The 72089-nt window shown below is 35.9% G+C and overlaps 1 protein-coding gene across 6 annotated transcripts; it reads right to left on the reverse strand.

Annotated features, from left to right (window-relative positions):
* Positions 1-21314: 21314 nt before the first annotated feature.
* On the reverse strand, positions 21315-58339 carry trak1a (trafficking protein, kinesin binding 1a). 6 transcript variants are annotated; one of them, XM_028470518.1, is made up of 17 exons: positions 54919-55146; positions 51131-51325; positions 36742-36818; positions 34589-34705; positions 34232-34332; positions 33978-34086; positions 33214-33292; positions 32988-33118; positions 32835-32909; positions 32260-32397; positions 30986-31062; positions 30667-30906; positions 30231-30559; positions 27557-27958; positions 26059-26161; positions 25691-25784; positions 24020-24152 (listed from the first exon to the last, which is right to left on the reverse strand). In XM_028470518.1, the coding sequence occupies exons 1-16, from the start codon at positions 54920-54922 to the stop codon at positions 25712-25714; spliced, it is 2250 nt and encodes a 749-aa protein (XP_028326319.1). In that variant the 5' UTR covers positions 54923-55146; the 3' UTR covers positions 24020-24152; positions 25691-25711. The 6 variants fall into 6 exon arrangements, with proteins under 6 accessions (XP_028326317.1, XP_028326315.1, XP_028326316.1 ...); XM_028470516.1 differs by lacking the exons at positions 25691-25784; positions 54919-55146 and adding an exon at positions 58132-58339 and having other exon boundaries at positions 21315-24152; XM_028470514.1 differs by lacking the exon at positions 25691-25784 and having other exon boundaries at positions 21315-24152; positions 54919-55148.
* Between the last annotated feature and the right edge of the window lie 13750 nt (positions 58340-72089).

Raw genomic sequence — 72089 nt, forward strand, 5'->3', positions numbered from 1 at the left:
CAGTGAATTCAAACAAAAGGTGAAAAAAGGCAAATCAAATACTTTTCATTTATTGTAATTTATTAACTCCAATAAGGAGGTAATATTTTCACTGGCATTTATTCATTTTTTGTTTGTCAGCTAGAAGGATTACAAAAGCACTGAACCACTGCTAACAAAATTTTAACCAAAGATAGCGCTTTCGCCGTGGAAGATTTTATAAAAATTTGGATTAAATTAGGATCTGGATCAATATGCTGATTCTGGATCAGTTTGAAAAATGTAAAAATCACTATATCTATCTATCTATCTATCTATCTATCTATCTATCTATCTATCTATCTATCTATCTATCTATCTATCTATCTATCTAGCTATCTATCTATCTATCTATCTATCTATCTATCTATCTATCTATCTATCTATCTATCTATCTATAAAGCAAGAAAGGTCTGCGTGCATGTGTGTGTGTGTGTTAGTGGAGCAAATTTCTTTATGAACAGCATACACACATAGCCAGAATGTGTGCTTGCGTCATTTTGGACTTAATTGATGATTTCAAAACATTTATTTTCATGTTTGTTTGACCGTTCACTTTTTAATTTCGTAATTTCATATATATCGTTTCATAATGTCCGATCTGGATCAAATTTGACTAGTTTATGTCAGGTTGGTTCCTCATTTAGTTTAGTTTAGTTTCCTACGGTTCGGATACAGACGGCACATTTCATTGCTTCAATTTTCAATAAACTATGGATGCTATACATTTGGACCTACTGTATCGTTATTAACGGGGATAGAAATTTCCACCAACCCTTTAAAGTGTGAATAATCATGATACCATGATCTAGATCACTGATCCAGATAACTGCCAATATCTGGCAAAGAGGAGACTTGGTTCTTGGAGGAAGTTTGCGTTCGTGCTCTTGTTTTGATATAAAATGAGTTAAAAAAAAAAAAAAAAGTAAGCGGAGACTGACCCAGTCCTGAACACATCTGTACTAGATTTTATTGTCATGTCTGATCTTGTCGCCTCACACTGCACCTGTTAGTTACAAGCATCACTATGATGTGGCTGCCTTTCCATCAGTGTTGTTATTGTGGGACATTAGTGTGAAGTCATTGGAAGGATAAAATTAAGAAACCAACTCAGGGATGTTATAAATATTTTATTTAACTCTTAATAGCAAGATTACTTTATTAAATGGGTAACGCTACACAGTCGTAATCATTACACATCTTTATTTCTCATATGATGCCTTTATTTCTATTGAACCCAAAAACGTTTTTCCTCCCCATTGTAGATTATGCACTCATGGGAAATTATTTCTTCTTGAAAACTTGAACAGTTTTTCCATTTTCTATTAAAAGCAGCATGAAATAATTGTTTTGTATTGGTTCGATATAAATTGAATTAATTCCAACTAAAATAAACTGCCATAAAATCTTTTTCCTTCTGCCCTCACGTAACTCACGTCGGAATGCTTCGCTCCAACAAACCCTCTCATCCGGAAATACAAATAAACAAGAGCGACAACTCTGTTTTAATGTCATGTCATCCTGTTCTACATCCCTCTGATGACGCAGGCGACATGAGCGACATGTGTACGCTAAATATAGCTCTGTGCTGAAAATGTCAGCAGTCACATTACTAAATCAAAACCTCATCATACTGGGAACATTCTCGAGGTGCCGAACGAACTTCTTGTTGGTGAAGATGATGTGTTTTTATTTGTATTGTATCACTTCCATAAGCGTAGGCCTCCATCACTGCTGTGCTAACATGACACAAATTAAACAGCCGTGCAGGATATTACAAGTACCAACCGAGCCATAAAGAAGGCGCCGCAGGCACTCGGGCTCTGGGGTTTTATTTATTTAAGCATTTTTTTTTTACTTAATATGGCACATTCATTAATTAACACTTTAAAAAAGAGAGAATTTCCTTTATTGTAATTAGGAACATTTATCCTGTGAATTCACGTTCATATCTGTAACGTAATTGAAGTATGTGGGTGTGTTATAAGTTAACTAGCGCTGAGCAACAACGTCATTTCTGTGAATAGTTAGTTGTGTTGAAGTATGTGCAATTTGTAATTTATTTTAGAAGTGCTGTAATATGCACATCGGTAAGATCAAAATCATAATATATTATTATTATTATAGACTGTAAAAGTCTTAAAGTCTCCCAACAGGTTTAAGCAATGACCAATGACAACAAGGAAGAAATGTTTCACACCACTGCACTATTATTCAGTAAATCTATCAAATGTCTATCATTTGGTTCATGTTTTTTTTTTTGGGGGGAGGGGTTTTTATATTACATTATTATGTTGTGTTGTAAAATTCTCTATATATGTTCTCTATATACTTTTGCACATTAGCTTCATATTGATCCTGTTTTTACATTCATCGCACCCTATTCAACTGCGTCTTCTCTGGGCATTCCTATATATTGTCAGTGCAATACAGTAACATAATCTTTGGTCTAATCTGACATTTAACAATATTCAACTCACACGCAGACACGCACCAAGATGATTGGCTGAAGGTTTGAGTTCTCAGATACAACAATAAAGGGATTTGTTGTTCATGAAGCAGCAGCACAATGACGACATCTGAGAAATCCCACTTTTTTCCTGCAGCTTAGGGCGTTGAGCCCAAACAGCCTGGCAATCACTGCAACGGAAACACCAGAGAAAACATTGGCTGACATTGTGCACAAGAGAGGAAGCCAATCTTCAGTTGATTATTGGACTTTTTGTCTAATGAAGTTTTTGTTTGTAGTTCTTAGTCCAGTTGCAGAATTAAAAAAAAAAAACGAACAAACAAATCACTTTTGATTTAATTATTTTGTTATAGTTTTCAGAAGTAATGAGTGTGTGGCGTGGATCAAGGTGCCAGGAGGAAATGTCAGCTCACGGTGAGAAAAGCTCTTTCACATCATTCGACTGGATCCGATTTTCTGTCTGCTGTGTTATTAAAGTGATGTAAATGTCATGATGAAAGTGTGATGAGCATGAGAGGAGAGCATTGAGAGCTGCTGCATGACCCCCAAATAAATCACACATTACCTACTGCAGGTAACATTGATGCAATCATAGAGTTATATTTTTTAAAGAATTTAACACATTCAATACATTTAGTTACTTTCTAATATGGACCTCATATAAAATTTCATTTTACACTTCATGACTGCAATATTACATTTGGTGAAATTAACACCTGTTTGTGTCTGAGATAATCTTTTAGTTAATGTTTTAGCCTTTCAAAACTGTGTTTTTTTTTTAAAGCACATTTTATCACTCAACATTTGTCTTTAACGCAATTTAAACTAAACCTCTTATTTACTTTGCAAATTCAAATAAAATTCCTTCATTTTCTATCGGAAAGGCTTTTTTTTTTCTGCTTGAGTTGTTGTGTCTTCGTCCTTGTTTTTTAGCTCTACTTTTGTTTCATTTCACATCAGTGTAAATGTGTCTGAAGCCTGAAAACACACAAACAGGACCGTGATGGCGCAGTCTAAGCCAAAGGACACATACCTAATCCATCCTATTTGAGCTTTAAATGTGAACCACATGAGTAAAACCAGACAATCTTGATCCTAAAGTAAAAAATGAATATTTGATATCTATATTTTTGTATGAATACTTTTTTACCTCAACAGAGGAATAGGCATTTGAAAAATGGGGCCCACGGGGCCGCCTGGCCTACCCGTGACACGTACAGGGTAATGGGCCCCATTCATGCATTGGTATGTGATAATGATTCGGAACCACCAACTGTCGCAGTATTTGATTTGCAAATAAATGAGAAATCGACTTCCGTTTTTTTTAATTTTATTTAGGGCCTCAAATTGAAAATCGAGCTCCGAGCGTGGATGCGTACACATCCATAGATTATACCAACCAGAATTCAACCCAATCCATTCAAGTATAACAGAGGAGTAGCAATTTTAACTAGTGTACAGTACACAAGAAGAAGAAGAACAACAACAACAACAACAACAACAAAGTGAGTGGTGTTTTGAGTCTGGTAGCCCAGCCTAAAAATATGCTGTTATTGTTATGTGATTGTGTTATTGTTACTTTAGGGTCTCGTCATAGCTGAAATAGTAAGCAAACACGGGGAATTTAAGATATACTTTCATTCTCTTTAAAAACAAAAAAAATAAAATAATTATAATTTATCAGACAGCAACTGAAAATAGAATAGGCTGAAGCCCAGTGGCTCATGTTTTCATTCCCTGTACATAATAGGATTAATCTAGTAAATCAGAATACAACATCAGAACTCGTACCTCAGTACCAAATACATAATAGTTGGAGAATAGAGTGGAAGTAAAATCAAATTTCAGTTCGCATTATAACCTTTGATCATTTTAGATCTTTTTTTATAATATATATATTTCATATACATCATCAGTTGAGATTACTCTCTTTATATGAGAGCCAATATTAACTCAAGGCTTTAAAAATTAATTGAAAATAGATGGAAATTCATTTTTAAAAAGGGAATATGTTGTTTGTGTTGTGCCACTGAGGCAGGCACTGCTTTCAGTGATTAAGGCAGACAGTGCAGAGAGTCAGTGATAAACATTTAGTCAGTCTGTGCAAAGATGGAAATGTTTCTCTAGCTTCTGTTGGTTGTTTGATGGTGTTTTACTGAAGTTTAAGTTTCCCAGCAAATTTCTTGTGCAACATTTCCAGTTATTCAAGCCGTTTTTTAATCATTTGACTGACCAAAAATATATTTATTATCTAAATATAATAATAAATAAAATTGTCACTATTTATTATGAATAATTGGTTAAACACAGACTATCCCGCACCCACACACCACACACTTCACCACATGTGTTTGAACTGTTGGAAGAAACCTAATTACACAGCAAACATCCATATACAAGCAATGTAGAGAACATGCAAACCCCAAACATTACGATTCCAGGCAATCGAACCCACAACCCAAGCTGGATAAGGGAAACATATTCTCCCATGTAGAAGTACAACAGGTATAAAAAAGACCATGTCACATTCAGTCTGCAGGTTTATCTGATGTCTAATAAATCACTTACACACTCAGGAGTCATAAATACGTCATCAAAAAATACACCTCACTCTGTGTGTGTGTGTGTGTGTGTGTGTGTGTGCTCATGGCTACAACATGATAAAACACCAGTCACCATCGAGCTATCGAGTAAATTCTGAGCCTAGAGCACTTACAAAGGCAAAGACTAATGTCAGGATAGGGTAATTAGTAAGTATTTCTGTTTAAAAATCAATCTGACTTAGGGTATTGTCTCGTAAAGTCTCTCTCTGTGTGTGTGTGTGTGTGTGTGTGTGTGTGTGTGTGTGTGTCTGTGGGGTTGTTTGTGACTGAGAATCGACCAGACAAACATCCCAAGGCAGCACTACCTTCACATCTCTGCTTTGACAGAAAGACAAATTATGTCTGCTGTGGAATTAAATCTCAGGTAAATGTTAAAATGTGCCTCATCTCAAACCACGACTGACAAACACTAAACTTACCAAAGTTTAACCATTGTGAGGATGCGGTAGGCATCCTCACTATTTTAATCGTTATACTTTATTATTGTGGGAATGCAAAGCTACTGTTATTTGTGAGATGCTCACACTTACACTCAACACATAAACTCAACTTTTTTCAAACTTTTCCAACCTAATTGCTAATATTAAGCCATTGCTGGGTTACTGCTATTTCTAGGTCAATGCTAACACTAGGCTAATGCGATTGCCAGGCTAATGCTAATGCTCAAAATTTTTGCATTCAGCTTTTACTTTGCTTCCACAAGTAGTTCTTTTACCTCAAGACTTCCATGAGCAGCTGTGGCTCATTGTGACAATCTTGCTACAGCCACAATTTATAGCTTAAAATGTTGAAATTGGTTGAAAAAGTAAAAAAAAGAGTTGAAATCGGTTGAAAAGGTAAAAAAAGAGTTGAAATCGGTTGAAAAAGTAAAAAAAGAGTTGAAATCGGTTGAAAAAGTTGAAATTGGTTGAAATTGATTTAAAAAAGTTGAAAAATGTTTAAATAGGTTGAAAAAGTTGAAATTGGTTGAAAAAGTTGAAAAATGGTCAAATCGGTTGGAAAAAGTTGGAAAAAGTTGAAAAAAGGTGAAAAAAGTTGAAATTGGTAAAAAAAAAAAAAGTTGAAATCTGTTGAAATGTGTTGAAAAAGTTGAAAAACTTAGAAGAAGTTGAAATTGGATGAAAAATTTAAAAGAAGTTGAAATTGGATGAAAAACCTAAAAGAAGTTGAAATTGGATGAAAAACTTGAAAGAAGTTGAAATTGGATGAAAAACTTGAAAGAAGTTGAAATTGTAAGAAAAAGTTAAAAAAAAAAGTTGAAAATTGGTTGAAAATTGGTTGAAAAAGGTGAAATGGGTTGAAAAAAGTTGAAAAAAGTTGAAAAAAATTAAAATAAATTGAAAAAACAAAAAAAAAGTTGAAATTGATTGAAAAAAGGTAAATCTGGATTGCTAATCCATAAACAACTAACAGAATTTCATTCAGTCATTGAGGATCCTGGGGTGAGAAAGATTGTCCAGAATGGGATTTGAACCAGAGCCCTCATGATGATTGCTTGACTGAAAAAGCAGGCTGTGATCACAGTGAGCCAAAGTTCCCCCTACTTTTGGAAGCAAAGTAAAAGATAAATGCAATGCATATCCCACTAGCCTAGTGTTAGCATTATCCTGGCAATAACAGAAGCCTAGCGTTAGCATTAGCATTATTTTTCGATTTTTGTCATTTTTTTTGTGCTTTATTGCTTTTTTTTTTAGCCCTGTTTAAGTATGTGCATTGTATTTGCAGTAGTTTATAGGGTCTAATGATGGTCTTAACTCAATTTTTTATTTTTATTTTTATTTTGCAATTTTAAAAAAAATATGCCTTACAAAAGCCTTACCTGCGAGTTTAGCTGATTTTTTTGATTTTTGTCATTTTTGGTGCCTTATTGCTTTTTTTTTTTTTTTTTTTTTTAGCACATTTTAAGTATGTGCATTATATTTGCAGTAGTTTTTAGGGTCTAATGATGGTCTTAGCTCAATTTTTTTTTTTTTTTAAATTTTTGAAAAATATGCCATACTACACCTTACATCTAATTTTTGATGTTTTTTTTTTTTTTTTTTTTTTGTTGTTGTCATTTTTAATGCCTTAATGGTTTCTTAGCCCATTTTAAGTATGTGCATTATATTTGCAGTAGTTTTTGGGGTCTAATGATGGTCCTAACTCAATTTTTTTTTTTTTTTTTTTTTTTTTTTACACTGTACCTTACTAAAGCCTTACTTCTGATTTTAGATGCATTTTTTGATTTTTGTCATTTTTGGTGCCTTATTTCTTTTTTTTTTTTTTTTAGCCCTGATTAAGTATGTGCATTATATTTGCAGTAGTTTTTAGGGTCTAATGATGGTCTTAACTCAATTTTTTTTTTTTTCTGGAAATTTTTGAAAAATTTGCCATACGAGCCTTACTTCCATTTTTCGATAATTTTTTTTTAATTTTGTCATTTTTGGTGCCTTATTTCTTTTTTTTTTTTTAGTCCTGTTTAAGTATGTGCATTATATTTGCAGTAGCTTTTAGGATCTAATGATGGTCTTAACTCAATTTTTTTTTTGAAAAATATGCCATACTATAGCCTTACCTCCAATTTTTGATGATTTCTTTTTTATTTTTGTCATTTTTGGTGCCTTAATGGTTTCTTAGCTCATTTTTAATATGTGCATTATATTTGCAGTAGTTTTTAGGGTCTAATGATGGTCTTAACTCAATTTTTTTTTTTTTTTTTTTTAAAACTATGCCTTACTAAAGCCTTACTTCTGATTTTAGATGCATTTTTTTTTAATTTTTGTCATTTTTGGTGCCTTATTTCTTTTTTTTTTTTTTTAGCCCTGTTTAAGTATGTGCATTATATTTGTAGTAGTTTTTAGGGTCTAATGATGGTCTTAGCTCAATTTTTTTTTTTTTTAATTTTTGAAAAATATGCTATACTACACCTTACATCCAATTTTTGATGATTTTTTTTTTTTTTTTTTTTTGTCATTTTTTGTGCCTTAATGGTTTCTTAGCCCATTTTAAGGGAGTGTATTATATTTGCAGTAGTTTTTAGGGTCTAATGATGGTCTTAACTCAATTTTTTTTTTTTTTTAAACTGTGCCTTACAAAAGCCTTACTTCTGATTTTAGATGCATTTTTTTGTATTTTGTCATTTTTGGTGCCTTATTGCTTTTTTTTTTTTTTTTTTTTTAGCACATTTTAAGTATGTGCATTATATTTGGAGTAGTTTTTAGGGTCCAATGATAGTCTTAACTCAATTTTTTTTTTTTTTTAACTATGCCTTGCAAAAACCTTACTTCTGATTTTAGATGCATTTTTTTTTTTTTTTGTCATTTTTGGTGCCTTATTTCTTTTTTTTAAGCTCTGTTTAGGTATGTGCATTATATTTGCAATAGTTTTTAGGGTATAATGATGGTCTTAACTCAATTTTTTATTTTTATTTTTATTTTGCAATTTTAAAAAAAATATGCCTTACAAAAGCCTTACCTTCGAGTTTAGCTGATTTTTTTGATTTTTGTCATTTTTGGTGCCTTATTGCTTTTTTTTTTTTTTTTTTTTAGCACATTTTAAGTATGTGCATTATATTTGCAGTAGTTTTTAGGATCTAATGATGGTCTTAGCTCAATTTTTTTTTTTTTTTAAATTTTTGAAAAATATGCCATACTACACCTTACATCTAATTTTTGATGATTTTTTTTTTTTTTTTTTTTTTTTTTTGTCATTTTTTATGCCTTAATGGTTTCTTAGCCCATTTTAAGTATGTGCATTATATTTGCAGTAGTTTTTGGGTTCTAATGATAGTCTTAACTCAATTTTTTTTTTTTTTAACTATGCCTTGCAAAAGCCTTACTTCTGATTTTAGATGCATTTTTTTTGTTGTCATTTTTGGTGCCTTATTTCTTTTTTTAAGCTCTGTTTAAGTATGTGCATTATATTTGCAATAGTTTTTAGGGTCTAATGATGGTCTTAACTCAATTTTTTTTTTTTTTTAATTTTTGAAAAATATGCCATACTATAGCCTTACCTCCAATTTTTGATGATTTCTTTTTTATTTTTGTCATTTTTGGTGCCTTAATGGTTTCTTAGCCCTTTTTAAATATGTGCATTATATTTGCAGTAGTGTTTAGGGTCTAATGATGGTCTTAACTCAATTTTTTTTTTAAACTATGCCTTACTAAAGCCTTACTTCTGATTTTAGATGCACTTTTTTTTTTTTTGATTTTTGTAATTTTTGGTGCCTTATTGCTTTTTTTTTTTTTTTTTTTTTTTAGCACATTTTAGGTATGCATTATATTTGCAGTACTTTTTAGGGTCTAATGATGGTCTTAACTAAATTTTTTTCTTTTTCTTTTTTTTAAACTATGCCTTACTAAAGCCTTTCTTCTGATTTTAGATGCATTTTTTATTTTTGTCATTTTTGGTGCCTTATTTCTTTTTTTTTTTTTTTAGCCCTTTTTAAGTATGTGCATTATATTTGCAATAGTTTTTAGGGTCTAATGATGGTCTTAACTAAATTTTTTTTTTTTTCTGGAAATTTTTGAAAAATTTGCCATACGAGCCTTACTTCCATTTTTCGATAATTTTTTTTTAATTTTGTCATTTTTGGTGCCTTATTTCTTTTTTTTTTTTTTTTTTTTAGCCCTGTTTAAGTATGTGCATTATATTTGCAGTAGCTTTTAGGATCTAATGATGGTCTTAACTCAATTTTTTTTTTGAAAAATATGCCATACTATAGCCTTACCTCCAATTTTTGATGATTTCTTTTTTATTTTTGTCATTTTTGGTGCCTTAATGGTTTCTTAGCTCATTTTTAATATGTGCATTATATTTGCAGTAGTTTTTAGGGTCTAATGATGGTCTTAACTCAATTTTTTTTTTTTTTTTTTTTTAAACTATGTCTTACTAAAGCCTTACTTCTGATTTTAGATGCATTTTTTTTTTAATTTTTGTCATTTTTGGTGCCTTATTTCTTTTTTTTTTTTTTAGCCCTGTTTAAGTATGTGCATTATATTTGTAGTAGTTTTTAGGGTCTAATGATGGTCTTAGCTCAATTTTTTTTTTTTTTAATTTTTGAAAAATATGCTATACTACACCTTACATCCAATTTTTGATGATTTTTTTTTTTTTTTTTTTTTTTGTCATTTTTTGTGCCTTAATGGTTTCTTAGCCCATTTTAAGGGAGTGCATTATATTTGCAGTAGTTTTTGGGGTCTAATGATGGTCTTAACTCAATTTTTATTTTTTTTTTTAAACTGTGCCTTACAAAAGCCTTACTTCTGATTTTAGATGCATTTTTTTGTATTTTGTCATTTTTGGTGCCTTATTCCTTTTTTTTTTTTTTTTTCAGCACATTTTAAGTATGTGCATTATATTTGGAGTAGTTTTTAGGGTCCAATGATAGTCTTAACTCAATTTTTTTTTTTTTTTGTTAACTATGCCTTGCAAAAACCTTACTTCTGATTTTAGATGCATTTTTTTTTTTTTTTTTTTTTTTTTTTCATTTTTGGTGCCTTATTTCTTTTTTTTAAGCTCTGTTTAGGTATGTGCATTATATTTGCAATAGTTTTTAGGGTCTAATGATGGTCTTAACTCAATTTTTTATTTTTATTTTTATTTTGCAATTTTAAAAAAAATATGCCTTACAAAAGCCTTACCTTCGAGTTTAGCTGATTTTTTTGATTTTTGTCATTTTTGGTGCCTTATTGCTTTTTTTTTTTTTTTTTTTTTTAGCACATTTTAAGTATGTGCATTATATTTGCAGTAGTTTTTAGGGTCTAATGATGGTCTTAGCTCAATTTTTTTTTTTTTTTTAAATTTTTGAAAAATATGCCGTATGAGCCTTACATCTAATTTTTGATGATTTTTTTTTTTTTTTTTTTTTTTTTTTTTGTTGTCATTTTTTATGCCTTAATGGTTTCTTAGCCCATTTTAAGTATGTGCATTATATTTGCAGTAGTTTTTGGGGTCTAATGATGGTCCTAACTCAATTTTTTTTTTTTTTTTTTTTTTTTACACTGTACCTTACTAAAGCCTTACTTCTGATTTTAGATGCATTTTTTGATTTTTGTCATTTTTGGTGCCTTTTTTTTTTTTTTTTTTTTTTTTAGCCCTGATTAAGTATGTGCATTATATTTGCAGTAGTTTTTAGGGTCTAATGATGGTCTTAACTCAATTTTTTTTTTTTTCTGGAAATTTTTGAAAAATTTGCCATACGAGCCTTACTTCCATTTTTCGATAATTTTTTTTTAATTTTGTCATTTTTGGTGCCTTATTTCTTTTTTTTTTTTTTTTTTTAGCCCTGTTTAAGTATGTGCATTATATTTGTAGTAGTTTTTAGGGTCTAATGATGGTCTTAGCTCAATTTTTTTTTTTTTAATTTTTGAAAAATATGCTATGCTACACCTTACATCCAATTTTTGATGATTTTTTTTTTTTTTTTTTTTTTTTGTCATTTTTTGTGCCTTAATGGTTTCTTAGCCCATTTTAAGGGAGTGTATTATATTTGCAGTAGTTTTTGGGGTCTAATGATGGTCTTAACTCAATTTTTTTTTTTTTTAAACTGTGCCTTACAAAAGCCTTACTTCTGATTTTAGATGCATTTTTTTGTATTTTGTCATTTTTGGTGCCTTATTGCTTTTTTTTTTTTTTTTTTTAGCACATTTTAAGTATGTGCATTATATTTGGAGTAGTTTTTAGGGTCCAATGATAGTCTTAACTCAATTTTTTTTTTTTTTTAACTATGCCTTGCAAAAACCTTACTTCTGATTTTAGATGCATTTTTTTTTTTTTTTTTTCATTTTTGGTGCCTTATTTCTTTTTTTTAAGCTCTGTTTAGGTATGTGCATTATATTTGCAATAGTTTTTAGGGTCTAATGATGGTCTTAACTCAATTTTTTTTTTTTTTAATTTTTGAAAAATATGCCATACTATAGCCTTACCTCCAATTTTTGATGATTTCTTTTTTATTTTTGTCATTTTTGGTGCCTTAATGGTTTCTTAGCCCTTTTTAAATATGTGAATTATATTTACAGTAGTTTTTAGGGTCTAATGATGGTCTTAACTCAATTTTTTTTTTTTTTTTTTTTAAACTATGCCTTACTAAAGCCTTACTTCTGATTTTAGATGCACTTTTTTTTTTTTTGTGATTTTTGTCATTTTTGGTGCCTTATTGCTTTTTTTTTTTTTTTTTTAGCACATTTTAGGTATGCATTATATTTGCAGTAGTTTTTAGGGTCTAATGATGGTCTTAACTCAATTTTTTTCTTTTTCTTTTTTTTAAACTATGCCTTACTAAAGCCTTTCTTCTGATTTTAGATGCATTTTTTATTTTTGTCATTTTTGGTGCCTTATTTCTTTTTTTAGCCCTGTTTAAGTATGTGCATTATATTTGCAATAGTTTTTAGGGTCCAATGATGGTCTGAACTCAATTTTTTTTTTTTTTTTTAATTTTTGAAAAATATGCCATACTATAGCCGTACCTCCAATTTTTGATGATTTCTTTTTTATTTTTGTCATTTTTGGTGCCTTAATGTTTTCTTAGCCCATTTTAAATATGTGAATTATATTTGCAGTAGTTTTTAGGGTCTAATGATGGTCTTAACTCAATTTTTTTTTTTCTTGAAATTTTTGAAAAATTTGCCATACGAGCCTTATTTCCATTTTTCGCTAATTTTTTTTCATTTTTGTCATTTTTGGTGCCTTAATGTTTTCTTAGCCCATTTTAAATATGTGCATTATATTTGCAGTAGTTTTTAGGGTCTAATGATGGTCTTAACTTAATTTTTTTTTTTTTTTTTTTAATTTTTGAAAAATATGCCATACTACACCTTACATCCAATTTTTGATGATTTTTTTTTTTTTTTTTTGTCATTTTTTGTGCCTTAATGTTTTCTTAGCCCATTTTAAGTATGTGCATTATATTTGCAGTAGTTTTTGGGGTCTAATGATGGTCTTAACTCAATTATTTTTTTTTTTTAAACTGTGCCTTACTAAAGCCTTACTTCTGATTTTAGATGCATTTTTTTTGATTTTTGTCATTTTTGGTGCCTTATTTCTTTTTTTTTTTTTTTTTAGCCCTGATTAAGTATGTGCATTATATTTGCAGTAGTTTTTAGGGTCTAATGATGGTCTTAACTCAACTTTTCTTTTTTTTTTTTTTAAACTGTGCCTTACTAAAGCCTTACTTCTGATTTTAGATGCATTTTTTTTGTATTTTGTCATTTTTGGTGCCTTATTGCTTTTTTTTTTTTTTTTTAGCACATTTTAAGTATGTGCATTATATTTGCAGTAGTTTTAGGGTCCAATGATAGTCTTAACTCAATTTTTTTTTTTTTTTAACTATGCCTTGCAAAAGCCTTACTTCTGATTTTAGATGCATTTTTTTTGTTGTCATTTTTGGTGCCTTATTTCTTTTTTTAAGCTCTGTTTAAGTATGTGCATTATATTTGCAATAGTTTTTAGGGTCTAATGATGGTCTTAACTCAATTTTTTTTTTTTTTTTTTAATTTTTGAAAAATATGCCATACTATAGCCTTACCTCCAATTTTTGATGATTTCTTTTTTATTTTTGTCATTTTTGGTGCCTTAATGGTTTCTTAGCCCTTTTTAAATATGTGCATTATATTTGCAGTAGTGTTTAGGGTCTAATGATGGTCTTAACTCAATTTTTTTTTTTTTAAACTATGCCTTACTAAAGCCTTACTTCTGATTTTAGATGCACTTTTTTTTTTTTTGATTTTTGTAATTTTTGGTGCCTTATTGCTTTTTTTTTTTTTTTTTTTTTTAGCACGTTTTAGGTATGCATTATATTTGCAGTAGTTTTTAGGGTCTAATGATGGTCTTAACTAAATTTTTTTCTTTTTCTTTTTTTTAAACTATGCCTTACTAAAGCCTTTCTTCTGATTTTAGATGCATTTTTTATTTTTGTCATTTTTGGTGCCTTATTTCTTTTTTTTTTTTTTTAGCCCTTTTTAAGTATGTGCATTATATTTGCAATAGTTTTTAGGGTCTAATGATGGTCTTAACTCAATTTTTTTTTTTTTTTTAATTTTTGAAATATATGCCATACTATAGCCGTACCTCCAATTTTTGATGATTTCTTTTTTATTTTTGTCATTTTTGGTGCCTTAATGTTTTCTTAGCCCATTTTAAATATGTGAATTATATTTACAGTAGTTTTTAGGGTCTAATGATGGTCTTAACTCAATTTTTTTTTTTTCTTGAAATTTTTGAAAAATTGTCCTAGCCTTACTTCCATTTTTCGATGTTTTTTTTTTTTTTTTTTTTGTCATTTTTGGTGCCTTAATGGTTTCTTAGCCAATTTTAAGTATGTGCATTATATTTGCAGTAGTTTTTGGGGTCTAATGATGGTCTTAACTCAATTTTTTTTTTTTTCTTTTTTTTTAAACTATGCCTTACTAAAGCCTTTCTTCTGATTTTAGATGCATTTTTTATTTTTGTCATTTTTGGTGCCTTATTTCTTTTTTAGCCCTGTTTAAGTATGTGCATTATATTTGCAATAGTTTTTAGGGTCTAATGATGGTCTTAACTCAACTTTTTTTTTTTTTTTCTGGAAATTCTTGAAACATTTGCCATACTAGCCTTACTTCCATTTTTCGATAATTTTTTTTTATTTTTGTCATTTTTGGTGCCTTATTTCTTTTTTTTTTTAGCCCTGTTTAAGTATGTGCATTATTTTTCAGTAGCTTTTAGGATCTAATGATGGTCTTAACTCAATTTGTAATTTTTTTTATTTTGCAATTTAAAAAAAATATGCGTTACTGTAGCCTTACGTCCAATTTTTTACGATTTTTTTTTTTTTTTGTCTTTTTTGGTGCCTTATTGCTTTTCTAGCCCTGTTTAAGTGCCGGCCCTGGGACACACATATGTAGAAGAGGAATGAATATATGAATGAATGAATGAATGGACAACGAGTCCTTAAATGCACATGTGTTATATTCTGACCAATTATTCATAATAAATAGTGACAATTTTATTTATTATTATTTCATTTAGATAATTACTATTTGTTAGGTCTGTCAATTGATTAAAAAAGGGCTTGAATAACTGGACATGAGGCAATTTGCTGTGAAACTTCAGTAAAACACCATCAAACAACCAACAGAAGCCAGAGAAACATTTCCATCTTTGCACAGACTGACTAAATGTTTATCACTGACTCTCTGCACTGTCTGCCTTAATCACTGAAAACAGTGCCTGCCTCAGTGGCACAACACAGACACCATATTCCCTTTAAAAAAAAAGCATTTCCATCTATTTTCAATTAATTTTTAAAGCCTTGAGTTAATATTGGATCTCATATAAAGAGAGCCATCTCAACTGATGATGTGTAATTATGTTTGTATTGAAAAAGATCTAAAATGATCAAAGGTTATAATGTGAACTGAAATTTGATATAATGTTTTATTTTTGTTTTAATTTGCATTTCCTAAAGAAAATGTAAGTGAGGATGCATGTGCTGGCCTGTGTCGCACTGCATTAGCTTAATTAGCAATAACCTAGTGTTAATATTAGTGTAGCATTAGCCTAGCATTAGCATTAGCCTAGCAATCGCATTTGCCTAGCAATATCATTAGCCTACTATTAGTAATAGCCTAGCATTAACATTAGCTTAACATTAGCATTAGTCTAGCATTAGCATTAATCTAGCATTAGCTTCAGCTTAATGTTTGTATTAGCCTATCTTTAGCATTAACCTAGTGTTAGCATTAACCTAATGTTAGCATTAGCCTAGCATTATCATTTGCCTAGCAATAACAGTAGCCTATGGTTAGCATTCTCTTAGCATTAGCGATAAGCTAGCAATAGCTTAATATTAGCATTTTGGTTGAAAAAACTTGAAAATAGTTGACATAAGTTGAAATTTGTTGAAAAAGTTGGTCGGTTGAAAAAAGTTGAAATCAGTTGACAAAGTTGAAATTGGTTGAAAAAAGCAGGAAAAACCAATTTCAACTTTTTCAATCGATTTCAACTTTTTTCAACTTTTTCAACCGATTTCAACTTTTTTGCAACTGAAAAGTTGAAATCGGTTGAAAAAGCTGAAAGAAGTTGAAATTGGTTGAATATATGATTCCATGTTTTCAACTGTGGTTAATAGGTTTTAAGGTCATTGCCAGCCAAACTGAGAATTTATTATTTATTGCCTCTGAATTGAACGCTGTAAAGACTGTATCCTACTTGTGAACCTGCAGCCAGGATCTTTAAAAACTATGGCTCTGTTGCATTCATGTTTAAGGTTTCTGGTCGTGTCACACTTTGGTGACAGAGTGAAGGGTCATTTGCCAGAGGACGTTCCATTCATGCATCCCAACTTGAGGATCTGATCATTCATTCTCAGACTGGAGTGGAGCTGCTGCTGTTAATTACTCAGTGCTGAAGAGGCTCTTCAGTAATCTTGGCTTTGAAGCCTTCTCAGCAGCTCAAGGAGAAGATATTGCATAGCCGGCCTCACTGCATCACAGTTTCTGTTAACATGTTAAAGCCAGATAAACTAATAGAATATGTTTGGTGTATTTGTTTTGTTCATTGTATCTCATTACATTTCATATCATTATTCATCAAAAGCTCAACCACCTCTGTGCTTCATCATTTAATTTACTTAATATGTAACAAGCACTAACAGTAAAAACAGTGATGATGTAAACAGACATATATAATTGCTAAAGCAGCTGATGGAAACATGTCAGGAAAGAAAGTTTCCCTCTCAACACTTCTTTCCTCGCTGACTCAATGCTGCAGAATGTTCTCATTTCATGTGGGAGCACACACACAACTATCCATCCTCCAATGAGAAGTAAACACATATTTTATAGCCATCAGTGCTGCTCATCGTTCACCTGCTTCCCCTCCCCATCAATGATTCTGATTGAAAGCAGTCTGGATGTTTGTTGACTGATTTGGCTTGTAATCGTCTCTCAATGTCTCTTAAATGTCTTAAATCAATGTCTGAAATTCTTTTTCTTATATTGGAAGAACAGACATATAGACAAAGTGTAAACTCACAGTCTTTTAGTTATGAGACTCTTGTTGTGCTGATTTTGCCTCACTGAAATATCTGAATAAACTAAACTTTGCTTGGTGTGAGTACAAACAGTGATGGGTCATGAACTTGGTGTGCCATCATGCAGTGATGATGAGACAAAGACAGGATGGAGGAGACGACGTGATGAGCTTCTGTCAGAAGCCTGGAGGAGCACATGGGGCTGCTAAAGCCCTGGGTGTGTCTCCTTTGTCTTCACAGCTACTTTTCTCTCTTCAACAGACTTAGATGTTGGCAGTGATCTGTGTTAATGCCAGCTGTCAGTTTGGTGCTCTGAGAAACACTGCCTCCCTGTGGTAAAAATATGTACTGTACAATCAGTTAATACAAGCAAACAGCAGGCAGTAGGCTATTGAAAACAAACAAACAAACAAAAAAACTATTTTTATTTTGTAGAAAATATTTCTAGGGGAAAAAAAAAACTTGAAGCTTCAACAACACCAAGCTTCTATTAGGCTTTTACGTCACAACCAAAATATAATGGGTTAGTACAAAGGCAAAGGATATTTAATATATGCATTGCTCAGAAAATAAAAAAGAAAACTTAAATAACACATCCTTGATCTTAATGAATGAAATATTCCATTCTTTAATTTGTCATTACATAGTGGAAGATGAACAAAATAACAATAGAAATCAAAATCATTATCCAAACCAGCTGTGAAGTTCTCAGGGTTTAGGATGAATGTTGCTCTCTCACAGCGCGCACTCACCAGGTTTGATGAGATGCTAGGGTTTTGTGAAAGAAACTTATACCTATAGTAAATTAAACTATCCTTCAAAATAAGATTATAATCTGAATTAATTTTTTGATGGCATCCCCATCATCTTTTGATTTCCTAACTTGTAGCTTGCCCACCAACAATTTTCCAATTTGGTGTAATACCAACATTAAAGGTGTCATATCATGCTATTTTTCAACCATCTCCATTTGTTCTAAGAACCCCAAAAACACAGTATTTGAGGTTTATTTTCCCAAACTCGTCTGTTTTCCAGAGTTTTAGCCTCTGAAAAGTCACTTTCTGAGCAACTCTACACAAACAGGCTGATTTGCGGCCTACTTATGCATATTCATGTAGTGGGCGTGTCTATAGATGGGACACTGACTTCCTCCTCCCCGCACGGTGAAGTAGGGCCAGAGGACGGCCCACCCTCCTCCCACCCACTCCGTAGCCGAGTTCATGCTGCTTTATAAACATGAGACAGAGCGTGGGGGCGGGGCATTCACCGGTACATACATAGACTGTAGAAAATACATACATAGCACTGTGCAAAGGACGCTGACATCCTCACCTTTGTGGGCATGTCTGTTTACATGTCAGTCACAGCAGAGAGCTTCCTGGAGGCGTGGCTTCTCCAGCTCAGTGCCGCGTCAAATTCGTCATCAAAGTGGGAACGTGTCATCAAGTTGGAGTGAGGTGTTTGGGCTCATCCTGCAGTAAGAAAGGAGCAAATCACCCTCTAACTAACGATTGAGGGAATCAATGATAAAAACACTTTGGGCATGTGTATGAAGCTCATATAGCACTTTTATGATGTTTAAAGCACAGAATAGTGGATTTAGTGTAACATAGACCCTTTAAATCTAATATTTAAAGTTCTTCGGACCTAATTACTGTGGCTGCCTAAAATCTAATGTTTTAGAAGGAAACATTGATGATACTGCTTTGATCCTTAAACTTGAATCTGATAAATGGACATTTGAAGACTTGTCTTCACTAATAGCCCAACCCTAAAGTTACATTGGAAGTGTTTCTCTGCTATCTGCATATTCTCCGTTAATTTTTCATATTTTATCTTTTGCAGTTTCCATGAATTTCTCTGATGAAATATAGATTATTATGTACTCCTAGATGTATATATTTTATCCTAAGCTATTCACTTTGTTTTGAAATAAAGATCTGCTTAATGGTTAGGAAAAAACCTAATTGTTTTTTCTTTTTTTGAAGTCCCAGAGGCCTCGGCCTCAACTTTGAAAGGTTACAACTACTCTAAAGCAGCATCTGCTTATAATTTCTTGTTAATGTGAAATGATTTGCCATTAGAGCTCCATGGACAAAAATATAATATTTTTGTCTTGTTCCTTTCCTTTTTTTTCTTTAAAGAAACACTTCAAACACTTTCAACTTCCAGCCCACACAGACTATTAAGCAGTCTCAGGAGGGCTAATTTTGCTGTAGCTGAAACAAAAGATGGAAAAACGGTCAGTGCCAAATCTGTCTCAAAAACCAACCAAACCTTCCAACTAATCCATCCCCTTAAGGATCCCAAGTTTTGCAAAGTTTTAAAAAGAATGTGTTGAAGCAAACAAATCTGTCTGAAAAGTCCTGTCACCTTAATAGATGCTTGAGTGCGCCATCGACCCCTCCGACCACCACCAACACTCACTTGGCAATGTGGGTGAAGTGTCTTGCCCAAGGACACATGACAGTTACCACAGGAGCGACTGTCCCCCACTGTGGCATCTGGAATTCTCAGTGGTCTCACATCCAACTACTAACCAGACCCAGACCTGCTTAACTTCTGAGATCAGCCTGGTATGTCCATAAAACAATATCTGTTGTCCATGTGAGTGCAGTGTTTATCCACTAGGTACAGGTCTTACATATTAAAATAGGACATATTTATAACCTGGACAAAGTTTAGTGAAAGAGGGTATTCATGTCCTACTGAGTCTGGTGTCAAGGTTGAGCCATTTCTCCATGAGATCACTACAATAGTGCGGTTAGCAGTAGTCAGAGATAGGACCGCTGTCTCCATAAATACTGTTGTCTTGCTATTGAGTGAGTTTATCCAGCAGATTATTCAGTCTGGCTCCTGGTCCAGCACAGCACACTGTGTCATGAGTCACTCAGGATACACACTGTTGTTAGTTCCCTCAGGGAGTGAAGACCTGAATTGCTAGTGCAGAGTTGAAGTACTGGTCCTGCAACACTAGATGGTGCTGTAATGCTGGTGTAGTCCTTTTAAGTTGCAACAGCATATTGTGGGAGGAGAGTCAGTGTCAGTGACATAAAGGAGGTGGTGGTTCACAATAACTTATTCATCACACAAAGTCTATTCAAATAAGTAAGATGTACAAGGACTTAATAAGCTGGTACTTATTTTCTGTTAACATGACTCATCTTGGACAATGTATTTATTTATTTTACACCAAAATTTTAAGATGAAATAGTTTCTTTTACTTTAAACACAATGCTACACTACATGACCTTTTGTGTTTTCTCAGCTCTTGTGATAAATTATCATTTTGTACTGTGCAAGCTTGACCAGCATTATCTGAACTATGGCTTAAAGTCCTTCCACTTGACTGATGAAAGTTACTGTTTAGAAAGGTAGCTAGGCTAGCACTTGGTTCACTTAGCTAGAGAAATGGTAAATGGACTTGATTTTATATAGCGCTTTATCACCACACTGAAGCAGTCTCAAAGCACTTTACATATCAGCTCATTCACACATTCATACACCAGTGGGCATATACTAGCAAGGCGCTAGTCGACCACTGGGAGCAACTTAGGGTTCAGTGTCTTGCCCAAGGACACTTCGACACATAGTCAGGTACTGGGATCGGACCCCCAACCTCTCGATCAGAAGACGACCCACTACCACCGGTCGCCCTACGAAGCTAAGGAAAGCTAACCTCCCACGTGGTTAGCAAGGTAAGCTAACAGTCAATTTTCTGTACTAGCGGGAGCTAACATCCAACATGGTTAGCAAGGTAGCTAACAGTCAATTTTCTGTACTAGCGGGAGCTAACGTCCAACATGGTTAGCAAGGTAGCTAACAGTGCATTTACTCTGCTATTGTGATAATTCCTAGAAAAGTCTTACCACATGCTTTGTGTTGAGAGTCTGTGAGTCGAGTCCTCAAAGTTAGCAAAGAAAATATTATAAACTCTCAGAGTGAAAAAATAGAAAGAATCTCGTTCTCCATCTGACACCAGGATCAGCAAAGCTCAGCACACTCAGTACATACCATCAAAATAAAAGCTTGTCAAACTAAAGTACATAAACACATAGGCCTATATACAGTAATATGGATTTCACTTTGAATACACATTCTTACAACAACTTATGAATGGTTATACTTTAACAACATTTTCAACTGGTAACAGGGTTTTACATGGGTTTCAATTAAGATGATATGTAAAAAGATATCCAAAAAGTTGTCAAGGGATGAATTCATGCCACACTTTGAGTTCTTTGGTATTATTGTTTTATTTTCATAGTTGTATCGATGGACCTGCTTTATAAAGTAGAGCTCAAAAGTCCCTGAACAGTTACATTTCCCTCTTCTTGTCAAATATGAATAATTTTCTGTAGTACTTTATCTAAAATAATACTCTGCATGACTATGAGTTACAATCATGAACAGTGAAATAATATTTTCTCTTCAATGTCACCACAAACTGTACACAAATATATATATGGCCACACATCAAAATTACTTATTAAATAATTTACATTCAAGATGAAATGAAAAAAAATGTGCATACACAAACACACAATGACTCATTAGTCCTGCAGTTTGTTATTGTCCATAAATACTGTAGACCGTGTATTAATGCATGTATAAAGCATGAATAAAACACTGCAGTTTAACAGTGTTCAATCAATAGTTAAGCAGAATTAGGAAAATAATCAATGTGACTGGGCCAACGGGACGACCCCAGTGTCAGTGTGACAGTCAATTAAAAGGCTTTTAGTGAAACATGAACAGCAGCCTACACTAATACACGTTAGTTCATCAATAATCCACAGTGCTCACTGATAGTCAAGTACTGGTACCTTCAATATTCAGGATTTTTACAAATCAGTAGTTACGTCTGAATTCAGACAGTATTAGCCATTCAATTTCATCATATGTTTATGAAATACCTGCCATTAAAGTATAACCAAAAACAAATAATTGTGCAAGACTTAATAAGGGAGTGGAAATTAATTTGATCCGAGTCTGAGAGAACAAAACTGGAAGTGGTTACCAAAACTTTCATCTGAAACCAACTGCTACAAACGTCACAATATTTCAAGTCACTTTGTTTTCTTTACGTTACATTCACCAAAGTCTCATTGTTCCGTTCATTGCTTTGCATGTTGTGAGTCACATGCTGCTTGTTTGACTTGGTGTTTGTGTCGAGGTAATTGTGGACACACAAAATACAACTAAATGATTCTTTTTTCATCCCCATCCTCCAGGCCTTCATCGTAGTCTAACTTTGTTTTTTGTTTTTTTCAAAAAAAGCTTGAGGTTCTGAGGTGTTTTTGTTGTCAACCTTCTCTTTTTGTTTTTTGTTTGCTACACGTCTTTACTCAATCATAATCTTCTACTCTTAAAATCCTAAAAGAAAACCAGAACCAGAAGCAGGAAATGGGACAAAAATGCACAGAAACCACATATTTAGCTAATTAGCTAACATGCAAAGACAATCATCTGCAACCTAAAGAACTAAACTGATGGCAAATCTCTATTCCAAAGAGAAACAGTATGCTTGTTTTTAGGCACATTCAAATATTCAGTCACAGTTAGAGAGAAATCTTAAGTCCCAAATGACAGAATAATTAGAAAATGTGTATGCAACTGTTTATGACAGCATACCAGGTACTTATTTTTTCTTTTAGCATTAACGGTCACTTAATTACATAAACACAAACATTTAAAGTGACAGGTAGGGCTGTGAATGAGTATGAATATGCACATTTCACCCAAGATGAAAAAAAAAAAAAAAAAATAACGGTAATGGGTAAAAACAGCCGTCTACGCAATAGATCATATATGACTGACACAGTGGATTGTTCACCAAGTATATAAAACTATAATTTGTCACAGAGAAAGGCCACATACTGCATCAACATTAGTCTGGCCTGTCTGTCTATTAGTGTTTAAGCCTCTCTTGGTTTATGCTCCGCCTTTTTTTATCCAGTTTTCATTGATCAGAAGAGAAAGACAGACTGCAGTGTTCAGGCCTAAGCGGGTTTTACAGTTAGATGGTATTTGGCTTTGTTTTCATGCTTGTGTTGGGCCTCATTATGTCCCGTAAAGTTCATCATTGTGCCGTCTTGTTGAATCCTGCCTTTCATCCCTCAGCCTTGTGTGTCTCTGTTTAATCGTGTGTGGTGTAACAATTTCCAGAGTCTGCTGTGGTATGTGTGCAGTTTTTGGGATTGTATCATCAGTCTGATTCCTGCACACGTCTTGTGGCTGCACCGTTTGTCGTGAATGAGAGGTTTGCACTGTGTGTGGTATGAGGATCTCTGTGGTCGGTGGGCCCCCTGGATCTTTCATTGCCATGCTGGCCCCCACCATAGCGGGATAGCTGCGATTTCTCCTCAGTCCAGCATTGAGACCTGGGACGGCTCCTCCCAGTGCACCGTTTCTGATTCCAGCCGAGGCAAACAGAGCATTTGAGGAAGATAGAGGGCGTAAATACTTCAATTTGTCCACCAGATGAAGATTCATTCTTTCTGTTTGGCTTTCGTCCTCAGTCGGCTCGTCTCGCTCTGCGTCTCCCAGCACTTCCCTCAGAATGATTCGGGCCGGCTTGGAGGCCAGAAAAGTGTTGTAATAAGGCGGGTCATCACTCGAGGGGCTGAACTGAAACACAGGGTGTGTTGTACTGGAGGAGGCAGGTTTAGATGGAGGTGAGCTGGGTGGAATGGAGGGCAGGAGGAGGAGGCTGTCTGGTCTTTTAGCCAACCATCTGCTATCATCACTCTGCTCTGGTCCGTCGGTGAAGGTCTGATCCTGCATCCTTCTTCTCGCCGTTGTATCTCCACTCTCATCTAAAACTCGATCCCAGCTACAGGGGTTGTACACAGAGGCAGAAATCCCACCTTCCACCAGGAGGCGCACAAGGCCCAGGGAGGTGCTGGTGGTCTTGGTGGAGTCTCGGAGGTTGGTGGAGGATTCTCCTACAGATTGGGAGAGGGACAGTCTCCGTGGAGTACAGCAGGGTGTGAAGGAAGGTGTGGGCGGGGCTGTTGATGGTATAGAGGAGGCACCGATGGTGGGTGTGCTCAGAACAGAAGCTGTTGCTACGCTGTGGAGGGAGGAATGAAGGAATAAGATAGAATGTCAGTTGGAAGGTAAATATGTAAAATGTAGAGGTCGACCAGTATGGGATTTTCAAAGGCCGATGAGAGCGATTTAAAATCAAAAAAATCAGCTGATGGTCGATATCTAAAGCCAATATTTTTTAAAGCACATTGAATATGAAAGACAATTGAAACACTCATGATATAAAGGCGGGGTCCTTCCATCAGTCAAGCAGTGGCTGCAGCTGCCCACACAGGTGCCTGATCAAATATCCGTATCCTATTATATCCTAATCCTATTGAGGATATAATAGGATAGGGACATTTGATCAGGCACTATTATATTATATCCTTATCCTATTATATCGGCTTTTTATTTGTAAGCCTATTGGCTTCCACCTCTCCCATGCACATGCATTAGTATTACTTTTTTGTTCTTGTTGTATATATATATATATATATATATATATATATTCAAGTTTTTTTTAATGTTCTTTATTTTTTCCTTTAATTCTAAATAAAAAAAATTTGAAAAATTGGCCGATCTTGAAAAAAAAGTGCATATATCGGCCTGATATATCGGTCGACCTCTAGTAAAATGGGCTCTGAATTATTACAATTTTAAAAAGCAATTGTATTTTCACTGAATGTTTGTAGTAAAAGTGTTTTGCAACCATCACAAGCTGGGTTTCCATTACCCATGGAAATATGCAAAATCTAAATAGTGCAATAAAAACCGGTGATGGAAACACCGGAATTTTGAAAAAAAAGCACTCAAATATCACTAAAAAGTTTTCATGCTTTCATGAGGAGGAATATCAGACGTTTTAATATTGAAATGTATCGCAAAATCGCTATGGAAACACTTTTTCCGCAAATACACGTCACATGACGACTTCTCTCCAAGAAAAGGCAGAGACATTTCTTAGCATTATACTTTAAAATGATTACTGCCATCAAAGGACAACAAAGGAATATGGAGAGTTATAAGGAGGTTGAGAAGAAGGGACGAGTTACGAGGCTCCTCCCTAAAACAACCTTCAATAGAAACACGTTCAAAGTGCAATTGTAGTTTGACGACATTTACAAATATTTGCTTTTATTTTGCGAAAATCTGTAATGGAAACCCAGTTAATGTGACCTTGAGTGGCCATTAGCATCTAATGCACATTTAGATCAGCTGCATGTTAAAGTACAATAGTAAATAATCAAACCAATGGATCCATTTCACACAGTTTTCCAAAGCAGGAGTTTTGATTAGGTTTCACAGGTTTATGTTGGCTTGTTAGTCGTGAGAAACACACTGACACGCAATATTTGAGGCAAATTATTTGCACTACTGTAAACAATTTCTTGAGGAGGAAACATCTTTTTAATGGTTTTCATTGGTTAAACAGCATCAACATTTGCCTCAAACAGCAGTTTTAGAAGAATCACTACGTCATTAGAGAGAGAAGAGTTAGAGGAAATCTCCGGATGTTACTCCTTAACGCACACAAACGCACAAAGTCCTATAGGAACGGACCCACACACATGAATTCACCTATGAGCACACTTAGTGCACTCAGTGGGTCTGCTCTACTTCAGCCATGACAACCACATGATACAACTCCAGCTCTTCCTCCTCATCACATGACCTGTCAAGCCAATCACACATCAAGAACAGAGTGAACATAAGCTCCATACAGCTTCATTTATAATGACTGCGTTAATGTGAGATAGACACAGGTCTGTGCTGATACATTGGTAATGTCTTCTCCCTTCTGTGACGTTGCTTACCGTTGAACAGCTGTCAGATTGTTTCTCATATTTAACTACTACTGATTTATGTGGTATGTATGTAATGTAGCGAAATACTTCAAACTAAGTCTTACAAAAGCATTTCAATTTGGGGGAAAAAAGGGGTTTTACCTGGGTGACACAGAGGTCAGCTGATCAGAGGGGTGGAGAATCCTGCAGGTGGTGAAGGTGTATGTGGAGCTTGTATGGGACATACACTTCCCTGGAAAATGAACTGCAACCGCAGATAATAGAGAGACAAAAGAGATAAGTGTCAGTGCTGAAATAGTCTCATTTCAACGAGAAAATAAAAACATTTATAGGCACCAGCAAACGCCCCGCGACCCTGAAAGAAGGAGCAAGCGGGTGAGAAAATGGATGGATGGAATAAAAAATGTTTTATGAATTTTAGAAATCAGGCTATTTAATTAAAAGTATGTTGCCTGAAACTAAACCGATAGAGAAAAAAGACCAAGGTTTCCCAACCCAAAGACCTCAAGAATCAAATTTAACCTAAATTTGTCTACATGAACTCAAAAAATAACTATACAACATCTTAATAAGACGTGTTAATCACAGGATGCAAATGAAAAGAGACAAGGATGAGGTTTCTATTGTAATTGAGCTTGGGGGTGGGGCAGCATAGACACACTTGCATCAGGAAATGGAGTGACTCTACACCAGTTACCGGGTCGCGACCCCATTTTGGTATCACAAATGTCTAACAACCACAGATACATTTTTAATCATAATTAAAGTGTGTTACAAATGCAAAGTGGCTAGGATTAGCATACTACCTTAGATATTTTTATACTGCATTTTATTTTAACTACATTTATGTTTGAGAAAGTTTAAGTATAGGATACAGTCAGTTATTTGATATTTATTGTGCGTGATGCACTTGAAAATGTATAATAGAAAATAAAAAAATTAAAAATATAGTTTTAATCAGTTTTTACCATTTTTTCTTCTTCTACCAATCACTAGACATTCCAGGACACCCCACATGGTGTCGCAACCCCAAGTTTGAAAAAAGCTGCTCTACACCTAACCCACCATCTCCCCTTCAACATCTAATAGTTCTGTCCATGCGATTTACACACTCCATAATTAATCATATTTCTATATTTGTACGGGATCCTGTATTAACAACTACCGGTACATTACTTTAACAGATTTTGTAAAATTTACTGACAGAAATACGAGTTTGTCTTTAAAACTCAAGTTAGAAGTAATTTACAAGGTTCAGAAAACAGCTGACTGATAACGAAAAGTTGATCCGAAGGAAAGAAAAGTAAAAGAATCAAAGAGAAATAAGAGAAAATGCAGAAAGTAAGTAGCCGTGGAAAAAAGTGAAGTTCACAAAAGAGATAAAATTAAATTAAAAATGTACTCTGCCATGATGGGATGCGATGGCCTCTCCTGGGATATGCTGCTGTCTGTCTACACATGATCATGCAGGATGGGATTCCACACTGGGATTGTGAGACCAGACATCCCCCAAGTACCCCCCCAACCCCCCACCTTCTCTTCACCCTCCTCCTGTGTGCACCCGAGCTCCAGGGCTAAGTATGAAGGCTCTGGAGTTGGATGCATTACTTTAGAGACCCCAGCTTAGAGGCTCTCTCACCAGGCATGTAGTCCACGTGGCCGTTGATCTCAGTAGAAGAGGGGGGGGCAGAGGAAGGTGTGGAGTTGAGGTGAGGAAGTTGCGTATTTGCAGCGTGTTCGTCTTGTCCCTGCGCAGACGAGTGGCTGCTGGCACCAGCGTCATTACTCCTGCTGTAGCAGTTGGAAGGAGTAGAGGTAGAGCAAGGTAGGTCTGCAGAATAGCAGCTTTCTCTAAACAGGCCCGAGAATGAGTCACATGACATCTCATCCTCTTCTGGTTGGTCCAGCTGCCAGCTGTCATCTCGCTCGTGCTCGTGGTCCAAAGTTCGGAAGCCCTTAGTGACCACACCGGGCCGATGGTCCAGGAGGGCCCCCATGTGTGGCTGAGCCAGTTGCTGCCAGGCATGAAGAGTTGCAGACCCTGATAAATACAAAGATGAAACAACGGCTTAAATGTTGGTTGTTTTTCTAACTTATATTTCTTACAAAATCAAATTTAAAGGTGTAAAAATGTCTTATTTTAAAGACTTATTGTTAGCATGGAGTGGCGCCTGACCATATTACACACAATGTAAATATAGATGTGTAGGTAGTAGGGATGTAACGATTAATCGTAAGTCAGTTAAAAATCGATTCATAGGTATCACGGTTGATATCGATTTTCTGAAAATTGAATCGCAGTACTTTTTTTAACCAGCAGAGGGCGCTATCCCCAGGTGTAGGCGGCGGGCGGAGCCTGCTAATACTTTCTTTCTGGCCGCCTTCTACTCTTAAATATGTTAATAAATGATTCATTACCCCTTTAGCACCGAAAGAATATCTGTAATATTACTTGAATATCTGTAAAAGTCACGATTTTCTATTAGCTCTGTCTGCTAGCATAGCTTCTCTTCTTCACTGCAAGATATCTGCATGCCAACCGACCACTGTGTTACCAGCGCCCTCTGCTGGTCCAAACAAATATGACGTAAATCAGTGCAATCACTTTTTTTTTTTTTTTTTAAGTCCAATTGTTAAGGCACAAAATAAATTTTCAGTTGCACTTTTAAAAGAAAAAGAACTATTATGCAGTTTTGCATTGTTTATTATAGAACCAGAATTTAAATAGACTTCATTTTCATGTGTATTATTCATTTATTTATTTAATTCAAGATTTATTTTTAGTTAAATTGCATTGTTTTGAATAGTTGATCAAGGGATTCTTTTGACAATGAAAAATAAAAGGAAAATAGTACCGCATTTTCTAGTTTTTTTCCCAAAAAAAAAAAATTGTCTACAGTCCCATTTTGTAAAATAAATCGTCAGAGAATCATATCGGGAGTTGAGTGAATCGTTACATCCCTAGTAGGTAGATGAGTACAAATTTGAGAAATAATGAACACTACTGTAGAATTATACCATTGCAACAAATAGGAACAAATGAAATAAGTATTGTCCTTTATCAAAATCTATTCTAATTTCAGTTTGCCATGTTCATGTTTGTCTTTCCACCTCTAAAATCCCTCTTCCTACAACCTAACACTACACCCCAACACCGTTCGAGACACACACACGCGTTTGCTCAGCAGAGTCAATAATATCCATATTAAAATGTGTTAAGTGCGGTTTAAAGTACACACATAATGTGACACACGCACATGCTGTTGACTCACAATAACACAACAGAACAACCATAACTTCTCTCAGCTCTTATTTGTTACCATGTTTCTTTCTTCGTCATTGAATAAAACAAACTTCTGCAAGTTAAGCTTGTTTTATTCAAGTCTTGAGTTAAATCAAAGACTGTTTTTTCTTAAAGTCATGCAGAAAAACACAAGTTAAAATAACTCCATTAAACTAAGACAAAAAGAGAGAAAATTAGAGGGAGTTTATTCAGGAAAAAACACAGAGCAAGAAAAACAGATTGGAGTTGAACATAATAGTGATGAGCAAGGACAAAAATAATCAAAAGGAAAGGAAATTAACAAAGGTTTAAAGGGGAGGAAAAGAAACATTTTGAACAGGATGAAAGCAGGAAATAAAAAGACAGATCAGTAAAAAATGAGACTAGCAAACAGAAAACCATATATCTAAGCTAGCAGTAAACTGTTTTGAACAAAATACATGAATTTTCTAAACCTTCATATACACGTTATCTGGTGTCAAGGTATCGTGTTTCATTGCTCTGAAGTGTATCACATTTTAATGGTAGATAGCACCACAAAACAAGACACAAGGATACACATTTTTGCCTTTAGTATTGTAAAATAATAAATTTTTGTGATTATTTACCCTATTCTTTCTCATTCACAGCAACACTTCACACAGTGCTGAAAAAACCTATTAAAATAAACTTAAATCTTTTTATATTTCAAACCAGCAGCGCGGTTGTGTGTGTCTAAAATAAAATGAATGCTGCAAATTGAGGCCACCTTCCTTTTGTTGCAACACTTCCAGCAGCCCTCCGACTAAAGCGTGAGGAGCGCTGAGAGGAGGGGAGGAGCTCTGAGCTCTTTTCTCAAGCAGCTTTGGATCCAGTGAGCTCAGGGACTCACCGCAATGGCAAAAAATCAGGAAGCCCCTCTGCTGCTGAAGTGATAGAATCTTATTGTGTCTTGTCTTTAAAATCTTGTTTTCAATGGGATTTAGATTTTTTTTCTCATCACTTGTATTATTATTAGTGGGTTTGTGCATCTTAGAAAACAAAGAATCACCTTCGAGGGGCTTCACAATCTGCAGCTTTTCAGGCAGGTAGGACCTAGTGGTGAATGAGAATCCTGACCAGACGCTGGGGTGTGAACACAGTGATAGTAAGCTCTCTGATGGGGTTCCTGGGCCTCCGCTGTCCTCTCCTCCCTCTTTTTCTTCGTCTTTGGCCAAGTATGCCAGCTTTCTTTCTCTTTCCTCTTCAAAAAAGCGTTTTTCTGAGAGGTAGTTGTCACGGCGGAAGGTGAGACGTCGCAGGGCTGCCTCCAGGTCTCTGCTGCCCGGGGTCCCGGGGGTCCCTGGGGTCCCTGGGGGACGCTTGTTGGAGTCCTCTGACCTGAAGGAGGACACAAATCAACTTGTGGTTATCAAGTAATAGAAAACTTTAGCCATATTTAAAAAATCTCACTACTGCACGAGATGTGAAAGTGTTCTACTTCTTACCCATCATCAGGAGTCTCCAGGATACTGCTTGTCCTGTTGTCCAGGAAAATCCCGCTCCCTTTCTCACTGCCATAGAAGGAGTTGCAGCGCGGCGTGCCCGCCCTGCTGGAGCGCTGGGATGTGAAGCAGGACGTCTGATTGGAGCCTGGGATGTTTAAGGTAGATGGAGAGGCAGAGGAACGCTGCTGACGCAGCAGATTAAGATTCTTCACAGTCTGAAAAACTCGCTTTGGTTGCAATCTGTAGAACAAGAGATTAAAAATTAATATTACATGATGAAGATATTGTTAATTACAGTTAGATTTTATTTTGGAGGCACCTCTGCTCTTCAACATCAGGATCGTCCATCTGCAGTTCCTTCCTCATGGTGCCTTCTATCTCTGCTGCAAGAGAGTCCTGAAAAACAAAAATAACACTGAGGAAAACAAATACTGACAGTTTATTCAACAATAAATTCTGCGTAAGTAGCAATGTTTGATTGTGTTGAATCTTTACCAGTGACGTGCCGTCAGGGTAGGCAAGGTATGTAGTGCCTACCCAAGGGTGAATTGATATTTTGATTATTTAATTATAATTTTTTTTTTATTATCATATAATTATAAATGATTTATTTTCCATTTCCAATAGCCCACAGTACCTATAAGTTTGAAAGTGTCCGCATTTTGTGCGTTTCATAGCCCAAATTACTAAACAGCGCTATTTCCTGGAACAGCTGCACAGTCTTTTTTTTGTTTTTTTTTTCACTCCGCTGTAAGGCAGAGGGAGGCCACGCCCCTTCCCAAAGGCACGTTGCTCTTCTGCCTCCATTCTCATTGCGTGATTTTACGTGTTTGCGCATGCGCAGTCAGGTCCCCAAGATGACAACCATTTACGTACAAAGGCAGTGTAGAGAGCTGCCTTTAGATGTAACCACGCTATGCTAAATGCTATACGTAAGTTCACAGTACATTAGTGAATTGATATCACGTGACTGCTGCTGCTACGTTCTCTAGCTAGTGGGTGGGATAACACTACAGTGTGGATGACAGCGCTAGAGATGATAGAGAAACTGTTTTAAGGAAAAACAACAGCTTTTAAAAGATGGAGACCAACACCTGAGTTACCAGAGCTTCAGCAAAGGTAAGGTCAGAACATGTTTCATACTTTTCACAGTGAATGGTACAAAAGGAAGGATTGACTTTGTGGATGCTCCTCACTGAGGCTGTTCTAAGTTGTCATTTTTTCCGTGTTTCTGTGTTTCCAACACAAACAACAGATGTGCTGCCGTGTCATGAGATATATCTTGTTGGGAGAGTATGGAGGCTATATTAAATAATTGTTTATGTTTCTTTAATGGTGTTTATGATGTTGATTTTGTTAGATGGCTAAACACTTATGTGGATCTTATTGGGTTTTTTCTTTCTTATTATGAATTTTATATTTTGATAAGCGCATTGAGATGACTTTGTTGGAAAATGCTTTATACAAATAAAATTGATTTTAATTGAATTAACACTTGACAGCAGAAACATATGAAAATGTCATTGATGGTCTCGGTTTGCAACGTGCCTACCCAACCTTAGTGGTCACGGCACGTCACTGCTCTTTACTCACCATTGGAAACAGACCCAACGAATGGAACCGCCTGGGAGTGCTGAGAGGTAGAGTTTTATTCCTCACGTTCTTCAGTTCCTCCTGAGCTTCATGAAGCATCTCCATACACTCTGCATATTTGTCCTGCAATTCACGCAACTAAAGCAGAAGAAGAGTGAAATAAATTATTACGGTACATCTCACATTGAGCAGCAGTCTTACTATACTTTTGTTAAAAAATGTTATGATAGTTAAACAAAGGCAAACACTTAAGACATGAGGACAAAGACCGTAGATTTGACACAAATAAGAACAACTGGTTGATGTAGACTAAACATTCAAATATTAAATGAGATATCCTACAATCTTACATCATCTTAAGATCAGCCTTATGGTCAGTGAGGATTAGCTTTTTTCAGCTCCAATAATATGTAGCTTGATATATTATATTTGCTGGTTGATGGTCTTATCATGATTAGAATATTCAAATGATCTCGAATACTATCAAATTAAAAGGTGCTTTGAATGTAAAGCTGGTCAGAAGTCATCCCATAGGAATAAACAGGCCACAGTTAGCTGGGTGTGGATCGTCTTACCTCAGCAGTGAGTTGTCGCTGAGCATCTTTGGCGGCACCCAAATGCTGAGTCAGCTCTTCATTCTCCACTGCATACTGAAAAGGAAGGGCAATGTTCACTGCCTGCAGCATTCAACGTGTCAGTAAAAAAGCTCAACAAGAGGAGTTTCACACCAGCTTGGCCTTCTTCTGCAGGTCGACGATCTGAGAGAGCAGGTGAGTGATCTCCTCCTGCTGCCGTGTGGCATCTTCAGACTTTCGGGCCAGGTCCTCAGCCAGAGAGGAAATCTGCACGTTGGCGTCACCTGGAAATGAGAGCCGATCAATTAAAACGATTAGAAACATTTAATATGTTTTTAAAATCCCTCACAATGAGTCCAGTCGACTGATAAATACTCACGCAGTTCTTTGACACAATCGTTGACAAGTTGCTGCTCCTTCTCTTCATAGGAGATAGTTTCTGTCTCCAAATGAGTCGCCTGTGAAGTAAAGTCATCATATTTGAATTTTCACCACCAACTGAATTAATTAATTAGTTATGCATAAACTTTATTCTTTACAAGCTTAAAGCTGCAACCCTCGATGTATTTTTATTAGACAAAAATCATACGCCTCATAGATCCATGAATCAAACATAATTTACTCCAAAAAGAAAGGAAAAATGTTGATAAAATGTGTTTTTTATATACATATATATATATATGTGTTGTAAATGGATACATAGAAGTGTTTTTCCTTCATTTGAACTGTGATTTCTTCACCAGACAAGGGACATTTCATCAAAATGCACTTTAAAAGAACCCGACTTATAAGTTATGGCCCGGTTTAGCCAAAGCAATATGACGAAAACAGATTATAAAAGCGATACCGTAGGGGTCTGTCCTGTCCCTAAATATGCACACGTGTCCTTATATAGGAAAATTACAAATTGATTAAAAACAAATAGGAAACTGCAGTCATCTCATGAAAAAGCACGGTACACATTAGTGATTAATAAAATGATGATTGTATGGTTAGGAGGCAGTCATTTATCAAACAAAGCAAACATTCACCATATCACTGCTAGAAGGTCCAGGGTTCAAACACAACATGTATGCCAGTCATGTATAGATTTTAGGTATCTCACTTGTGAAAGGGAGCAAGGGTGTGTGTGTGTGTCTCTACCTCTGATCGCAGTGATTTGTTTTCCTCCTCCAGATCTTTGAGTTTTTTCTGAAGGGAATCCAGGGGAAAAAACGTTGGCGTTGACACACTGGTTTCACTTTGACGCACTCTGTAAGCACACGCGCACACAAACACACAATTACAGTCAACACTACAATAGATCCAGTAAAAAAAAAACCTCTTCCCAATTTTGCACTGTTAAAAATACATTTTAAAGTAGCATTTTGTGTTAGGTGTGTGAAGAGGAGACGTACGGTGTGGAGGTGGTGGACTCCCCTTCACTTTCCTCTGCAACACTGGTGTAAAACTGTAACAACTCATCTTTCATTGACAGGTCATGGCGCAGCTGAGAAACCTACATGTGGGACAAATGGCATCATTAAGATAGAAGGAACAAGTTGTGCTTTAACTCTACAATGTGCATTCAACAATAGTTTTTATCGAGTGATGTTTGACAACTTATAACCTACTACAGCTCAAACGATCAGCACGTGCACCCTCACTGCTAACTATATTGGCCAACATTACACTGATGTTATGCTGGGTTGTTGTCGATTATTTCACAATTTTTAAGGAAATATTTCTGAAATATTCCCACATTGTGCACTTACCTCCTCTCGAAAGTGCTCCACTTGCTCCTCCAGGAATTCATTCCTCTCACTGAGAACTTTGTTTTTCTTCAGCAGCGACTGTCCGATGCGAGCGGCTAACTCCAAGTCACGCTCTTTCTGCAGAATGACAATATTTGAGGAATGTTACCGAAGTGATGATGCAACCTAAATCAGCTGATGCTTTTCAAACAAGGCCCTGCTTCAGGACTTTCTTTTTCCAAGCAAATTCAATGCATTTTGAAGATGTTTGATTAATACATATTAAATAAATAAATAATAAAAGATGTTAAATTTAAATATTTGGTAAATAAAACCATTGGATCAACTAACCTATGAAAATTGAGCTAAAAAAAGAAAAGAAAATAAGAAAAGCTGCATCCACATTTGGATTTCAACCAATCAACCCTGTCTATTGTCCCAATGGAGCTGCTCTCCTGCACAGTGATGAATCCCAAAAATCAAGCCCAGGGACATTTCAACAAAAGTGATAAATACTTAAGCACCATGCTGCCAAGCTCAGTCTGCACTAAGATCCTTAGATTTTAGATTTAAGATGTGATGGTCCAGAGATAGAAGTTTACTGCTTTGGAGACACTAGTAAAACTTGCAAATGAGGCGGCAGGTCAGACAGGTTCTTTTCTGGGTGGACGGGTGGGGGTGCATTTAAATCTTGGTTGAACAGCACAGGCCAGAAACTAAGGAACTCTGTCTGCATACACGCCTCACCTGATAGTCCTGAAGAGTCGGTGCTGGAGGTTCAGCTCACGCTGTAAGCCTCTGGCCTTTAAAATGGTGAGTGACTGACTGGATGTGTTATACTACCTGCATTTACAGGCTTTTATTCTTACTTTGACGCCTCACTTTTCCTTGCTTATCAATCTAATCAATCATTAAAGATGAGAAGATATCCTTTGACCAGCTCTTAGGGAAACGTATGAACTACCACTTCATTTTCTAGGTCATTCTCAACTCAACGGATCTAGATCAAGTACCCATCATCCCCAGAGGTGAAACTAACGGATTACAAGTACTCACGTTACTGTAATTGAGTTGCTTTTATAGGTCCTTGTCCTTAATATATTTCTAATTCAGTAATTTTACTTGTACTTAAGTATGTTTTAAAATAAGTAATTCATTACATTTCTACACCCAACTGTTACTGAGTAAATTATTATTACATTATAGGACATTGTGAAACTAGAAAAAAATAAATGACCAGACAACAATGACATGCATCACATCATAGGCGACCAACCAGAATAAACGTAATGCACCGTGCCAAAACAGCATTGAATGGAGGTTAAATTTACCTACATTTAGAGCCTGAGAATTTTTTTTATTTTGAATGTAATTCATTGGTGTTATTTTATTCAAAAAAGAATTGTACATTTTGACAAAAAAAAACTTATTTTATACAGATGCCTTTGTGGAAAATAAATAAAATTCTAATTGTGCAAGATTTGGTCTCCTCCTTTTGAAGTTCATACATTAGATGTTTGTTTGTATGCAAGGGAACCGTGGCAAGCTTTATTACCAAAAATAAACGTGGGTTGTGAAAGTAAATTTTTACTTTGATTACCATTTAATTGAGCTACTTTTTACTTGTACTTGAGTACAAATTCAATCAAGTAACAGTAATTCTACTTGAGTAGGATATATCAGTAGTCTTTACACCTCTGATCATCCCTACATATCAGGGGGTGATGACCCAAACTTAGCAAATGTTTTCATGAAAAGATGGTGCAGTTTGAACCTGAGGTAATGATAAAAGGGGAATGATTAAAATGTGGAGATGCAAGAAGGATTTAACTGAAATATAATAAAACGTTCAAACCGAACCTTATCAGCAAGTCAATTCTTTAAAAAGTTGTACTTTGAAAAACTACTGAATCGTGCTGTTAGTTTTGTAAATAGAGTGCACTGAGCTGTGATAATAGCCATCATTCTTTTATTTTCTCTGTCTAGAGTCCGTGACCCACTGAAAATGAGTCCACAAATGCTTTTGTGGGTCTTGATCCCAGAGTTACAGTAAACAACCCCTGCACTGAAGGAATAACAACAATAAAGGCCATGTGTTATTAATGGTCTGACCTAAAAGTATATGTTGTGAGTAGAAAGCAGCAGCATGGCTGTGTATCTGTGAGTACGCTTACTTCTTCCAGCAGTCGAGTAACAGCGTCGATGTCGCTGTAGGTCTTCGTCATCTGTCCCACTCTATCAGCACACAACACTGAGGATGCACAAAAAAGAGCAAACAGGAAACTTAAAAAAAATGATCAAACAAACAGTTACAGATTTGTTGTAAAGCAAATGTGTTTTCTGCATTTTCTATTTAATGAGGCCGCGTAACCTGATGTAAATAATATCATACTTTTCTAATTGTTACCCAACTATGTAGACGACGATGTGGCAGTTTGATAAATTCAGTAACATAAAAGAAGTCTTCCATTTCATACACAAACTCAGACAAAGTGTCGTGCATTAGGTTTAGCTAACAAAGTGCAGATCTCCTGTTAGCTAACTCTACGACTCTACCTGCTTTGTGTTACCAGGACCATAACTGACAGATATACAAAGATTCTTTGTTGCTTCTGCTATTTCCTTCCTCCTCCTCCCATTTCACGTTGAATCATTTGATTATATTCCAAAGAAGAGCAAACACCTGTTTAACACTCTCACACACACACACACACACACACACACACACACACACACACACACACACACACACACACACACACACACACACACACACACACACACACACACACACACACACACACACACACACACACACACACACACACACACACACACACACACACACACACACACACACACACACACACACACCTTATAAAGTGACCCTAAAGATAAGTTATACAAAACAGGCTCAGTGGTCAAAGTAACAGGCCACACCTGAGCGCTGTGAACTTACTGCTGGCCTCAAAAATGTCAAACATCAAAATACAACACTGGCTTTATCCTTAAGATTTTACATCAGAAATGCAAAATAGTGTAAACAAAATGCAAACTTCTAATGTGCCTCTGCTGGATTGGGCTGGTTGCTGCTGGAAACACAACTAAGGAGAATGCTAACAGTACGTTCATACCAGACATGACATTATTCTTCACTTGTGATATAATCTCGACAAAAAATGGTTTTGTAACTGTGTATGGTGATTTCTGGTGCTATCTTGACCTCGTCTCGCCTAGAAAAAAATTATTTAATCCCAACTGGATGTTCCTGCTTAAACAAAGAAGTAAAAACTTAACCTTATGTTGACAATAATGTATTTTTACTCTTAATCTAATCCTTTAAGTCAACTATAACCTTTTTTCATAAAAAAGCCAGAACAGGCACAAACAAGGTCATGTTAAGTTAAAATAAGAATACTAAAACAATAAATATAAACACCCTCACAACTGCAATCACAAACTATCATTCATTTGATGAGATTGCACTCGTAAAAGCACAGGGTGCCACCTGTTTGCCCTTCACACACTATCATTGTATTGCCAATGCCAATCATAGAACGTTGATAGGATTCCATGGAAAGACCTCACCTTGATCAAGAGTAAAATAAAAAGCCAGAAATCCTGAGTCAATGAGATAAAAATCACTTTTTGCGGTAATCCACTTTCTCACTCAGATAAAGCTGAGAGACACATCCGTAGAAGAAGTGGAACTATGGCCTGGATTACATAAAGGTGTAAGTTGATCAGATATGTTCTTCTGAATCCACTCAGGGTGTGGGTAACTTAAGACAGGTATACCCTCACTCTCTCCTTCAATTGTTTTGTGAAAAGAATAGAACAATACCAAAGAACAGGACAAGTCTGTCGCCAGCCAAATAATGGCTAAATGACCTCTTTTTTTTTTTTTTTTTAAATATACTACATAACATGTGTTTTCCCTAATATCAATTATTATTATTAATCTTAGGAGATTACAGTCATTACAGATGTTAATAGATCTGCATCAATATTATGATTGACCTTGGCATAACAAAGGTATTGGGGTCACATTCTGCATAATAATATGTTACAAACAGCAGTTCATAAATAGCTGTTTTAGTGAAACATTTTCATTCATGAAATCTGTATGCATGTGAAAAACTCATAGAATCCAACCTTATCTGCAGTCCTGTATTATATGCACATTGTCTGTCATCCACACTATTACAACAGTAAAGCTCAAATATGTTTAAACAAAAGATAGGGTCAAAAATTGGTATTTAGGAAATGTATGTTTGAGTAATTAAATCATAGATGCAATGTAAGTCACAACAGCTCATATTTTAGATGAAAAAAATGTGCAATTCCGGCAAATTAAATTTATCTTCTTTTTTTAAATATATGTTAAGGTTTTGTTTATTCAGACAGTTTGTCTGAATAAACAAAACCTTAACATACATAACAAAAATGAATGCTTAATAAAAACCAAACCAAACCTATATTTGAACAAGTCAGAAAGCAAGTGAACTATGTTTGACAACAAATCACTAACATGAAGTGAACGCGCAGGATGAAGCTGCAGCACAGCAGGTTGACACCACACCTTGAAACATATTTACACCTATTAAATGTAGCGTCACATTATTCATCTCCTAAACACCAAGCACGCACGTACAAATGATTCCAACGCAACTGTAGCACACTGATCACTTCATGAAAACTACCTTCACACAGAACCTGTTGCTCGTCATCAATTCCCTCCCCCTCCTCCACTTCGGCTGGTCTAGGACTGGGTAAACAAACATATTCTTCTTCCTCGTCTCCTTCCTGCTCCTCTTGCTCTGATCTTTCCTGACAAATATGTCTTCCATCCTCATCAGACGTGTTGAGCAGCTCCTGGTCGTCTTCAGAGGCAGATGCAGTGAGTGCCATCCTTCTCCGTGGTTAACCCGACGACCGCGAGACTGACAGGTACACCGCCATACCATCTGAACACAGGTGTAGGTGTGTGCAAGTGTGTTTGACTCAACAAATTAATCTACTGTACATGCACCTGGATGTAAAGCATGCAAAAGCGTAATTCACCTAATTGTGAAGAGCTGTGTGTGTGTATCTGAGTGTTAAAGTCTATGTTGCACTAGCTAAACACATTTCTGAGGGTGTGTGCATGATTTGTCCACAGAGGCTGCTCAGCAGGTCTACCCTAGATAGTAGGACTCCTCCCACTCCCTTCTGTGACTGGTCTCTCTATGGCCTGCTCTACTTCAGCACAGATACGGGGTAGACACACGCACACACACACACACACCTGTATATATACATTTTTATCTTATTTTATTTTTTCCTACTGTAATGTGTGCACTTGTTTTTAATCCTAAGTTAAATAACAGTCTTTTACTTAACTATGAAAGTTTTCTTTTTTCTTTTTCTTTCTTTGCTCAGTTTTTATTATTATTTTCATTTGTAATATTTTCCCCTTGGGATAAATAAAGTACTTCTGATTCTGATTGTAGAAAATTAAAGCTAAAAAAAAAATCCTTGTGTAAAATATTTCCAAGTCTTTTTCCCGACACCATCCCCACAGGTGTCAGGTTCTTGGTACAGTCCTGCTCAGCCACTGTGGGGGCAATAAGGCAGCAAACAACCACCTGCTTTCATGGGTGTGGCAGACACAGAGGAACCTGGAAAGCTTTATTTAGTCCCAGATGTAGAGGATATACAGCTCAATGTACACAGACAATACTTAAATAAATAAACAATTGTAATAAACTGCTTTTTAACAACAGTTTTTACAGCAAAGTTTCGGGTTTCAGGTTCATACAATTTCTTCTAATTCCAGTTAAAGTGGAATTACAAGGTGGGTGAAAATACAAACAGAAAAGAGACTGCAAAGCTTGGCATGACATATAGTACAGCATTAAATCTGCTGTCTGATGTTTAACTGCTTTAATTATTGGGGCTGAGTTGCACTTGTAAACAACCTAAAAAAAGAGTTTGAAAAAAAAAAAACCCCACAAAGAATAAATAAAGTACACATAGTGAGTCTTCAATTAAAGCATGAAAAAGGTTAACCTGACAATCTGTCATTATATTTAAGAGAAAACTATTATGACTAACAAATACTAGTGCAATAGCACAATTACGCTATAGAGTTTACGCTATAGAGTTTAAGTTTTAGTTCCCACATAGTTCAGTCATTATCATGGAACTGAATAGGTGACCCATAATTGAGTGGAAACAGAGAGAGCACTGTTGTTTTTCAGTCAGGAATCACTAATCAAACGTCCTGTGTGCTCGCCCATGAACGCTTCAACCAGCACTATTAGGGCAACCCCTGATTCAGCTGCTGTAGTCCCTGTTGGCATCTAATCAACACAAAATGCATTGCTTTACACAAACCTTTTTAATGTGCCCAACACAATACAAAAGAATGTTAATATACAACCATGATTACAGACCTCGTGTTAAACCAGTCTCACAGCAACAAGAAGGGTTACGTTCATACGTTCATACTGTGTTGTGTTCTCTCTATGGTTGCATCAATACAACGTCTTAACATACAACGTCTTAAACACCATGTAAGGCCCAATTCTTCTTAAATCCTTCCAGAGCATTGATAAGCCTGTTCTCCAACTCATTCAAGTCACTGCTGATGTGCTAATTACTGTAATTGGTGATGATAACTAATGCTAGCTCAGAGTCCTGCATGAATGACTAACTCCACTTACTGCTTCTATGGCTACAACACAGGACAAAAGACTGGACAAACAACAAACAAGTCCTCTGTGACTCATCATTGTTAATCTACGTTGCTTAGAAACTTTATATGTGTAGAATCATCGTCCGACCCACTAGTAGTCAACCTAAGTCTGAACAGAAAATAGATGGGCATTGTGACCACTGACAGGTGAAAATAACTGTGATTTTTTTAATACTTTTATCACCCTCCCCTGTGGATGGCTTATCTACGTATTTGATGATGTCTTGATAGGTGGAACTCAAAAACAGCTGTTGTTTGTCTACAGTAGGCAGTATCTATCATACATAATGAAAGGAAAACCAGTAAATGAGCTGCAGAGTAATGGGTTGCTTCATACTGGCTGTACAGCCACTATGCAGTGGTTCTAGTCTGAGTACGAGACCATTGAACAAGTTTACAGATTTCTATTTTTTTTTTTTATAGAATACAGACATTTTTATAATATGATGTTTTCTTTCACACCATGTGCATTAGCATCGCATATCATATACAGTAACTCATGTCATGACAAATAATCATTGTTTTCTTTTATTAATCCACTTTTTATTTAAAAACCCAAATTCCACAAGAGATCTGATATTGTAGGTTTTATATGTTTCTAAAGCTGCTTTGATTGTGCATAGCATTCTTGTGTTATTTATGGAGGATTTGGTGATATGACATAAATAAAGATAATGGTTAATTAATGGATACTAACATGCAATATGTGATACAGACATGTAGCCACAAAGAGAGGGAAAAAAGAAACCCTGGATGGGAGGGATACATCGAAAATGCTGATAATAGTTAATATCGAAATAATTGTTGATTAATCGAATCGTAGCACCCTGAATCGTAATCGAATCAAGAGGTTCCTTAGATGGCACACCAATAGTAATACTTCAATGCTGTGTTGTCATTACACCCTAAAATACAGAAATGTATCTTTAAGATGCCTGAATAATAATAATAAAAAAAAATCAACATGCTCTCTTTGTTGCCTTTATATGTTGTTATTCTTACAATACTGTAAAAACTAGGAATGGGCGATATTGACAAAAAAAACGTATCCCAATAATTTCTGGTTTTTATCACGATAACGATAAAAATCATGATAAATAGAAACTATAAATAAAATAAATAAATAAAAAAAATTCACAACTTAGTGTAAACAGGTTCCTTACAAACACAAATAAATGTTAATACATCAACACTAGACACATTTAAAAAGGCTACAATATCTGCTGACTCAAAGAGTTCATGAGATGATATTTTATGGAATATATCAGTGCATGTGGATTACTATTATGTTATTGTATGTAATTCATTTATTTCCTCATTTGAAATAAAATTATATTCTAAAAAAAAGCACATGAAAAGCACAAATGACTCCATTAGTGTTTTTACTGTTGCTGAATCTTGTTTCATTTTTCTGATAATTAGTTATGATTGATAAATATCTCTGATTTCCTATAATTGAACCAGATTTAATCATTCAGTATATTTAGGTGTAATAATCTCAATAGTTACATTAGTCTAACTAGTAAAGTGCTGGTCGGAAGTATGCATAAGTGGGAGCATAAGGGGTATATTTGCGGGTGCAAAATGTGAGTGCAATTTTCCTGGTTTAATCCTATTGGATATGAGCATGATAAATGTGTTTGTTGTTTTTTTTTTTTTTTTTTAACTCACTTTTATATTTTTTTGTTTGGTGTATTTTTCTGTATTGTATGTTTTTTGGAGTCATTATGTGTATTTTTGTATCTTTCTGTTGTGTTTTTGTGCATTATTTGTATAATTATTGTTTGTGTTGCCATTGTAGTGATTCTGGAATCATTTTGTGTATCTTTTGTATAAATATTGTTTAGTTTTTGTTTTATTTCACTCATTTAGTATATTTGTATTATAAATACTGTGTGTGTGTCTACATCCATCCGACTCCATGAACGCGCATCAAATAAATAAATACCTTGTGTGTTCCCGTGAATGTTTGAGACGCTGATAACCAAACTCCATAGACATTGTAGCGCCAACCAGAAAAGTAACAAAACTGCGCAAAACAAAACGTAAAGCTCCAAACTACATGAGTGAGTAAGTAAATTAAAGTACTATCTACAATTCGGCTGTCTTTTTTTTTTTTTTTAAAAAAAAACAAAAATTATTTTTTACCTTTGAACCGAGTGGTCAGAGCTTAGAGAATCCGCAGTTTTTCAGATGGAGAATTGAACAGGTTGGGAAAAGTGTCTCTAAAAAAGTCCCCAGTGGCTGACGGTTTCAAACGTTAGTGATGTGTTGAGCGTGCCGAGTCTTCAAAGCGTGTACCGAGTAATCTAAGGGAGCTTCTTTTTGAAGAGGGGATCGATGCGGGTGTTGATGACGTATGTGGTGACGTTCGAAGCCTCGCGCAGCGGTCGTACCACGTGACTGATTCAGGAAATGATTCGCTGGTTTGGAGCGCGATTCGAAATAAAACAGACGAATCAACGCAATGGATTCCCCCTCACTTTTTGTGTTTTTGGGTTATTGCGCTTCTTTTGGCATCCTATTCGAGCATCTTTTTTTGCGATGGAGCCAGCAAGAAAGAGAAGATTTTCTCCAGTTTGGGAGCACTTTGAGCAGATCTCACCTAATAAGGTAAGGCATAGCAATAATTATGTAATAATAGATTACACAAATATGACAACACATCATTTCTCTTGCTCACATTTCTCTTTTCTAAATAGGTTTGAATAATTGTTTTTTTTAATTGTAGGTGAAGTGTCTGTTGTGCTCTAAACAACTGGGTTATAATAATAACACCTCAGCTATGCTAAGGCACTACCAAGCCTTGCATGGCAGTGTGGATTCCAACCAGGGTGAACCTGTCTCGGGTAGGCCATTTTATTTCATGATAATAATTGATGATGATTGTCCTACAATTACACTTTATATGGTTTATTTGAATTTAATTGTCCATTAAAATGTCTAACTATAACATATGCATTTTCATTCAGCTGAGACGGTTGACTTGACTGAGGTGTTGGTGGATATGGTGATTGAGGATTCCCAGCCCTTTTCCATTGTGGAGGGAAGCGGCTTCCGAAAGCTTGTAAAAGCTTTGGCTCCATCTTATGTTCTTCCCACGCGGCAGGTATTTATGTGAACAAATGAAACAATGTTAACAAGTTATTTTTCTCAGATCAGCTATTTCAATACTTTACTTCTTTTAGACTTTGAAAGCCATGGTGGAGAAGAGGTATTGAGAGTGAGGAGTCACGTGGTGAGTTGGGTTGTTTTGGGCGGGGGGGTCTGAGCCCGTCAGCCATGATGGAGGTAGACGCCCCCAGAATTTCACGCATTCGCCAGAGCTTTACTTTTTGCGCATTTACGTAGAGGAATACAACAAGGAAAAAGAAGAAAAGCAATGCAAAAAGAGAAGGTGAAAGAAAAGGGACCTTACAGGGACAAACTGATACCAAGCGCAAAAAAGAGGTATTTGGAGAAGCTAGTGGACATTCTCAACATCGACCCGTACGAGCTATCTGCAGCGGAATGGCACAGAGACCTGGACCTTTTACCTCCGTGCACATACATGGACATCGTAAATTACCTAGTTTTTGGTGTAAGTTACTACACAATGCAGGAGTTCAAAAGCCACAAGTCTCTGGAAAGTTACGAGACTTTCTGCTGCGGCTGGGTCCAGGACTTGGTCATCTACAAGCCTCCAGCTGGTGAAAACAGCATTGTACTGGCAAAAGTAAGTTTCTTCAAATATGTGTTTTAGTGTGTTGTAATTACATTGCATTTAGCAGACACTTCTTGACCAAAATGACAAAGTAATTAACTGAATGTTTCGTAAACACCACATTGCTATGAGATGTTCAATGTACATAAACGTTTCCAACATGTTTCAATGTAGGCTAAAGCTGTGTATGTTTAGCTATTTAGTTGTAATTTGCTTTTGTTTGGAGCTATAAAGTGGACAAAGTTCTGGGCACAATGGGCAATGGGCAAGGGTACTTAAAAAGGTGAATGCAAGATGTAAATGTCCTGGTTAGATTAAAACCATTAGCAGTGTGAATGTCGACGTCTCCTCGTCAGGTCAGACACTTGCTCTCCTAGATGCTGTGTCCATTTTGGTAACTTAAAAAACTGTATTCCGTTGTTCCTCCGTCTTCCATGGCTATCGTGGGAGTCTTAAGACTTGCATTGTCCTCATCTGCTTCAGCTTCATCATCATCATCATCATCAGGACCTTCTTCATCTGTAGCAGAAAGTAATGTGTACTCTAATTGTGCTAATAAGTCACTTACAGCCTGTTTTTTCTGTTCTAGGGAGCAAACTGTGGCAACGTTTTGACACGACATGCCAGCAGACAAGAACCCCTAATATAACTGCCAATGCTACAGTGGAGGTCCAAACATACTTGGGTGAACCAAATATTGCTCGACTTGAAAGTCCCCTTCAATATTGGGAAAAACATAAATCTACATTTCCAAATCTGTACAAACTTGCCATTACATATCTATGTACACCTGCATCATCTGTTCCCTGTGAACGGGTTTTTTCAAAGGTGGGTGAAATCCTGTGCAAAAAAAGAAATCGCCTTAGTCCAAATGCTCTCAAAAAATTATTATTTTTAAACAAAAATGAATAAATGTATTTTTGTTTTTATTAAACTCTGTCAATAGTTGCATAAGCACATACATGAACAAAGTAACACAAGCACATTTTACATCACAACTCTCTCCACATTATTGGCTGTATTCTTTCAGACCATAGTTCAGACCCCACCATTGAATAGGTTTCATTTCGGGGCCGTCCAGAAGTGAAATAAAATTAAAATAGACATTTTGAAATGACCAATTACTCCAAAATAACAGATACACACACTCGGGGTATTTGGAACCCGTCGACCGAGTTTCAGGTCCAACTCGCTCCGCGTCGGGGAGATATTTGCTCCACACACACACCTCCACAGACGTCCCTTGCTTTTTAGTTAGACTAATGGGACCAGCTTTGTCTGTGAACGTGTGAAATATAATTAAAAAAATATTGCGTTTCACAAATTGGGACGATGAATAGAGACATTATTATTTATGCTAACATTTATTTTACAAGTGGGACATATTTAGCTTTATTCCTTCCATAGTAACATGTTAAATCTGACCATAAACGAGTCGGTGGCTCTGTGTGTTACTTGGTCTATTCCTTATATGGAGTGGTTAGCATTAGCTCTGTGTGTCGGTGTGTTAGCTTAGCATAGTTAGCTTTGATTGAGTTTCCAGTTCATAATCGTTGCTGCGGGTTCATCTCTGTCCCCGTGTTTGTGGGAACTTTGGGTGGATCTGACGGAGGAACTTGGATTGGTTCACTTTGTTGGATGGTTCTCTGGTTTTAACCAAGTAGTGGTCCATGATGTATCGCAGCTCTGCAGCTTCAGGTAGCCGTGACGAGCACCGCCGTCTGTGGGTGTGTGTGAGGGCTGTGGGGCGGGAGCGGCGGTAGTGCACACCGTGCAGGCTCCGCTGCCGTGAACAGCGCTCCGCTCCAGAGAATACCAAGTTGTTGACAACAAACTTGTGGGCAGTTTTGGCCGATGGAACACGGATTTTTAGGGGCATTCTTGGATAAATTGAGGGACAAATAGCCCGTGGCCCTCGCTAATTTCCGACATGGGAATTTATCGTTTATATCATGGGATGACAAATTCTTGCCGGTGAGAATGTTTTTGACGATAAATCATGAACGATAAAATATCGCACATTCCTAGTAAAAACATTTTTTTTTATTCAGAGATTATTTGCTTTTTTATATTTTGTATTGCTTCATGCTGTATGCAAATCATTGGGCTAAATATAAGTCAACCTATTTTTTTCCCACTTAAGTTCAGCTGCTTTCTATTTCTGCCACAACACCATGAGGGGATTCATCAAAGTAGCTGAGCGGTCTAATTTTTCTACCGTTTAATGTTTTTCAGCAGCGTTTTTTATAACAACATTTGTAAACCTAGCAAGTAGCAGCTGCAATCAAAATAGTCAAATCCCCTAATATTGAGTGTAAAATGTGGTTGGTGTACCACAGCGATAGACTAGTATGACAGTAGCATGAGCTGCATAACATTGACAGAAGCAGAGCTATTTCAGACTCTTATGTAATATATTCTGCAGAGCATCCTTGACACTGATGCATTAAATGAGCATCAATTACATACAGTACATACACGAAATTAAAAAAAAAAACTTCCTTCATTAACACAACAATATTATAAGGGATCTAAGAGTGAACTCTCTGACTACATTGTTTAGGTTTCACTAAACTGAACAAATAAAACTGAATTAAATTAAAAAGTTACAACTGAGTGGAGATTGCAGGACAAGGGAAAAGGAGTAGAGGTCAAACAAGCACAAATATAACCTGGAATCAGATGATCCCCTTATTGGTTCTGTGTGCGCGCACACCCTCACATGCACGGTTACACAATGTGCTGTAATAAACCAGAATGCATTATATAAATGCTTCACTGCACCTAAATCTGAAGTATAATTATATATATATTTCCATGAGTAGATGTGGTATGTTTCACATTTAACTTGTATGGAGAAGGTAATCGATTTAAACCTGCTGAAGCTTGTTTTTTATTTATTAATATTAAATAGGTTGACAAAAAGCTGGCACACAACTCATGACAAAAAGAAGAAACTCAACCAAAACAGCCAAAACATTCGAGCAACCAGGAAAAATGTCTGAATACTATGAATACTCGCCCAGCCTGCAGACACACATTCATTTACAGGCCAGAATAAGTATAGGCACTCATGGTTACGAAAAAAGGGTTGAAGAACCACTGAAGTTGCTCATCAGACTACTATCAATCAGCTGGTGTGTAGCTATGATAATAACCAACATAGCTTACATTTACACATACTATATCACCCCCTTGGTTCCGATAGCCGATCCTGACCAAATAAATGAAAACTACAACGAAACCCACTTTCAACGTACACTCCCACTCATACTCCTTGGATCTATTTTAGATGGCCCAGTGAGTCACAACACCTGTTACAACATACTGAACCCCATATCCAGCAAACACTATCAACTGTAGTCATTTTTCAAAGATATAGTGATATTATTCCAGTCCAATTATCACATTGTTTTAGAACAAACTTACACGTAGGCAGAAGTTCAAACAAATACACTAAACATAGAGTTTTGCAACTGTTGAACTGAAGGTTTTCTCACTCTATATATTTCAATAACTCTGTAAAGAGTATGTGTCAGCATATTTCAACACTACAGCAGCCTCTTACCATCCGTGCACTCCTCATAGTACCAGTCCAGTTCGTAGTAATCTGCCTTCACAAACCTCTGGCCTCTTGCTTGGCCTCGTCTCTTCATCCTTGCTGCTCAAATGCACCGCTGTTATGTTTCCAAAGTCCCTGCATACTTAGCTGTGGCATCCTCCACTCATCTGCATGACAGAGCCCAGCATGTTGGGAGTAACTGTGTGTCACACATGTCCAGTCTGTCACTGATCGTCTCCGTTGAGCAGTCCATCAGTGCCAGCTATCCCATCCTTCTCAGTGGTTGTTGCCAAACACCACTAGTTCATTAGAGTATGGTAGGTATTCTAATCGCACTTTGCTTTGTGTGTCACTGCTCATGCTCTATTTGTTGTGTAGCCAGTGTCCTTTCTGCATGTCATCCCTCAGAAACTATAGCGTCATCATTGCCCAGCAGCGGGAAAAACTGTCACCTTTTTTAATGTTTTAGTCCATCACAAGATCTCCAACCTTTGTCACCTTCTTGTAGTGTCCTGTAGTGTTCTTCAGATACTTTGTAGTATTATCCAATGAGTCTGACTGTTTGTTCTCATTTCCTCGTTCCATTTATAGCTGCATATCAGTGTGTCCTCCTCTTCTCTCGAGTCATCTTCTTTAGCTCACATCATAACTATTTCTTCTGAGTGGGAGCATTTCTTTCTCACAGATGGCACAGCCTCTGCACATGGGCCACCACATCCCTGACAATGACTCAATAACCACAGTCAGAGAGAGAGGAGGCAGCAACAGTCACGGGTTTTGCAGCAGAGATGATGATGATGACATCATTTGTTGGGCGGGATTAGAGACTGTGTACAGCCAATGAAAGCAGGGAACCATCCCCAGCATGATCCCACCCACGTGAGCCGTTCTCCCTCCTCTCCTCTACTTTGTCCTTCAGTGTGGTTGCTATAGTAACTGGCTCAGACTCCCGTGCATGATGCCTGAGCTGCATGTAGATGTAGCTGAAAAATGTAGCGTTGGCAGTGGTGACGTGGCTGGCTCCAAATGAATAAAAAACAATGGGGCAGTTTAAGGATTGGTTGAATGAGGGTCCACATGCACATACATGAGACACAAACAGCCAATTAGGGAAAGCACCAAATATAACCTGAACGATGCGTTTTAACAGCTAACAACGCCAGGCTTTATTAAATTAGTAAGTGCTCATGGTGTCCAAAAATAAGAGCTCAACAGACTTTAAGACTGGTTCTTGCACACGATATAGAATGACTAAGTGACTTCCCGGTGTTTGTGTGATGTAGTGGTGTTGCATCACTCTGTATGCTTTAAACTGTGACAAAAATAAATAAATATTAAAGAATTACACTAAAATGTATCTTATAAACTGTACAATGACATGTTTTCCAAAGCAATTATTAAAATTAATGGTGACAATATTTAAAACTTTAACTTTTACATTTTGAAATGAAAAACCGAAAGCAGGCAGATAGATGTTCCAGTTGGACATGTGGGTGTGATGTCATCACAACACATGGTTGATTGGTCAGATCCCTTCAAGATTTCTTCAACAAAAGCTTTCTTGCAGAACGTCTCAGAGCATGTCTTATGCAACATGTTTGTGACACTCAGCCAGACTGTCTACGATAAATGCCACAGTAACCATGTCAGCACAGGCCATCAGGGTGAAATTAAAGTTCAAAGCTCCTTCTTTTATTTTTAGAAACATGTTTCTACCCTGAGTCATTCTTATAATCATGGAGACATGAATGCCAACCTGATCATTATTGTTAAATCAATGGTTGGCCATGCACTCAACACTCACCCACACGCGACCCTCGGTCTAATTTTGTGCGGCCCCATAACAAAATTGTAATTCATAAAGTTGGAAATTATATGAAATCCAACATAATACACAAAACTCCAAAAACACAGAAAATGACAGCAAAATGCACAAAATGTCTACAGAAGTACACAAAATGATAACAAAAACACACTAAACAACCTTTTAAACTAAAATTCCAAAAAAACCCAACATATTTAAAAGGACTTCAAAGACACAAAATGACAACAATAACACAAAAATACAACAAAAACACCCTGAACAAACTGAAAAACACCAAGAAGACCCACACAAAAGGACTACAAAGACAAAACTATTTCTTCTTTCCAGTGTTAATGCTCAGATTGGTCTTCATTCTGAATGCTAACATGAATGTTAACAATGTGGGCCTCGGATCAGACAGACAATCACATTTTTGTGGCCCTCGCTCTGATAGGAGTGCCTAGAACAATCCATCCTTACAGCTTCTGTCAACCATCATCAGATCTTTGATTTATGGAGCAGCCATACATGACCACATTAGCACACTCTCACAGTTAAATACTGACAAGAAGCTTCTATGCCCTTGTTTTAATCATCTGATCCTTGTAAAAGAATATAAAATGCAAAACAGCCTTTACACCTTTTACTGGATGTGAAAGTAATTCCCCCTTAAATTAAATCTTTCAAAAAAAGTATAAGAAGTCTACACTTAAAGTACATCCAGAGTCCTAGAAGTTAATGTGTGACTGACTTACAGAAGTATTTCAGGGTCTCCTCAATCTGTTCAGTCGTCAGGTCAAAGGTGGAGTCGGGCGCCACGAGGGGTGTATGCAGCCAATCATCTTGCTCATAGCCGAAGATGGTGTCGGCCCTCAGCTTATAGACTGGCAATTGTTCCTCCAAAAGGCTGATGATCTCAAGCTCCGGCAAATCAGTGCTGTTGCAAACATCTGTATGAGAATAAAACAGAGTAAAGTTACAACTCTTCTTTATGCATTATTTTTTATTTTACTTACTAAGGTCATGGGCACTGCATTGCTAATACTGAGTACCATTGCTTATAAAAATGTGATGTTTCATTTAACAAGTTATAACGAAATGACAACTTTTAAAACATTTAAAATTATTGCATTTACGCATGCGAGAAATGCCCCTACATATAACAATTTGTAGAAAACTAGAATTAAAAGGTCATTCAATCTCCCTGTCAATCTAGGAAAAAATAATTTGTAGTAGGGAGAGAGCACTTTGATAAAGACAGCAAAATAAAAACCTTTTTATAGACGACATCACAAAAAACAAAAACAATAGTCCAGTGGACTAAAAGGTGGATAAGGCCATCTAGTGGCCCAAAAGGGAACTATCATTCACTCTAATCACAAACGCAATGAGAAAGAAATGTACTGCATCAATACATTTAAGACAAATAAAATAACTCACATTTCTTACATTTACTCAGATAATGGCACATCACTGGAAAGCAAGCAAGCACTGACAGATACCACGGTGCACTATTATATCACTAGTGTAAAACTAACCTCAATTATTTTAATCCAAGCCTAAATGATTTTAAAAGTTTCACACACACATAAATATATAAAGAAAATAAATTACTCACTATTGCCATGGTTTTGATTGATCATATAAAATTCAAATGTAATCTTTTGTTTCTTTCTTTCTGTAAGTGTAACCTATCCATGAGTGCTTTGGAAAAAGATTATAATACAATGTGATGACAAGGCATATTTTATTTTATCGCCAATATATCATTATTCCTTTCCCGGCATCGGCATTGATTCCAACAGTTGGTGGATAAACCATTTTCTTCAATGTATTAAGGAAATTGTTGTTTTTTTCCAGCATTAAGACTTAGGTTAATGTTTTCCCTTGCAAGTATGGAAAAATGGGTAGACAGGATTTCCAGTAAAAATGATGGCCTTTGTTTCTTTCTTGTGCTGCTGCACTCTCTGTATTCCCTATGTCTCCACGACAAAAGCATCTCTCACGTTGTAATCCGGAAAATAAACAGCTGACTGTGCTAAAAACACACACAGCAGCTGGACATTCATTCCCTAAACAGGCCAAGAGAGTAGAAACACAGAAGTCAGAAAGAAAAAGACCAATCAATGGATGTATGGATGTAACAATGCATGAAAAATCTGAAATAAAGAGTTTTATTCTACTCATTTCTAGTTCCTCCACAGTTTTGTAATAAATAACTTTATGTACACTGACTACAAATGAACACTAAAGCCAAACAGGAAGATGTTGCAACTCCTTTTCATAATATTGCAAGAACACTTCTGCACAGATTGCCCATGTTTGAGAGTAATAATAGCACAAAAACTCCAGGCCGTGCTGTGTGCAAACTAAAGGTCAATGGGGACGGACAAACCTGTGATGGTGGGTTGTTGCTAAGGCACGAGGGCGACATACACAGAAGTCCAGTCTGTTCCATATACATACATACATACAGTCACACACCTATTCACTCCCACTCGTCTATGACAAAGCTAACATGCATTCTTTTGTATTGTTGGAGGAAGCCTGTGTACCTGGTTAAAGCAAATTTCATACAAAACTGTCCTCAGGTCTACCCAACGAGTCCATCCCAGCAAGCACGAAATGTAGAAAAATTATCTTGGTTATACCTTAGTCTTTAAGAGTGTCCTTTATTTACAGCAGATATTTTGCTATGACATTAAGTAACAGTCCCTGAAATTAATGCAGGTGACAAATGTAAATAGTTAAATCCCATGAGCAAGATTTTACAGTACAGTTTTATACATTTATTAATTCCAAATATTGAATGATGTTCTCATACTAAAATAACACTCCCTTCCAGGTTGAGCCGACTTGTGCAAATCTGAGCAAGGTCAGCATTTGATTTGGGCAGCATTTACAATATTTCAGTGTCTCTCACTCTGTAAGCTGTGGTGTTATGCACTTTGACATTGCAATGGAAATATTCTAATTTAGGGTGAATTTCCTCATCTGATGAGCAGATTTATTGTCTCATTGTCTTGATCTTGGACCTGTGCTATAGTGCTAGATACTATAACAGTGGTAAAATGCACAAAGTGTGGCAACAGGGACAACAGCCCCTGCTACTGGTAACAGCTCAGCATTTTCACAATTAACCCTGTACTAGTAGCAGGATGAACATTAGGTTAGTGTGAAAGGGTCATAAAAAAGTTGTACAATTTGCAAGAAAAGCTGAGAAGGTGTTCTATAGTCCAAAGTACCGGTAAGTAGTTTGTCAGTGATTATGCAGTTCTGCAGGAAAATAAATTTGCGATGAAAGCTGCGTGAAAGGATATGTGTTCATTGACGGGAGGATGCACCGAGTAGCAGCACCTGACAGCGCCCCAACGGACAGGTAGGTCCTCCTGCTCCTATCGTGGAGCCAACGTCTGGCTAACTCTGTCCTCGTGTCGTTATTTGGCTTAGACACGCAAAATGTTTCTGTGGGGGTTTTCTCTTGTTGTTATAGCAACCATTGGCTTTACGCTCCGCCATTGTTCAGAAACTGTAGACCAACCGAACACAGTTGCCTAGAAACAGCTAACAGGAATCAACGAAAGTGCGTCATATCCTGACCAAAATGATGACTCCATAGTTTATGCCCGAAGGTATAAAATCGTTCTAAAAAGTCCTTTTAATGTGTTTTTTTTTCAATAAAAAGGTGCACATATTTTGTTTATTGGTAATACATTAAACAGATTATTTGTCATATAAAGTTCCATTAGAGGTACACTTTAAGAAATATTATGCTGTTCTAAACTCCTCTAAATCTGTGAGAAACATTGTGTAAATATAGTCCATGTGAAAAACAGAGGCAAACAGAAGACAAATGTAACCACAAGAGCATTAGAATGTTCAGGTTGAAATGTCAGAATATTCCAAAGTTACACAGTCACAACACAAGAACAGAAGACGGACATGGGGATAATTTAAGTTTTACCACATAAAACAACAACATTGTCACTAGTCAAGCTTTAAACAGGTCCAATGATATTCAAGTGTCCTTCTGAACCAAGAGTCACACGCTCAGCCAGTGTACAGGACTCTGTAACCAAGTGCTGTGGCATTAAGCTAAATTAGGTCACACAGCAGTGAAGATACACAAACATGTGAGCTGGACTCAGACCAACAACACATGGTGTTACTGCCAGACTGTTAAATCGACTGGAAAATGAGTTTAGTATTCAGATGAAGAACCAGAAGAACATATTGCATCTAAAAAAAACAACAAGAGTTTTTGTGTTTTTTTTAAACAAAAACAGATGCAACTTCAAATTTGGTCAAGCACTAACAGGAAAACAATTAGCTATAAAGTTTCTATCAAATTTTAAAGTAAGACAAAGTATAGATTTTGTGAATATTACAGGAGAAGCTCAATTTATTGCATAAGTCCAAGTTCACGTCACTAACATGCAGGACTCAGCATTCAAACTAACTGATGACGGAGGAAGGATCCTGCTGTTGCCCAGACCCAACTGAAACCAGATTACAGACCAGCTGAAACTACCAGAATACTCACTCATGGTGCCCGAAACCAGACAGGCGACGACTCACAGACCCTCTGTTCACATTTTCCACTTGTCTAGGAGAGGGCAAGGTCGCAACAAGTAGCATACAGCGAGGAGGGGGCAGAGAGAGGGTGACAGAGAGCTGGGAGAGTTAGAAACAGGAAGAACACAAGAGAGGGAGCTAAAGGTTTTAGAGGACGGCGCCGTTAGGAAGTAGCAAAAAAGAAAGAGACAGGAAGAGAAGGGGGAGGAGCAAAGAGAAGAAGAGACCCGAGCCAAAGTGGTCCGTCATGCCTGACATGCCGGTGACGATATGTGGACCTCCCCTGTCTGTCCTGCCCCCATCCCCCCCTTTGACAGCCAATGCAGCCGGTCTCTCCTTATGAGCTGAATGAACTGTTCTCCATTTCTTATTCTGTGTAAACAGCAGCATTAAGGGCCTAAAAGCAATTACTGTGAAGAAAGTTTCAACAGAAGAAAAATGAGAAGATATTTGACAAAATTCTAGGAATGAAAGTGCAAGAAGCAGAAGAGTTGGTGGTAATCCTGGCCTATAGCCAAAATGAAAACTAGAACTGCAAAAAAAAATAAATAAAAAACTCATCAGCATGAACTACACAAATTCCAGTTTTACCTGAATAAATAATTAGTGTAAATAAAAAGAATTTAGCAAACAGAGCTACGGGAGAACCAAACATTAGTTACCGCCAAGGATTCTGGAAAAGTCTCTCATGTTCTCATCGAGTTGATTGTTTATGGGTATTCCATTTTAATACAACTGTCCAAAAGCAAGTATGTTCAGTGAACTAAAGTCTCTCCCACCAATTCTGTGTGGCATACAGAGGGGGAAAGAGTGCTGAAATACTCTACTGAAGTAAAAGTACCGTTACTTTAATATAAGTAAAAGTAAGCTCTAAAAAGGCACTCAAGTAAAAGTAAAGAGTAGCTTGTTTAAAATATACTCAAAGTAAAAATTACTTTTTGAACAAAGTTGGGGTTCGTCTAAATAGGACAACGGGATACAAATATTACACTAAATGGTTTTATTTGAAGGTAAAGCTTTAATTACCTTAAATGCATCAAGTGAATGCATCCATGAGAGATACCTGAAGATGTAATCATAACTATTTAAATAGTGAAAGGTATGACTCCGGCAGTCAATGTTGCTATTAAATGGACAGTTCAGGCCAACTGTAGTAATACCATTTTGAGACAACTTTATTGTTTACATAGTTGATCATTTTGAAGACTGTATATTAAGTTGTATTCCTGCAGTCATTTTAAGCCAATTATCAGTTGTTTCTGATGATCATGCCAGAGAAGCACTAGCACGTACAAGGCCTTCTTCAGGAATGACCGACATCCAATGTCTATTAGCCAACAATACTAGCTCTACAAGCCGAGAGATTTATAGGTACAAATCCCAAAAACGCTCCTCATTCATTGTTCTGATTTTAAGGGGGGGGTCTCAGTTCAACCAAAATCTACATCTACATTTACACTGTCCTTCTGCAGGTGTTGTCCAGACAGACAGTAGTATGTCCTTCTTGCCAATACCGCATCTGTGCTTTCTCCTTGCTCTTCTCTCTTGGCGTTTGAGTTGGCCGTTCCTGATCTGTGGTTCGTGGCTCAACCATTCTGTGATTTTCTATCTCTCTATCTTGTTTTGTTCTCCTCTTTCTGTCCATTAACCAGAACCAGTCGAGGCAGATAACTGTCACCTCTGAGCTTGTTCTGCTGGAGTTCTGATCATCGTTCATGTGGAAATGTTTGGTTTTCATCATAACTCTGTATTTTGCTCTACGTGCTAAGACTTACTAATGTATTTGGTGCTGTATAAATAAAGTTGCATTGAATGAAGTATATTGCTTTAAATCCACAGAGTTGCTGCTTCAGATGCAGCCAGCACAGTGTGTAAATGAGTGAGACGAAAGGCTCTTTGTCCAGAACAATGCAGCTCAACTTGCTCTCTTAAGTACATAGGTGCGACTCATCCAGGTCAAAAGAGCTAAGTACAAAAAGATACATGTACAAACACATTCATTAGTCATCATTATCCATGATCTTCCAGAAGCTGAATGTGATGCTGGTTGGTGAACTCAGACAGGCTTGTCTGATTTTCAATAACTTGGGTCCATCTCTCTCTCTCGTGTGTGTGTTTGTGCGTGCGCGTGTGTAAACAGTCAATTACAACCAACGACTACTCAGACACTAGAACACAATCAATGGTTTCACTTACCTTGATTGGATCAGGAGTACAGAGCCTACTCAAAAGTGTGTGTGACTCTCTCTACTTACATCATTTTATCTAACTCATTTCCAAGTATCATGTGGTTGTTTTCTGTTACTTTGCATCATTGCAAGCTGATAACCAGGACAGGGAGCATTAACCTTGCAGCCAAAAACTGGCACACGGCAATGAGTGGTTTCACTCAGAGTGTTTGCATAATTTATTCTCTGGACTCAGGTAAATTACACAGACTCACACCAAAACTCACAGCAAATGAGCCCAAAACAATTATTAAATCCAAGAGGAATTATGGGGGAAAATGAGAAAGATGTATTTTCTATAGTCAGGTGATCTAAACAACAGTGTAAGTTTTCTCTGACACCAGCAGATGGTAGCACTGAACCTCTAACTTTATTTCAGCTCTGAATGATTGATGAGCTTACATGACAACACCTGATAACAGTAAATATAAATACCACCTGCAGCATTTTAGTTTCACAGAACAAAAAGTTGCACATTAATAATGGGTTACTTTCACAAGGGACTGTTTTGTGAGGATGAACATTTTCACACTAATAATATGTGCAGAAGCCAGGCCAGAACTTCACTGTTCATTTTGTGTTAATTGAATGTATTGTTGGGGCATTCAATATTGGGTAACATTTAAATATATTATTTTATGAAAAAGAACACTTGCATTTACTCTTGCAAATACTACTATCTGCTGTGTTCAGACTCATTCAGTATACTTTCTTTCAACAGTTTGATTTGAGGATAAAATTATTTCTCACAGCTACAAGGAGGCTAGACCCATAAAGTTTATTTATCTTTAAATGAAATATACGTAAAAACATTTGCTATTGATTTTTAAAGACCAATGAAAATGCACAGCTCTAATGTGAGGTACATGGTGATGATTCAGTATTTTTGGTTGAGTTATGCATTAACTAACTAACTGTGCACCAGTAACGTCAACAAACAAATGCAACTTTACCTGTAATGGTCTCAACATCTCTGCAAGTGACCTTAAACTGCTCAAATTCAGCTGGAAGACCTGCCTCACTAACATATTCCTCTTCCTTATTGTCTATGCAGGCAAGTTGGAGCACAGGGTTGTGCAGTGGTAGGACGTCAGAAGACAGTTTCAGGGACGGGGCAGAGGAGCAGGTGTGGGAGGTCTGAGTGCTCGGGTCCAGCTTGGCGCCGAGCGGTTACAGCTTTAAGACGGGTTCAGCCATGAACAAAACTCAGGCCCACCAAGTGGAGAAGTCAGGAAGTCCAAGTGCATTACCGTTCGAGTAGCCAGCAATGATCCAGAGGCGTATTGTTGGTGTTTTCAGTGTGTTGACTGCAGAAAAAAATGTAAATACTGTAAGTTATAATTTAATAAATGGAAAACCTTACTGTCATTCATTCTTCTTTTATACCCACTTTTTTTTTTGTTTTGTTTTTTTTATCAAAAGGCCAAGAAGAAATACTAGGGATGCCCCGGTACAACTTTTTAATTTCCAATATTGCAGCCTTACGTATCGGCCGATACCAATATTGATCTGATATCAGCATGAATCATACGTAATTTTTTTTTTCTTTAATAAAAAAACTAATAATTACTTATTTTGTAGTGTGGAATGTTAGAAAGGACTTGATCAAGTGGTGTTACTCAACCAGTGAGAGAACAATAGTCAGCAACAGTAGGTATGAGAAAAACTGACCTATTTATTATTAACCAATTGGTTACATACATTTTAACCTTCAAAATAATATCTACAGTATTTTACAATTGAATAAAATAAATAAAAAATGAATTAAGGAAAAAAAAAAAATAGAAAATAAAAAAAATAGGAAAATCCGAAAATTTGAATCCGATATCCGATATTCGTTTTCAGGCTAATATCGGATGGATATTGGATCGGGACACCCCTAAGAACTACATCTATTCTAAGTAGAAAATGACAATAAAAACAAATGTTATGAGAATTTTTTTTGTTTTTTGTTCATGATTTAGTGTTCAATAGGAATAAAAAAATATTATGCCTGTACCATATTGAAGTGCATCTTCTTTTTAAATTGGATTGATTGGTTTGCTTTAGAGAAAAAGATCAACTATCAAATTCATCCTTCACAAGGAAACTGAGAGGACAAAATAATTGTAATGTTTAGACACCAGATTTGTGCTTGTAAATTATTTTTATTGTGTTGAATTGCATCATGAATCGTATCGAACTGAATCGCGTTGTATAAAATCTAATCGTTGTCAAATCATTAATGGATGGCATCGTGACGTGAACAGGGGTCAATCGTATCGCATCGTATCGGCAGGTGGCTGCACTTTATAGTTAATATATCATATCCCTGGTGGTAGTGTATCGAGATGCGTATCGGATCGGCCTCAGTAATGGGAATTCACATCCCTAATTGGGACACCCCTACAAACATAGCAGTACCACCAAATAGCCTTAGGGACAGTATTGCTCTCATTTTTAGTTGTAATGATGTAAGAAGAAAAATCATTATGGCCGTCTATATAATTTCAAGAGGTTCTTTAACCATCTCTGTTTAGTGTCTTTGTTACTATCTGTTAATTATCTCTTTGAAGGCTTGTGATTAACTGTTTGTTTTTTTTTCCAACACAGCAAAACACGCCCCAGACTAATCAGCATTATTGGGGCGAAGGGTTATTATTAATCAAAGCCTGCAGCAAATTAAAAAAAAAACAAAAAACTTTTGTCTAACCTGTCATCTGTGACGCATAGAAGTACAAAGTCACACATACAGTCACAGAGCATACAGTGTATCAGCAGAGTCTAAAGGGAGCAGTTGGTTGCAACAACTTTTCAGCAGGAAGCTATTTTACAGCTACATTTTCAACAATAAAAGGAAACCCGCTCAATGGGCTGAAAGGCTTCAGTACAACACAACTGGCTCACTCTGCAGGCTTCCAGTACATCATCACACAGGAACTTGCATACTTTGCTATTTATAGACAACCCTTCAGAGGATACACAGAATCTCAATGACAAGCTTATTAATATCATTATTACATCTAAATCATCTGAAACTCTGTCTCTGTTTATCTACACACATGTTTTCAAACCTCACCTTGTCTCCTTTTTCCACATTTTAGACACCTTAACTAACATTTTAAGAAGTAGTGGTAGACACTAAGTTAAGCTTAGGTCATTGAATTTCCAATGTTTGGAAGGAAAAAAGCCCAAACACTGTTGCTAAGCATACAAAGCATCCACTCACTGTAAAAACATGTCATTGACTGCTTGAATGGAAAAACACTATTCTAAAATAAGATGAATAAGGAACTGAAGGAGCTTGCTCATGCTATGGAAATTCATTCAATAAAAAAAGTTTGAAATTAGGCATTTAAAAAAAAAAAAAAAAACAAAGTCTGTGAGATTACTGTCTAAACTTTGTAATGTTCTGGGTTAAATGTCAGGGTCGAAGCTGCCGAGATCTACTGTGTTATGGTCAAAACATTCCCACAGAAAATTGCCGTGAGTGAATTTGTTTTAGAGGAAGTGGAAAATTACAGTGAACAGCAACTAGATGACAAAGTGCATCTGTGTTAAAGATCTTTTTTTTTGTTTTTTAATAAGAATTAATTCAAGCATAGATTTTCTCTAGCCACCCAATTAAATTGTATGCATGAGGAGAACATGCAAAGTTCACACAGTACCAGGTCTCCACCCTGTGCATCCAACTCAACAACCTGTGTTAAAAGTTCTAACCACTCCATTACTGTGCTGCCCTGGGCTCTGTCTATACAAGTGAATTTATCAATTATTATTTCGATTTATGTTCAGAATTTGACCAACATTTAGTGCCTGGAGAAAACAAACATAATGAAGTTTGCTCAGTGTATTGTGTTAATCACTTACGCTTACAACTGCAACTCTGGTGCACCACCCAAACAATGCACACAACTCTTTCCTTCCACTTCAATCATCAAAGCCATGTTTTACAGCTGCAACCTGACAGATTTTCATTACAATCATCACAAGCTGTACAGCAAGACAAGCCACATGAAACACTGAGTCGGCAAATTTTAAAATACAAAACCAATAGTAATGGTAGCTTTTAATGACTTAATCATATCCCATTACTTTTCTTTAGCATTCTTTCTTTAAAAACACATACACACACTTACCTTATACTGAGGTAACTTCTTAGCCATTTGGTCAAATCAGGCTTACTCCCTTATTTTATCAGTACCTTCTCAAATAGGTTGCGCAGTTTATAGTGTTTGCAGACTCGCCCTAACTCTAACATCTGAACAAAGAATATAAGCCATTTCTTCACGTTTTCTTAACTTTTTTCATTTTTTTAAAAAAAAATCATTTTGGCTTTAAATATTTACCAAAATGTATTTTTGGAGAAACTGTCAATGCAAAGGAATATTAAAAAAGAAAATACAAAAAAACTGAAAAGTGTGTAAAAGTAGATTCATCAAATAGGGTTTATGGTAAGGTACAGACACACAACATACCAAAGAATACTAGTTTATGGTTTTGTACCTTTGACCTTTGGTAATGCCATTGGTCTTTCTGCTAATAACCACTCTGACACGCACTAGGCACACAATGCACGCCACCATAACCTCCAACTAAACAAATGGTCACTTCTGTCCTTGCTGCAGGGCATTTCCTTACTTTCAACAGTAGATAATGTAGATCAAACTATAGGGTGACACACTCATGAACGAAAGTTTCCATTGATCAACAGTCTGATGGCAGCAAGCTGGGACTGAGTCACTGAATGACTTTTAGGTGTGGCTACAGCACAGTTAGCCCTGGATACACCATTAACTACTTCCTGTCAATGTTCTTTGTTATGAAACTCAAAACTCTAATTGAGGACAGGAAATATTGGAAGGTCATTCTCATTCTTTATGTACAGCTTGAGAAAGGAAATCAGTTTTTAGGGGAGTGTGGGGGGAGGGGGGGGAGGAGGGGGTTATTTGTATGTGTTAGCCTCGTCTGGGACATGTGACCTGTTATAGCTCAACACATGCCCTCTGGCCCAAATGGTAGAAAATAGATGGATGTGTTTTTGTATTTTAACATGCGCATATTTGACAAACACGTTTGTGTGAAGCTTTAATGTATGGTCAGCACTTCCTGCCAATCAATAGGTGCAGGCAGAGCCGTATAGAGAGAGAGTTGTGACAACTCCGTTCACTCCAATGGTTCGTCTTTTTTTTTTTAACAGCAATGGCGGTTCGTGGAGCCTCACAATCGTTCCTGGAAGTGATCAGTTGACTGTTGCAGCACAATGAAGCTAGTGCGGATTAGATAGTTTGTGAAGCACTTTTGAACTGTAAGACGATTAAATAATCATATTGGATATTATTATTATTATCAGCATATCTAATAACTTCCGGGAACAAACTGAGTCTACATGAATCACCTGACGCTCAAGCATTTCAAACTTTCGTTGTCGCAACTCTCTCTCTATGACTCTGGGTGCAGTGCAGTCAATAACCTATCAAGGAAGGCATGACCCAATAAATTAAAAAAAAAAAAGGGTAAAGAGTAGATTGTCAAACAATTCCTGTGAAATTGTTAATGATAATTTGATCTTTTTGTTTTAAAAGCTACAAACTTATTTACTCAAAATGAAGCAGGGATCAAATGTTTGGGTCAAAGTTGGAGGGTACAATATACAAAATTTAGAATTTTTTCATTTCCAATATGATACCGATAATGCAGCTTTGCGTATCGACCGATACCAATCCATTAATCATACATACTTTTATTAATTTTTTTCTCCTCTTTAATACAAAAATACTAATTACTTATTTTGCAGTGTGAGTCTTGATCAAGTGATGTTACTCAAACAGAGAACAATAGTCAGCAACAGTAGGTATGAGAAAAACTGACCCAATTATTATTAACCAACTGGTTACATACATTTCAACCTTCAACATAATATCTACAGTATTCTACAATTGAAAAAATAAATAAAAAAATGAATTGTGGGAGAAAAAAAAAAAAAAAAAATCGGAAATTTGAATCTGATATTTGTTTTCAGGCTGATATCGGACTGATATCCGATATCGATATCGGATCGGGACACCCCTACTGACAAACAGGCGAGTTACTCATATCATCTCGGTGAACACGCTTCTGAAAACCTTCCAGCTGAATGTGCTCACTAAGCAAAAAGTAGTCTTTCAAAAAACTTACCCCACTAGCACTATAATATTTATTTACATTGCCTCTGGCAACATTTTCACATTCTCTGTGATGGCAACGGATGTAACAGTTTATCTCTAGCACCCAAGGGGCTGCCTAATATGGGTGCATACCTTGTAAAAACAAGAAAGTAAAAAACAGGATGCCATTTGCTCACAACTCATCAAATTAGTTCACTTATTTTAACTTTGTTACTTCTAACATTATTTATGTTACACCACAGAACAAAGCACTATGGAGATGTTAATAGTTGTAAAAAATTAGCTATGTATTTTTTTTTACCTCTGACTTTATTGGCTTGCTATTATACTGTAATAATAACTGTTTTTGTGCTTGCCCATCGACAGTGCTGGTTTTGCAGACTTTTCACTTTCACATGACCAAAAATAGACTAAGACCAAATGCAAAAAAGGTCTTGATGACAATTAATAATGCCCGATTATTGAATAAATGTTCATTTTTTTGTCATACCGACCAGATTCTTTGTATTGTTAGAGAAGTGAGTTGTTGACAGTGGGAGGATCAAGGTTCAGGTAAAAAGATTACTGACACGGAGAAGATTGAGTCTGTCCCTTCATGTCTCCCTTCAAAAAGCATAAAAATGGATGTACACTGGTAAAAACTAACTACAGAAAAGCAGAATAACATTTATTAATCCAGAAATTGAATCTGATTTACCCTTAACTTCCTATATTCTAAGTTTCTCCCAGTGGTTCCTTGGTTTTCCAACCTCTGAACCTCCATGGAGGTTTTTATCATCCAGGAGGATCTTCCTGCTGATATGTTTTAATTAAACCCACCAGTATTTGGTCTAATTCAGTCCATCTTGGACTTTAGTCTCTTTTCTTTTCCTCGTGTGTGACGAGGAAAAGATTCATCTCTCCTGCAGCTGTTCAACAAACCTTTTTACAGACACAAATATAGCAAACTTGATGTCAGAGAGATGAGAATCCCAGGGTTTAGTAATTATTTTATTTTATTTTTTAAAGAAAAGGGGGGGGAGTGGCTATGTTGTGTCAAAGTTCACCAAGTCAGATGATTGAATTTTTCAGAATCAAATAACTAAGCTACATTTTTGTGCAAGAAAGAAAAAAAAAAAAAAAAAACAGTAACCTTGTAACGACTAAATGATCCAAACCAGGGTTCGACATTAGTAGTTGTAAGATCACTTTTTAAAATTGGAAAAAACCATCAACATGTGTCAGACATCACACTGTAAAAGCGAGAAGATAGTAGAATGTCAAAATGTGTTGTTTGTCCTCCAACTGTTGGTTTGGTTGTAACATAAGCTGCATTTAGACCCATCATATTCAAACGTAGCCTCTTATCAAAGATACTGGTTCACTTATCATTAGCACTACAGAGTCTTTCATCATCGATTCAGTTGAACACTACGTTATTTTGTTAAATCTTAGTGATGAATGTAATTCAGAGTTGACTTTTTAATGCTTTAAATTGTTTCATTAAGTTTGGTGTAGAAATTGTACATCATATTTATCTTAACTGTACATAATCCGATTCACATGGATTTGCATTACAAATGAAGAAACATTAGGGTGATTTATACATTTCTTCCTTGAAGGGAAATATGGCCATAATTTTACAGTTTGTTTTGCTTTTGTTGCACATGTTCATAGCCCATATACCTATAAATGGCAACCATTTGCATCATTGTAGTGATTACAATTATCTTAGCATAATTATAAACTAAGGAATAAAGAAACAAAATAAATTGGATTATCATTAAAAGGTGTGTAACCTGTTTCTAACAATCCCCCAGATTAATAAAGCCATAAAGTTTGTGCAGTGAAAGGGTGGGTAGTAAAAACTCAAAGGCCTCATTCATAAAAAAACAACCTTTGCTTCTTCTGCTGCAACTCAAAGTCACAAAGCCAACATGCAACCTTTAAGTCAATCTTTCTTTTGAAGATTTTCCAAAGTAAATATTTACTCAATGAGTAAAATGTGTTCCTCTAAAATAAGAAAAACTGCATCGTTTTCTGTTTAACTGGAATAATTAAAGTGAGATCAGAGATAAGGTATGCTAGCAGTGTCTTACTATTGTCTTTAACTTTCCATTATTTATTAAACAGCTTCATTATTCTTAAGAAAACAACAACTGACCAACAAATACATGAAACCTTGTCAAAAACAGACGCACTGTATCATACAAAACCCTAAACCTGAAAATAGGAACTAAAAACTAAGAATATATAGTAGAACACCAACATTATATTCAAACACGATCCACTATCTACTGGTTCAAATGGGCTGGAATGGGATGATGTCCAGTCAGACACAGTTGTGCCGGGTTGTAAACAATCCCCCACTTCTGTTCCTTGTTGCGTAACCCATCATACTACTCACACTGCTTCACACCATTTACACTGATGTCCACCCCATATATCAATACGTGAAACCAGTATAAGTAGAAACCTTGTCTGTAGTGGTAGCACTCCAGAGCATAGAGGATGCCGCGAGATGTTTAATGTTAACCTAACCACTAGGAACGAGTATCATACTGTGTCATGTTTTTCCTGCAGTCTGTGCCTTCTCCTCGCTCTTAGCTCTCTTTTCTGTTTCAGGTGTCTTGATGCTGGAGCTAGAGCTTCCTGATCAATGGCTCTCAGCTCAACTCGTCTGGGACACTTGGATGGACTGATCAATGGTTCACGGCTCAACTAGTCTGGAACACCCGGATGGTCTATCCTTCTGCCCTTCTGTTCACTAACCCAACCAGTAGAAGCAGATGGCTCCCACCTCTGAACCTGGTTCCGCTGGAGATTTCTTCCTATATAAAAGTGTTTTCTTCGCACTGTAGCTAAATGCTTGTTCATGTGGATCTTGTTGGGTTCTTTCTTCCTTATTATGGACTCTATTTAATTATTTATTTTTTGTTAAGCGCTTTGAGATGACTTTGTTGTAATTTGCGCTACATAAATAAAGTTGAATTGAATACCTTTTGGGGTTTTACAACACAGATGTGTCTGTCATGTTCTGACCATATTGAACCCTTAAAAAAAGCACAACTATAACAAGGTGCTTGTATTTTCTCCTAAATTCACAGAGAAAGTGCAGATATTGACTTATTTAACCAGGAGAGGTACCTATCAGTCCCTGATTGGAAAAGCTTCCTTAGAAAGCTTTGTGTAATAAAGAGATCCACTGAATGTCTGAGATGTAAGCCAGTCTGCTGACCGCCCTAGGATCATGTGCTAATTGTTGGCAAACAAACTGAAACCGTATTTAGCGTCAAGCACGTCAACCCCATCTGCTAAACTGGACAGCAGATGAAACCAACGGACAGCAGTTAGAATTCCAAAAAGTTTCACCAGTGGACCACACAGCAAAGTAGGGCTGGCTGATAAATTGAGATTCAAGATATAATGAGTATTCTATTTTGGTGATATCAAAAACTCCATACATTTTTATTTTATAGCTTATATTGCATTAAAATACTCATTTTAGGAGTCGCTGCTTTTTCTACTTCTCAGAACAGCATAAAATGTACAGTTAGATGGATTTCTGAGTGCGTTCTAACCTAGACCTTCCCCTAAACATCCACACTACAGAACTCACTCACACATGCTGTCTCTTATAGGAGAAAAAGCCAAAAGTGGCACATATTGTGCAACTGTTTATTAATAAATAGTGCCTGCGTGGCATTGGGATCATCAAATTTAACCCAGAATTGTCTTCCTGGTCAGACTTTATTTGAAATACAAATATCGAGATTTATATCATATATCGCCATTTTGAGAAAACATATTGAGATATGAGTTTTGGTCTATATCGCAAACACATTTATTTCACTTGGTCAATTTCTAATATTGCACTCAAGGAAAACTCATGCAAGCACAAGAAGAACATCCACAGAGAGGAACTGAAACCTAGGAACAGGTCCTTAACTTTGATCCTTATTATTTTAATTAGGCCTATTATCAGGTGACAATTGACTATTTTCATTCATTTGTTTATTCAACGGACTGATATCTAGCACAGGTCACATCAGCAAAGTGAGATAAACTCTGGACTCGTGAGTCTGTCTCATGGCCAACACGAAGACAGACACCACACACTCACTTCTAAGTTCTATTACATATTTTGGACACTTCCAACAATGACTAGAGCTGGGCATTATATCGAGATTCAAGATATATCAAGTTTTTTTATTTTGGGGATTTTAAAGATTACAATATTGCAAATATATATATATATATATTTATATATATATATATTTTTTTTTTATTTTTTTTTTTTTTTTTTAGGCAGTGGCTATTTGTACGGTTGCCGTATCAATATACCGACATTCTATCTGTACGCAGAGCCCCTCATTGGCCAGTTTACGTCACGTGACTAAGACTAAACCTAACGTGAACCTAAAAATTGTTGCGATGTAGGGTTATAACCTAACCCTAAGACCCTATGTACTGTACATGTACTTCGGTAAACGTACCAATAGCACCGAGGGTTGTCCGTACGGCAACCGTAACCGTAAGAATAGACATTTTCTATTTCTATAGCTTTTTTTTTTTTTTAATACTTGTTTTAGGAGTCGCTGTTTCACTACTTCTCAGAATAGCATAAAATGCACAGTTTGATGGATTACTAAGTGCATTCTAACCTAGACCTTCCCCGAAACAAGCCACTCACACGTGCTGTCCGTTAGAGTAGAAAAATACTGAAGTGGCACATATTGTGCAGCCGTTTGTTAGTAAATGTGCCTGTGTGGCATTTGGATCATCAAATTTAACCCAGAATTGTCTTCCTGGTCAGACTTTATTTGAAATTAAAATATCAAGATTTATATCATATATTGCCATTTTGAGAAAAAAATATTGAGATATGAGTTTTGGTCCATATAGCCCAGTCCGACCAGTGACCTAACAATTTTGCACTGGGGAAGGAATGCAGAGTACTTGGAGAACATGCATACTACACATGTACAGTTTCTGGTTCACCACTATTTGTATTGTATTGCTCTCTGCTCTTATTAATCCAAAAAACACCCCAACTATGCAAAATACATTTCCTAACAACAAATTATTTTGAATCTACAGTACACACATACATGAATGGATAATAATATTTCAGACATATCGTTAGTGTATAATTGCCAGACAAAGGCATAACCATTTATACTGCACATATGTTATTCAAAAATAACTTGACATACATACATACATACAAACATAAATAAATAAATAAATAAATAAATAAATAAATAAATAAATAAATAAATAAATAAATAAAATAAAATAAAATAAAATAAAATAAAATAAAATAAAATAAAATAAAATAAAATAAAATAAAATGAAATAAATATGAAGACGTCTTACCGAGCAGACTTGTGTGAAGCGTAAGGTGAACTGTTGGGGCACGTGCAGCTCACTCTGCTTTTGCCGACACAAACTAGTCTCGATACCAAAAAAGGCAGAACACGAGGAAAAGTGAACAGGAAATGACTTTGATCCAGAAAATAACCCCACAGCCTCTCCACTACACTTGTAAGTCTCCCTTAACTTTCTCTGCTGCTGTGTGTGAGGAGGACACGGATGGTCACAAAGCAGCCCAGCGGAGCGGAGTCACGGTGCAGAGCTAAGTTGCATATCCGCTAAAAGACCTTTCACAATAAAACTCATCTACGCTGTAGTCTGAGTCTGAGCGGTTCTTAGCCTTATTATTTTTTAACCTTATTTTTTTTCTTCGTTCAAAACATTTTAATTCTTTTTTTTTTTTTTTTTTAAAATAGAAAATAATATTTACAATTAAAGTTTTACATTTTATCATAACGTATTGTTTTAATAAACTAGTTTGTCGTTGACATGTATTTTGTACACAGAGGCATGTGTGTCTCACAGCAAGAGGGAACTTTTTTAAAAATCAAATTCCAAAAGAAATGCAAATTTAAAAAAAAAAAAAAATGACATAAGAAGTACGCTTATAAAAACTAATGTTGTTAGCATTCAAAACATAAATTATTCTTCCGGAGGTTGAGAGAGACAAAACACGATAAAATATTGTGTTCTTTAATTTACCTTAGATTAAAAAAAAAAAAGACAAAATATGTACTTCCTTTTTATTTTGTGCATTTCCACACTGGAGTCAGTGATATGATGTATTGTAAATCACAAGCAAATTTGTAAGTATGCAGTATTACTCTGCATCTTTAAACCCTGTCAAGAATAAAGGAGTTAATAGAATATGGATTTTATATAGGCTAGTTTTTTTGTTTTTTTTTAACAAAAAAAATTAAAATAAAAGCCGACCTATATCTTGTCGATTGGATACTCAAACCGGAAATGGTTTTTCATCGTCTTTGGACAACTTTACAGTTTGGGAAGTTTGACTAAAGTGCACCAAGGAAACGTACACGATCCACCAATAATATTACCTTCTCCATCCATGTTTCACACTAAACCACTTCATGTATTCAAACCTAAGTCTTTAGAGTTTCCACAGCTAAAAATGCTCTTGCATTTACCAGAAACCTTTTATTTAATTATTTAGCTCCATTAATACATTTATACTCAAACAGAGAAAAGTTATATTACTCTAGTTAGACATAGATTAGGAGGTTCAGATAGTTTGTTTTTTGTAGTTTTCTTTAACAGTGAAACATGGATTTTAACCCCACCCTAAACCTTCAGACTCACTTCATTCATTCGTGTCACGAGTCTCGGGTGTCCTGCCGGTTTCTCAATGAATTACGTCATCGTGCCTCTGGGATGGAGTGTGAATGGGAAGGAAAGAATGGGGGTGTCAGGGGGAACAAAGAGCAAAACAAAGCCCCCAAAGAGCTGCTTTTACAGACAGAAACATCCCCCCTCTCATCAACAAGCTCATCAAAATAAAAGCCCATTTAGGGAACTGGAATAGATAGATAGGATTAGGAATGGGAATGGGTAGATATGCTGGAAAGTTTTCAATCGGGTTTTGAATGTAAAATATTATTATTACACACATTTTAGTCTGAAAGCAGCATGTGGCCCTGGGGCCACTAGCTGTCTATATTTGGTTAAAAAAGTAGTAGGGTCCAACATCATTCCACAAAATATATACAGCTGTTATTTTTTTAATCCATTGAGAATTAAACAATACTAGTACAGTGCCCGTGGGAAGTATGTATTTATATATTGGGGGCTTAAGTACAGTTAATTATGGCCAAATAAGTATGTGTTTGAAGGTTGGATGTACAAAGAGGTGTACATACTCTGTACTCTGTAGTGTTATAAAGGGGAATATTTGTGGGTGCAAAGTAAAGTAGTGTGTGTGATTTCCCTGCTTTAATTCTATGGGACATGCACATGATAAATGTTCTTGTTGTTGTTTTTTAAAACTCATTTTTATATATTTTTTTGTATGAGTATTTTTCTGTAATGTATGTTTTTTGGAGTCATTTTGTGTATTTTTGTATATTTCTGTTGTGTTTTTTGCATTTTTTGTACAATTATAGTTGTTTTTGTTGCCATTGTGGTGTGATTCTGGAGTCATTTTGTATATTTTTGTATCTTTTTTAAAGTAGTTTTGTGCATTTCTGTTGTCATTTTGTGTATTTTTTGTATAAATATTTAGTTTTGAGTATTTTTCAATCATTTTAATATTTTTGTTGTTGAAAGTTTCAGGTCGAACTCATAACGTGGTCAGGGAGAAATTCGCTCCACACACACCTACGCATGCACGCACGCAGACCTTCTTTGCTTTTATAGATAGATAGATAGATAGATAGATAGATATGTATGTATACATATTGTTGGAATGTATTATTATTCATGGTTTCTTTTTGTGTGTAATACTATAATTATATGTTTTTATACTAAAATATATTCAGGTGAAATTATCAGCTGCAATTTTCAAGACAAGGACAGACAGTTTCAGAACATCTAATTTCAACTTAAACTGGATCTAACAACAACACAACCAAGTACGTAAGCAATGATAAAAATCAAATATAAGTAACTAGGACACTCAGATTAACACTAAAATGTCAGTTTGACCCAAAATGCACAGTCTAAATCATAAAAAATAAGAATAATTATATTTAAAAAATTAAACTTAAAACATGTTACACAACTCATGTTCATATACCTAAAAAAAAAATCAAATAAAGCAGACCCAATAGATCCTTAAATGATAAATAATATAATATAAATAATGAATAAATGAATAATCTTAAACACATTAGTATTGCTTTAATCAACAGTAAAATGTCATCTTTAACTAACTACAATAACTGATTGTTTAGAGAACTGTAAGATTTACACTTTTGAAAATTGTGCTTTTATTTTATTTATTCATTTATTTGATAGGGACGAGTGTGAACAATCAACATGTACCACACTACAACATTTATAGCCAAGGCTATTTTCAAATGCACATAGAAAATACAGAATACAGAAAATACATTTACGGTGACATTAATTCTGATATTATACAAAGGAAGTGCATTTTAGTGCAGTGCAATGATTACACATTTTGTTTCTTTTTAAAACACGCTTTACTTCATTCAAGTCCCCAGATCTAAGTCCTGTTTAAGCTCAGGAGACAATGAGTTTCAGAGTTTAGCGCCCTGGACAGTAAAGGCTGACTGTCCAAAGGTCTTTTTTCTCAGGGGCACTTTCACATTTCCATTAGCAGCTCCTCATGTGATGGAGCCCACAGATCAAAGTGGGACTATGAGCCGTCTGAGAACATCAGGGGCTTGGTTGTACAAACATTTATACAATATTTCTTCCTGTTAAAAGGG

Source organism: Gouania willdenowi, chromosome 16, assembly GCF_900634775.1.
Source record: "Gouania willdenowi chromosome 16, fGouWil2.1, whole genome shotgun sequence".
In the NCBI taxonomy this organism is placed as follows: Eukaryota; Metazoa; Chordata; class Actinopteri; order Blenniiformes; family Gobiesocidae; genus Gouania; species Gouania willdenowi.

What these genes read in the sequence shown, in the direction of transcription:
- trak1a (XM_028470513.1), bottom strand. Translation starts at nt 39,478, where the DNA reads ATGGCACTCACTGCATCTGCCTCTGAAGACGACCAGGAGCTGCTCAAC. An exon ending in GCAACAGGTTCTGTGTGAAG is followed by an intron (nt 36,819 to 39,270) that starts GTAGTTTTCATG and finishes GTGCATCCTCAG; the next exon opens with TGTTGTGTGCTGATAGAGTG. An exon ending in CGATTGTGTCAAAGAACTGC is followed by an intron (nt 33,119 to 33,213) that starts GTGAGTATTTAT and finishes TCTCATTTCCAG; the next exon opens with GTGACGCCAACGTGCAGATT.